At 34.9% G+C, this 60,948-nt stretch overlaps 1 protein-coding gene and 1 long non-coding RNA gene across 2 annotated transcripts; one reads left to right on the top strand and one right to left on the bottom strand.

Moving 5' to 3' along the window:
* Positions 1-2,475: 2,475 nt before the first annotated feature.
* LOC126821914 (uncharacterized) lies at positions 2,476-3,571 on the top strand. Its single transcript, XR_007680537.2, has 2 exons — positions 2,476-2,617; positions 3,276-3,571. It is a non-coding gene; the product is annotated as an uncharacterized LOC126821914 (long non-coding RNA).
* A 3,993-nt stretch (positions 3,572-7,564) lies between these two features.
* On the bottom strand, positions 7,565-43,284 carry LOC126821548 (ribosome quality control complex subunit NEMF). Its single transcript, XM_050549996.1, has 25 exons — positions 43,138-43,284; positions 42,364-42,432; positions 41,332-41,434; positions 40,464-40,589; positions 39,249-39,397; positions 38,160-38,227; positions 36,641-36,730; positions 36,385-36,458; positions 33,725-33,792; positions 31,589-31,664; positions 30,265-30,405; positions 28,952-28,999; positions 27,875-28,035; positions 26,974-27,081; positions 25,946-26,009; positions 24,464-24,552; positions 18,233-18,336; positions 16,605-16,879; positions 13,904-14,202; positions 12,929-13,052; positions 10,459-10,509; positions 9,659-9,893; positions 8,423-8,484; positions 7,871-7,921; positions 7,565-7,672 (listed from the first exon to the last, which is right to left on the bottom strand). The coding sequence occupies exons 1-25, from the start codon at positions 43,191-43,193 to the stop codon at positions 7,565-7,567; spliced, it is 2,799 nt and encodes a 932-aa protein (XP_050405953.1). The 5' UTR covers positions 43,194-43,284.
* Between the last annotated feature and the right edge of the window lie 17,664 nt (positions 43,285-60,948).

Genomic DNA, 60,948 nt, shown 5'->3' with positions numbered 1-60,948 from the left:
AAATCGATCCTGGGCTTGAGTTGTCGCCCTTGGTCGACCTGAGCGTGGTCTGTCCTGTACAGATTGTGTATCACGGTATCTGGACCATAGCCTGCTTATGACAGACTGAGAAACATTCATCGTCCGCGCCACAACCGCCTGTGTTGTGCCGATCTGTAGCATGCCAAGGGCACGTAACCTTTCATTTTGGGTAAGCCGACGCATATCAAAATTTGTTTTCTGGTCACTAAAACAATTAAACTGATGTTTCCACCCTGGAATTCAATGCCACAATGACTGTAACATTCAAAGTCAGAGTCGTGCAAATCTTGGGTTGGACCCCCATGATGATCCCAAGCATCACCTGCATTCCATGCGGTAGCTTTTGGTGCGTTTGGGCGTCACATGTAACTGGAAATGTTTCTTCTGTTAGGTTCTATAGTGACTTTTTTCGTAGTCATTTGCATATTTTAGTATTATGCCCCCAAAATCAAATATCCCCTACTTTTTTTGAATAGTATATAAGTATATTTACTTGATGAATTAAGAAAAACCTGTTTTTACAACAGAGAAAAAAGCTGACATGTTAACATCTTTTTTTATGCAAATAAGTCTTAACATTCAAATTTCTGATATGCTAACTGACCAAAGTGACAGATTACTTCAGAATATGTGACTGGAAAATATTACCCAAATGTGAGTTCTGATTTTGATGTGGTTTTCAGGACATGCAGACAGAAAGAATAAATTCCATTTTTCAATGGGCTTAACCTATCAATAGGTTATCAATGTATTAAAGGAACAGTCCCAGACCTTAATATCACCAGCCATAATTCCTGTTTTCGAAAAATTCTCACAAAACTTAAGAGTGTTTAGGTGCCTAGGAGCCTTTCACATGTTCCTAATCAGTTTTATTCACGAACCTGCCTTCGTTAGCCTGGGAGGTTGGGTGGCCGAAGTGGTTAACGCGTGCGTGTTAGATCATAAGGTCTGTCATTGAGTCAAGTGACTAGGTTTCGATTACCCGCTTGTATGTGACAAGGACCAGGGTCGCCTGTCCAACCTCGTGGGTTTTCCCTGTGTCCTCTGGTTTCCTCCCACTGCTAAAGATCCCTACGGGCAAGTGAATCATTGAAATAAAATAGAACCATAATGTTAATCCCGAAATGACCTGGTTTGTGTCGAGTGGACGTTTAATCCCATTTCAATCTCTCTCTTCATTAGCCCAGTCAGTACAGAACAGTAGGACGTTAAACCCTATTCCATTTCATTTACGAAAATATATCCGGGACAGTGCCTTTAATAAAATTATATAAACCTGTATGACGATTTCATGATATTTCCATAGGAGTTTCATGTTATATTAAAATATTTAAAAACTAAAGTTCAGTCAATCAATCAAATCATTTCTATAATGAGCACAAGTAACCTGTATTTCAGGAATATTTTATAACATCACGCATTTAACACACAATATCAGATGATAATATTAAAGAGGTAGACCCAAAATTCCTAGTAGTGTTTTAAAAGTGCATTATAACTAAGTGCTAGGTTTGCCTTTTACAGGTCTTTCTTTTGGCATCAGATGCTATATAAATTATTAATTAGACATTTATTAACATGGTAAGCCCAAAATCAACTCTCTTGGCCATGGTTTTGATTTTGAATGAATTGAAACATGATCACCGTTTAATAATTTAATTTAAAAATGGATGATCGCGATTTTGTTTATTATTGTAACAATGGTAATTGACAATCAAGACTATATCATCAATATTTCAAAAACTGGTAACTTCTCTCAGAATAGGGTAATTTGACACATTTTTCTTATGACAAAATGTGATCTGATTGGAAATATTTAAATGATAGCTGTAGAATTTTAGAAACCAAAGTGCGACTACAAAGCTTGAACTGTAATTAAGTGAAACATGTTCTAGCATATTCTATTTTGGGCTTATTTCTGTTTGGTTTTGATATTTCAAGTTTGATCTAATAAATTTTATCACCCAATAATACATTCTACAGTAGATATCCCTTGTGTGACATATTTCATAATCTATCTCCTTAGGAGATATCGCTTTACATGAATTTGATTGGTCAGTTGAAAAGGAACTACTTTTTTTTATTTTCAAAGAACAGTTCATTTCTTATTAAAAGTATCTTTTTTTTATTAAAAAGGAACTATTGTTATCCAATTGACCTTGATGGAAAGTGGAAACATTGGGTCAATATAAAGGACTTTGCAATGGTTGAATTGCTGTCAAAAAATTATGTATCACTACGCTGTAATATTCAGTAAAAGTGAAATCTACCGCAAAGAATTATATTTATCTATTTTATTTGTGCATGTAAGAAGGGATTGGGTGATAAATAAAATCTACTACTCGTTTTTTTTTTTATATCAAAAAAGACTGGTAGGAGATTCTCTATTTATCTAAATGTCTGAGAAAGAGTCCCTTTAAGATGACATAATATTAGTAACTGGTTGAGTATAAATATAGGTAAGAGAAAATATTTTAATCAGTGTCTCTTAACAGTCAGTTCAGACCTTTTGACAAAATGAGGAGTTTGGTTATTGTATGTGTTATCTCTATGGTTGTGGTATCCTCAGCATATCCATATGGAATGCCAGGAATGGGTAAGTAAAATATATTGTCATCTTTCTGTAATTTTAACAAGTTGGCAATCCATTTATTTGGTTATAGTCTAGCTATTTCAAGGCATTACAATGTCGTAAAGTGCCTCCCCATCCAGATCAATGCCTGCAAAAGCTTTCAGAATTTCAGACCTTGAATATAATAATATGGCTTTACAGCACCCACTAGTTATATCAAGCACTATCTTGTTGACCTGTGGACTAGAATGTCTCAGGTTTGAGCCAAAAAGAATGTTTGGGACTTTGCGCTAATTGGATGCCCGGTTCTTACTCTTCAGAAATGTGTCTAGTTGTTTGGATGGGAACAAAAATGTGAACCTGGCATCTGTGTACGGATTGGTGTGCACATAAAAATAACCATTGACAATTGGAATTGGAAAAAGAAAACGAAGAAATGTCGCTGTTTGGGCAAAATTCCCCCCCCCCCCCCCATGTAACCATAGAAATAAATTTAACCTGTCGGTGTTAAAACGACTAATAGACTTAAATGAGACTTACCCCATTTCATTCTATTCATGATCATCTCTCAAAATAGTTTATCATAAGATTATTTGCCAGTTTTCAGTATATATTACAGGGTTAATTCCCTTTGTTCTCTGTTATAATCCAAGGTTAATGACAATTAATTCATTTATTTTAGGTGGAGGATTTAATCCCAACAATGTCAACAGACTACAAAACTATGGCACTCCAGGACTTGGACCCAAAAATTTTGGTGGGTCTGGTTGGTCTCAACCTTCTCCATTAGGTATTAGTCCACAGAGAGGCTATGGATCTTTAAACAGCTTTAATTCACCAATGTCAGGATTTGGTGGTTCCAGGATGCCATCAAGATTTGGTAGTGCAAATGGCCTTGCAGCCCTTCTTCCATTCCTGAGCATGAACAGTTTTGGCTACGAAAATGGTGTTTATGATGCCTAATAAAAATCAAAGTTATTTTTTCCTTCTTATTTCTGGAAATTGAAATTTTTCCACTAAACTTCTTCAAATCAATAAGGAGAGAAAAAATGGTGTGTTGCAAGGGGTGGAGGTAGAGTGTTGATCTAGAGCATTGATGATGTGGCACAACCAGGGCCGAATGAAAGTGGGGGAGAGGACAAGTGGGCTGCAGCCAGGGGTCCCAATATTAATTCACAACATTTTTTGTACCATATGTTGTATTTGTGCCAAATCTATCTATCATACTGACATACAAAATCACATTTGTGTGTGACCGACAATGACCAGATTATGCCCCCTTTATAATGTCGATGCAAGGGCCCCTATATGCAAGCTTAATGCAGCCCAGGACACAAGCAAGAAATGAAATGAAATGAAATGGGGTTTAACGTCCTACTGTTCTGCTCCTATACTGGGCTAATGAAGACGGGCATACGCCATACAGTGTGCTATGAGAGAAATTTTGCCCGGGCAGCGGCACTATCGCCTACTCTTATATCGAATTCCAACTGCCAAGGGATCTTTTACGTGCATTCCAATGTTTACACGGGACCACAGTTTTTCTTATCATCAGAAGGACTAGGCAGCTGTCCTTGTCAGGCCCTCCGTCCTGCATCACTGACAAGGGGAAACCACGTGGGAAAACACAAGCAAGAAAGCTGCACCGATTGGGCTAATGAAGACAAGCATACACCATACAGTGTACTATGAGGAACATTTTATCAAATTCCATTTCAACATTTTTGTGTGGCTATTGGTAGCCTAGTTACCTAACATAAAATGAAATACATGTATATTCAAGTAGTATTTTATTCCATTGATTTACCTCCAATAATTAACAAGATATTTAGAATTATTCATAAACAGGTGTGCATACATTAAAATGACTAAGTGCTTTTCAGCAGTTTTTCCAAGTGGAATCTCAGCACTATTGATGAATCAATTGGTATTCTTTACCACACATCTTTCTACTGAGTTGTGTAGAATATAATAATTGATAATCAAACAGTATTATGTAAATTAGATTGAAGAGGTGATCATAATCGGCTGATTATAGTTGGCTTCAGTCAACTGAGAGCGGAGAGAGAAATGGGGTTTAACGTCCACTCAACACAAACTAGGTCATTTTGGGACTAACATATGGTTTAATTTTATTTCAATAATTCGCTTGCGCGTAGGGGTCTTTAGCAGTGGGAGGAAACTGGAGAAAACCCACGAGGATGGACAGGTGACCCTACTCCTTGTCACGTACAACTGGGGAATCGAAACCACACCAGTTGACTCGATCACAGACCTTATGATACAACGCGCTCGTGCTAACCATTCGACCATTCTCAATCACCCCTTGGTCACTATATGGTATCATAATTCAATGTACTTTTGGCTGAATTACAATGTGTTAATTATTACTTTTTAAACTTGTCAGCTACAAATAACAGTAACCTTAGTGAGAATCAGCCACATGCAGGTTCACATGATTAGCACATTTAACAGCAATTTCGTTAATCTCATAAATTATTAATCACATAAATCAATAAAATTACACCATCAAGATGAATCAGAAATAAAGTCTTCGAATAAAATCCAGCCTCCAGATGTTGAAAATTAGAATTTTTTCTTTCTATATCACATAGTTTATAACTGAAATCAAATAGCACTGATTCAAGTTATTTTTTCCGTTTTGTAATATTTGGAGCTTGTAATTTGACTTTTCCTGGTAAATTTCTTGATATATCAACATCCTAAAATAATAAAGAACATTTTCAGTTTTATCAAATGGAGGTTTTGTTTAGGACATCAGTGAAAGTGAATGAACAAAAAGTCTGCCACTAAGATGTGTATAAAATGATGTTTGAGATTTTATTTATCACCCAATGTTAATCTTGAATCATAATGGTTTTTCAAAAATAGGGTGTCCATGATAACAAAATAATCAAATAATATTGATAATTATGCTATCACATTCACAACCATGATAAGAAGAGAGGGAGAGAAATTGGGTTTAACGTCCACTCAACACAAACTCGGTCATTTCGAGACTAACATATGGTTTAATTTTATTTTGATAATTCGCTTGCATGTAGGGGTCTTTAGCAGTGGGAGGAAACCGGAGGACCTGGAGAAAACCCCTGAGGTTGGACAGGCGACCCTAATCCTTGTCACGTACAACCAGGGATTTGAAATCACGCATGTTGACTCAATGACAGGCCTTTTGATACAGCGAGCACATGCTAACCATTTGGCCATCCAACCCCCTACACAACCATGATAGGGCTTCCTCCACATTCATTTGTGGAGTAATACGATCACTTTAAAGTAACAATACACAATTTGTATTTTTGGCTAAAATATTCAATTTCTCACTTGGATTCTATCAGATTTTGGACAACAGAATGGCAGGAGACTTATAACACAGAGCAGCATAGATCAATGAAATTTCAATTACACATATTTTTATAAATACTGAACAGAATTGAACCATTTTTGGACTGATATACCTACTAGAGATTCACCTTTCACAACATTGTTGTTTCCAAGTGATTCTATACGCTAAAATGGGGCATCAGAATTTAAGGTTGTGCATTCACTGAAGTTAGTTCAACTGTTATAAGAGGTAATGTTTGGCTGTGTGGAGCACCCTATCAAACGTAAGTTCACACAATAACTCCCAGGGAATACTATAGTATGTATGACTAAATATACCAAATGGGCATCACTTGTATAATTAGTAATAAGATATTTAATTATTTGAATATAATAAATAAATAGTTGTAGACTTACTTTTAATATTTTGATGAGATCTTTTTCTCTTTGAGTAGCTGTTTTATCAGTTATAAACATATTTAATGCTGATTTAGTTGCTGAAATAAACATTTACATGCGTGTCGGATTATATTTATATTGGACTAAAATAAACATTTATATATATATATATAAGATTATATTAGACTGAAATAGAACATGTACATATACAAGATGATATTTAGGTCAAACTGAAGTATAAACTAAAAGTAATCTTGAAAATCAACCATGTATGAGAGAGAAGCCGAAACTGAAGAATGATGTGCACATATATCTAAAGCCAGAAATTAATGCTTGCCATACACTTTATTAATGTAATTTGTATTTGAAGTTAAGGCTCATAGTCTCTATTATAGATGACTGAGATTGACAAGAAGATATATAAATGCTATGGCAACCTCCATATTCTAAAACAATATATCACAAAATGAATATAAATTTGTCACAGTTACGTAATTTTTACATATAAAATTCTGCTACATACCCTTTCCTCTTTTGGTGTTACCAGGTAAAGCTTTCACTTTGTATCTAAAAATAAAATTCAGTTTATTGTGACATCACATTTACTTCAAAATATGAGAGTGACCCAAAAGAAATGGGGTTTAATGTCAACTTGAAACAAACCATGTGATTTTTCTGGACTAAAATTTCATTAAGTTGATTGCACATAGGGGTCTTTTAGAACTTTAGCAGTGGGATAAAACCCACAAGGTTAGGCAGACGGCCCCACCCCTCATTACATACAAACCTGGGTTTGAAACCTGACTCAATGACAGAACTTATGATCTAAAGCTCACGTTAGACTAACCAATCTCCCTGATTCATAATGAAAGACACATAACAAATTATATACACGCTTTACAATTACCTACACACCTCCAGAAAAATTGATCACAACATAGCATTATATTGTGAAGAGGTTGATTTTAGGGAATAGATTTGATAAAATGTCCGTATCCACACATGGAGCCCAAGATTATTAATTGGGCAAAATTGTTAGACAATTTTGAAAATGATTAGCTTTCACAAATTGTAATTGACACTACTTATTGACTATCTAATGTTACAACATTGCCTGACTGATATTTCTATATTAAACCTATGGGAGTAATATATATGATATCCTACTGGAGTAATATATCCTACTGCCGTAATATATATAATAACTTACTGGAGTAATATAATAGCTTACTTGTAATTTGTTAACGAGTTATATGGAGCACACATAGGAACAGCATAAAGTATTTCATCTTCTGGTAGAGGTAAACCGGTTAATGTTTCTAATATCTGTAAGTCCTGTAATATTAAATACATAATACATAATATTGTTAAAAAGAAGTCATTCCCATAGAACTAGTCAATAAAACAGAAATATTATGTAGATACTTCTAGTGTCAAATGTACACGTTTCACCCAGACTGCTACATTTATCTCTGTTCTAGTAGAAATTATCTATAATCAATACTACAAATTATAATAAATAGAACTATTTACCCCAATTTGTTGAGTAGCTTCATCATCCTTTTCATCATCTGAACCCACATCCTGTTTTAAACAAATAAAATTAATAGTTAACACAAATGCTATACACTCTTCAGATATATATATCTATAATATTTGGCCAGTAAAATGTCTGCCTACATGTAAAGTCTTAAGTCCCAATCATGCATTTTTGGGCCAATATCTACTAATATTTCACAGCTTATAGATGCATTATGACAAGCCTATAATTAACTTGCTAGATCTTCGGATGGCTGAGATTTAAATGGATTAAAATACTTGCAAGATTCAAAAATTTAACGGTAAACGATAATAATTCATCATATCTTTGTAAATACTGAACAAAATTGAATGATTTTTGGATTGCTATTCATTTAAGGATTCAACTATGACAATAATGTAGTTTGCAAGGGATTCAGAATGCATTCAATTAAAGACACTTTAACTCCCACTTAAAAATATTTAAATTGAATTTAATTCTTGAAGATGACACATATCTTTAAGAATGTTATTATTATTTAATAAAGATATACTTCCATGACTTACTTCGGTATTTAATTTGACCCTGGATTCATCTGTATTAACTGTTTCACCTTTATCATCCTCATCTAAAACAATAATATATTATATTATCTAGTACTAGTAGAATACCCAGCTTCGCTCGGGGCTTAAATTCACCAGGGGTTCGGCTTCACCTGCAGCCCAAATTCGTCCAGGGGGCAAATTCAATGGCCTAAAACATTCACAGGGTCATGCTGGTTGAATTGATACCCAGGGCTGTAGCTCAAAGCAACAAGGAGGCGGAAAGTGTTCTCAGGGGTTCTGAAAATTGACGGATGTGGGTGTGAGGGTGGAGGGTGGTGACGAAGGGTGATTTGACCGGGCCCAAATTTGATAGCCTAAAACATAGACAGGGTCATGCTGGTTAATTTGATACCACATGTGTTTATAGCAAGGCTCTTATTTCTCTTATATTTGTCAGTCTTGAATGACTGGCATTGAAACGGACCAACTGTTGAACTAAAATGTCAGTCAATTTAAAAGAATTTAAAGGAGCTAAATCGCTAATATTTCGGACCTAGAAATTGACCCAAATGGGTCACAACGCATATAATAATTTAATCTGATTGTATATAAACTGATTTACATTTCAATTGTTTCCGTTTTGACTCTTAATTTCAAATCAGTTACATCCAGCGAAATACGACATGAGTCTCAACCGAATGGCAATTTCTAGTTTCTGGTTATTCCAGCCTATTGCCCATGCTCTCCAGATAAGATATGGCGTGATCATTTGACATAAATTGTGGAATATGTCTAGCCTTGTTCTTTCTGATCACTTGTTACAAATGACGCTAAAACGCACTATAGTACACCATTCGTCTACCAATGGTAAAATGTTTATTTTGTCTTAAATATTGGATATCCGAAGCCTACCTTTTCCCGGTAAGATCACAACATCAATGTTGATTTGAATTGACAAATAATTCGTGTTTTCAACTTGTAAGACTTTGGGTGATATTGAGTTACAGACTTAGCTACTTTAACCTTGTAGTTTTGCCATAGTTTTATAAAACAATATCTTGCTGGTCTGAGATAAACCACATCAAATGATTGCCACAATAGTCATGATACAATGCGTATTGTGATTCAGGTGCTGTGATATGATTCGTATCACAATTTATAACCAGGTCAATATTTACCAAGAAAACAACAGGATAAATGAATAATTCATGTGCTGGAATATAAATTATGGATAGGCTATCTTTATTAACTACTTACCTTTTAAACCTAACGACTCCAGATCAAAAATATCAGCTATCACAGGTTTGACTGTTTTACCACCACTGGCTGCTCGTTTTGCTTGCTGCTGTTTCTTCTGTTCTAATTCTCTTCCCTTCTTTCCTTTTCTCTTTGGTTCTTTCTTTGGTCCGTCAGATTGGAGTATTCCCATACGGAGTTGTCTCTCCTCTTCATCTTGATCTCCATACTTTTCTTTTATTTTACGAAGTTTTGCCTGTGAAAACAAGACACAAACTGTATTTTTCAGTTTACACGTCACACTACTTTCATAGAAATGAAATGTGGTTTAACGTCCTACTTTTCTGCACCAACTGGGATAGTAAAGACGGGTATACGCCATACAGTGTGCTATGAGGGAAATTTTGCCCAGACAGCGGCACTACGGCCTGTAGTATGGTCTTATATCAAATTCCAACAGTCAAGGCTTCTTTAACGTGCATGCCAATGTGTACACCAAGGACAAGGGGGAAACCTTGGGAGCAAACACAAGACTTCCCAGCTAGGGATCCAGTGTCTTACTCACTGATCCACTGCAGCTCCCTCAGTTTCACAGAATATTAATATGTTGTCTTGTAGAAGATATGAGGTGTTCACAAAAAAATAATTGTAGTTTAATTATGGTTATGATAAAATCCCAATTAGAAAACTCCTTAAAAATGTTTTTATTAGATATTCAGAAATTAAAGGTTTTTGCAATAATCACAAGTTTCATTTAAATTTAAGAGAAATTCAGTGGAATTATCAGCATAAAAGCTAAAAATTCAAAATAAAAGACTCACCTTTTGACCTCGTTTAAATGGCATCTGTTGCGGACCCTTCTGTATCTCTTCCTATAAAAACATATGTAAACAAATACAGTCAACTGTTTGTATTAACAGGCCCACAAATATCAATTTTACCTATGTCAGACTCTAAAATCCAGCAAATATGAATCTGAAATCATTAATATACATGTATATCATAACCCCAAATTAAAAAGAGGTACTGTTTGTGGTTGAACATGTAACAGACACCAAAGGAATTTAGGTCTATAAACGTGAGTAATTCGGGAAATATGTCCAGGTTTGCAGATTGATAACACAAATATTGCAAGAAAGTACCTGATTGTGTTTATGATGCTGTGTGTCTTGTTTTGTGTCTCGTTCTGTGCCTGGTTGTTGTTTGTTTGGTTGTTGTGTGTCTGGTAGTTGTGATTTTATGTCTTCATTTGCCTCCGATGACAGGTCCTTTTTACCTTTCTTCATATCCCTGGAAAACACAGACCAAATCATTAATAAAGATTGTAAAACACTGAAATATTGTGATATTATCAAAACTATGTTAATGCAATTCTAAGATTTTATATTTCTATAAATGTAAACAAAGCAGTTTGAAGGGAAATTCAAAATGACAAATTGTGAAACTTTGAGCTCAAATCTTTTGATCATACATCAATTGAAAACCTTTTAATTATAACTTCTGGGATCAATGATACTCTTTTTCAATAGCATCTTAACAAATTTTATTAAATATACATTATGCAAGAGCTAAATCTGCCTATTGCAGGTCTTTCTTTAATCCTGAAATGTTACCTAAATTATTAATTAGACATTAATTAACTTATCCAGCCCATAATCAAAAATTTGACTGAAATTTTCAGTAAATTCCCTTTACATTATCTAGTTTTTAACTATTATATACAGGTCATATTTTCATATTTTATCATTGCTTGATAATGACTAGAGAAATAATTGTAATTGTATTCCATAGAATTGTGACCTGTATACTCAAGTTCAATTACTAAATGCCATTGAAACAATTTAACTATTATAGTGAGAACTACCATCTCCTTATCTAATCTGCCATAATGTATCTTTAAGAGGTATATATATATTTAGACATATAAATATTAGTTATGAGACCTACCTTCTTTGTTTTGCTGATAATTTGACTTTATTTATACCACATTTCTATAGGAAAATAAAAATAAGTTGTCTTAAAAGAGAGAGAGAGAGAAATGGGGTTTAACGTCCACTCGATACAAACTAGGTCATTTCGCGACTAACACATGGTTCAATTTTATTTCAATCATTCGCTTTAGCAGTGGGAGGAAACCGGAGGACCCGGAGAAAACCCACGAGGTTGGACAGGTGACCCTACTGCTTGTCACGTACAACCGCGGAATCGAAACCCTGCCAGTTGACTCAATGACAGACTGTATGATACAGCACGCGTGTGCTAACCATTCGGCCATCCAGTACCCCATTTGTCTTAAAAGAACTGTTCAAATTTTAATATGTGGGTAATTGAATACAGTAGAATATAAAATTCTTGAAATCATAAAATCAATTTAAAATTGCAAGGTCATACAAACGTCCATCTTCACTAGCAAAGGGTTACCCTTGGCCAGTGAAGATGACAAATGTCCTGAGAGAATTAAAAAGCTATCAAGTACATTTTAACACTGAATTAAGTACATCAACTTCAGCCCACATTTTCTTTCAATAATAATCACAAATTTCTGCATCAACAATGTATGGGAGTTTTTCTTGCTGATATGAAATTCACGTTATTATCTATTATACTACACAGCAAATTAAAAACTCACGTAGAGTTGTTGATATTACGCAATTCCACAGATTACCATTTTAAAGTGGGTATGAGGTCTGTCAATGTAATGATATCAGGATTAGGAATCTACATTATAAAATCTCTTAAATCTTAAATCAGATATTTTTGCTGTGTTCATGCTTAAAGTTGAATATTTAAAGGGACATCATGCCAAACTTCAATTATATTTTTTTCAATTTTTTCTAGATCTGCCAATACTGATACCATTCATGCTAATTATCAGGAAAAACAGTGATTTGCCTCATAAATTTTTGTCAACAGAAAAATAAACATATTGGAGCTGAAAGTGTCCATGTAGATCCACGTCTTCCCAGATGTACATAGAATGTCGCCGTTAAGCCAGTAAGACGAAAAAGTTGTCGATTGTCAAGGGCCTTTTTCATTGTGCTGGCTTAAAAAGGACACTAGCATTACATCTGAAAACATGATGATCTAAATCGACGCTTTCCGCAACAATATATTGAACCCTTAAAATTCTACATGCCCCAGGATCTGCACAAAATCAACAGACAAATCAATCTTTCTACACACATCTATGTTTTTTACAAAGACTTATGTCAATTTCACCTATATAATGATGATTATCAAGGGGAAATCAGTCAATCCCCTGTCTATGTTTTTTTTTCATAGTGAACTGACCTTTTCTCCATAAATGATGGGTTTATCATCACCAAGGTAGATAACTGTGTCGTCTGCTACTTCTGAGATGGCACTAGTTGTACTATTAGTACTATTCACACTGATACCTCTCTGTAATTCAAATCTAGAAAGAAAATAATAACAATATTGAAATGTAACTCTTTGAAGTAATTAGTAACACCACCATTCAAAAACTTAGGAGGCGGGGAGTGAGAGGGGAATGTGGCGATGGCCGAGTGGTCTAATCGCATATGGTTTGTCATTTAGTCAAGATTTGATACCAAGCTTGTACCTGACAAGGAGTAGGGTTGCCTGACCATCTTATTGGGTTTTCTCCAGGTCATCTGGTTTCCTTCAACTGCTAAGCAGAGCATTCAAACATAATTGTAATATGTGTTAGTCATAAAATGATCTATTTTCTCTCTTATAGTGTGCTAACTCTACAGCAGGTTCCAACTGTCAAGGGTTCTGTTACATGGGTGGATCTTAGTTTTTAATATCATCCGAGGGGATCACGTGGCTAAGTGGGTAAGACGCTAGCTCGCTAGCCTGGAGGTCGGGTGTTCGATCCCTGCATTGGCCGAGAAAGTTCATCCAGATTTTCCGGCGTGGTTCTCCCTTGTCAGTGATGCAGGACGGAGAGGCTGACAAGGAAAGCTGTCTAGTCGTTCGGATGGGACGAAAAACCGAGGTCCCGTGTACACATTGGCGTGCAGGTAAAAGATCCCTTGGCAGTTGGAATTCGATATAAGAGTAGGCCGTAGTGCCGCTGCCCGGGCAAAATTTCCCTCATAGCACACTGTATGGCGTATGCCCGTCTTCATTAGCCCAGGTTAGGAGCAGAAAAGTAGGACGTTAAACCCCATTTCATTTCATTTCATTTCATTTCATATCATCCGAATGACTAGACATTTTTTTTTTGCCACTGGTAATATAATTTTTTTAAAATGTTATTCTAAAATTCAAATATCTTACTTTTCTCCTTTAACATGTTGTAAATTAATAGATGTATCAGGAAAACTACTTTCTTCTTCTTCACTTGATGATTCTTCTTCTTTTTCTTCTTCTATTGCTTCCTCTTCTTTCATTTCTTCTCCTTTCTCACCATCCTCTTCACTACTGCTACTATCTTCCTCTCCATCAGCTGTCTCTGTTTCATCAATGTCCAGTGTTTCACTATCAGCAACAGAATCAACGACCGAGATGGCATCATCATCCTCTAAAGTTCTAACTTTTCGTTCACCGCGATGACGTTCAACACTACCTTCTTCTAACTGAAATGATGTTAATACTTGATATACTTAAAGTGTAAATGGTAAGATACTTGATATACATAAAATGCACATGTCTCGAACAACTTACCTTAAAGAGTAGTGTGAAACCAAAAATCAGATAAGATGGTGGTAGATAATTCTTTTTACCTATAATAAGCAAAAAATCATATATATGTAAAATATTTGATATTACTAGCTAGGGTTGCCACGATTAATCGGTTTAGTCCTAGTCGATTCGGTTTCCAGCTCAAACCGATTCACATTTTGAAAAATATCTTACATATGGTCGAAATTATTAGTAGAACGTACAATATTTTACATATGGTAGAAATTATTAGTAGAATGCATATACTAAATGCAGGAGGACCGTATCACACACAAACAGGTACACAAGACAAAGTTCAAATTTACTGCCTATGAAACTACAGTAATCTCAAATCATTTGTATGAATTAACTTACCATAACATATTTTATAGTTATCATTAACAATGCAAGATTGTGGAATCAAAAGATTTTTTCAAGATTTCAGTGGACTCTTGTGCAAAATGCCAGTTTTGGATATACAATAATTAGATTTTTTAAAAATATTATTATATAAAAATAATGAAATTTATTTTCTTGTTGAAAGTGATATTGCCTCTTGAAGAGAACTGTCCTGAATTTGGAATGAGTACATCGGAAATTTTAACGACATTTTGAGATTGAGCACAATAAAAGTACATTTTCAATGTTCAGATGTACTATTAATGTGCTCAATTATATATTTATTTTTCCATTTTAAAAATTAGTTATCAGTATTTAAAATCATTTAGATATAGATCGTTCGCAGTGAATGCGCCAAAACAGTGGAATAATCAGTCCAAAGTTATTAAATTATCTCATACTCTTTCATGTTTTAAATCAAAACTTAAAATCTATCTTTTTGAGAAATATTATGATGTTTAATTAAAATATTTTAACTGTGTGTGTGTGTGTGTGGAGTACTAGCGCTATATATATAAATGTACATATTACTATTATTGTTACTATCTTCAACCACAACTTTAAATTAAGCCACTGATTGTGTTAAATAGTATATGAGTTTAAATATATCTTTAACAACATCCAACTAAAAATGGTAGAACTGACAATAATAAACAAATTAATAATATATAATTAGATTTATACTCATTAATAGTTTATTTTAGGTTATATCTATTTTGACAATGACATACTTTATATTATGTGATATAAATTGTAATAATGACACTGAACTAAATTCCTCTATTGTATATATATTATTTTTGGAATATTGCGTGGTATTTACAATCTATTGATCCATAAGCTTAGTATGCAAGTACATTTAATCGGATATAACGGTAATTATTTAATTTTGATATACATACGTGTACATCTGTCCTTCATGATAGATTATGCGATAAAACAATATGCAGACATGTTTCATGGAAATGAAATGGGGTTTAACGTCCTACTGTTCTGACTGCATATTTCATAGATAACACAAAACATGATGATAATAAATATGTCCATCTTCATTAGGCCACTTAGAGCAGAACAGTACAAATATCTGTTTTTTCTATTAAAGATACATTCTGTAAGATTTAGACAAAGAGCTGACCGTTTGCTATAATAGTTCAAAAATTGATAATAAAAAATGAATATATTGAATATTCATTCTAGAGAGTTGATTATAGGCTTGTGAATAAATGTCTAAACAATAATTTATAAGATTTGAAGTCAAAAGAGAGACCTACAATAGGTGGATTTAGCTCTTACATAATACACCTTTAATATTTAATATACGTTTTCTAGAGCATCGAGGATGGATCAGAAAAACTATTTAAATTTGAATAAATGTTTGACGACTAGCCCCTGCCCTTAAGTTTAAGGAACGTCATACGATGTCTGGTTCTCTCGAGAATCCCTTGCATTATAGAAATGAAATGAGGTTTAATGTCTTATTTTACATCACCAAACGGGCTATTGGGAATGCGCATCATATACCATGGAGTGTGTTATGAAGGAAATTTTTCTCCGACAGCGGCATTACAGCCTTCTCAAATTTCGACACCCAACTGTCGGGCCACCTTTACACAATGCCAGTCGTATACAAACAGGACCGCAACTTTTTCTTGCTAGGCCCGCCATCCTACATCATTGACAAAGGGGAGGGAGAGAGAGAGAGAGAGAGAGAGAGGCAGAAATGGGGTTTAACGTCCACTCGACACAAACTAGGTCATTTCGGGATTAAGATATGGGGTCTTTAGCAGAGGGAGGAAACCAGAGGACCCGGAGAAAACCCACAAGATAGGACAGGAGACTCTACTCCTTGTCACGTACAACTGGGGAATCAAAACCATACCAGTTGACTCAATGACAGACCTTATGATACAGCGCGCACATCCAACCCCCCTTCCTTAGTTGAAGGAATGTAAAACTTACCTCTTATCATAAAACTACCCGTTGTCAGATATTCACCACTAGGTGCTGTTTTAGACACCTGTTCGTGATAAACATACCAAGCACTGGTTATTACTTTAGCATCCCATGCTGCACTATTACAAATGGCCATAGTTCCTGCCTCATTGAGAGTCTTGGGTGGAACATGAGCTGTCGTATGATTTTTAATAATAACACTACTGGCTCCATGAAGATCAGCGTGAACGTAGAGATCACCTAAAAAGTAGAATTTAAAAAACAATTTATTTTTGATTTTTTTTTTCCTGAATTCCCGGGATCAGAGATCTCAATGATTTCATGAATATCAGCATTGATGTACAGGTCCATTAAAGCAGCATTAGATAAAGAGCTGACAGTTTTCGCTATAATAGTTAAAGAATAGATAATGAAAAGAGAATATACTGAAAATTTCAGTCAAATTACTTCACTCTGGGCCTAGATATCAGCGATACAATTATCGATGTTGCTATAATAAACAATGTCTCAATTATCTATTTTTACGGTAACTGCATCAACCACAAAACTTGTTCAAATCTACTTATATCGCAGCCATCCGATGGCATCGAGAGTTGATTACGGTCTTGGCAAGTTAATTAATGTCTAATTATTAATTTATATAACATTACAGGCCTAAAGAAAGACCTGCAATAGTCAGATCTAGTTCTGGCATAATGTCTGTTTAAAATAGAACATAATACAGATATTTACTTTAAACTACAAATCTTTTATTTTCCTCTCGGCCATAAATCACAGAACGACAATTATTTAGTACAGCTATTTTTTTAAAAGGATGTTAAACCCCATTTCTCTCCCTCTTGTTTTAAAAAATGTGTGAGAGAGAGAGAGAGAGAAATGGGGTTTAACGTCCACTCGACACAAACTAGGTCATTTCGGGACTAACATATGGTTCAATTTTATTTCCATAATTCGCTTGCGCGTAGGGGTCTTTAGCAGTGGGAGGAAACCGGAGGACCCGGAGAAAACCCACGAGGTTGGACAGGCGACCCTACTCCTTGTCACGTACAACCGGGGATTCGAAACCACGTCAGTTGACTCAATGACAGACTGAATGATACAGCGCGCACGTGCTAACCACTAAGCCATCCAACCCCCCTAAAAAATGTGTAGCTTGTTACTTATAAATTAGATGCCTGGAGAAATGATATATAAATTATTTTCAACGATGAATCTTTTTTTTTTCTCAGCCATATCAAATTAAAGAGAGAGAAATTAGGTTTAGCAACCACTCAACACACACTGTCATTTTGGGACTAACAAATAGCAAATTTTTACTTCAATAATTCTCAAGCTCATGGTTTTTGAGAAGTGGAAGGAAATCAGAGGAACCGGAGAAAACTTGTCACGTACAAGTGCGGGATTAACCCAACCTACCCCGCCTCGATAAATGAAAGAACTACAACTATTTAGTAATTTAAATGGGCTACGTCAAGTTACTGTTGTATTATATGAATCGGTTAAAGTCGCAATATGCCAGATTACCAATAAACATCTTCCTTATTTAACTCTAATCTAAAGAATCTGCTACAGCTGGACGACGTCTATGATTACCTGGTTTAAAATAGCGTTTAACTATCAGTTCATTCTGCTGTGAATCACGACCACCAATTACCAGAAAATTCTCCGAGCTAATAAACCACAGAAACTTCTCAAACCTAAAATAGAAGAGATTATAGACTGAGGTTTAACATGCTGATCTTGTGGTAGATTTTATTTATTTTGTCCAGAGTAAAATACAGAATTTAATAATGACAAATAACAGTAGACTACAATTCTACCATTTTTTTTCTTATAGCTGACATTTTGAGAAATTGAAACTGTGAAAATGTACCCTGTCTCAATCTCAAAATAAATAGAAATGAAATGAAATGGGGTTTAACGTCCTACTGTTCTGCTCCTATGCTGGGCTAATGAAGACGGGCATACTATGAGGGAAATTTTGCCCGGGCAGTGGCACTATCGCCTACTCTTATATCGAATTCCAACTGCCAGGGGATCTTTTACGTGCATTCCAATATATACACGGGACCTCGGTTTTTCGTCTCATCCGAAGGACTAGACAGCTGTCCTTGTCAGGCCCTCCGTCCTCAAAATAAATAGATGATCAAAACTAATTGGGTGCATATCTATCTTTTTGTGAAGCATAGACAGACAGACAGATAGACAAACAGACATAATTAACAGAAATTTTCATCATTGCCTTTTACTTTAATATATTTATATCAACATCCTTTAGTTTACAATATTTATATTAAATTCCTGATTCTCTAATTCTGTGTTTTACACTAAATGTTTTAAGTGTGTAGAACAATTTCCACTATCAGGGTAATTCGTAATGGAGTGTAATCATTACATGTTTTCAAATTAAGGTCATGTTATTAGTAATAACAGATTTCAAAAGAAATGAAATGGGGTTTAACGTCCTACTGTTCTGCTCCTAAACTGGGCTAATGAAGACAGGCATACGCCATACAGTGTGCTATGAGGGAAATTTTGCCCGGGCAGTGGCGCTATGGCCTACTCTTACATCGAATTCCAACTGCCAAGGGATCTTTTACGTGCACGCCAATGTGTACATGGGGACCTCGGTTTTTCGTCCCATCCGAAAATGATAAATATAAAGGTTATTACTGAAAATATAATTAGCACTGAAAAGGTAATTCATTACATTACAAACATGTTCCTCTACTTTATTTTTCTTTCTTACATCTTTTCACTATATATTTATATTTATGTTTCTACTTTAATGGAGGGGGGGGGAGGTCTATAGGCTTCTGCCTGTTTTTCAATCCAGTTTCTGTGAATAAATATTGTTTAGAAAAAACAAAATGTAATGGTCAGTTACATTTCAATTTCGTTTTCCACAAGGAACTGTACATTGTCCAAGTGATACAGATCTCGTGGCTGTTCTTGGAGGCTACAGTCTTAAAAAAAAGCCCAATTCAATTACGATCGACATCAAACTTGGCAAGCTTGTTCCTTGGACAACTGCACATTGATTGACAGATTTCCATTTTTATATGATGTCACAATTCCAAGATGACACTGATGATGTCAACAAAAGTAAATTTTCAAGTACATGTATCCTATCATTTTATGAGTTATAAAACATTTGTTTATTTTGTTTTAAAGTCATGCTTCATAATTCCTCAGTTATTACATGTTTAATGAGAAATTATTCAAGAATTTTATCGAATGTAGCTAACTATATTTTAATTTCATATAGATTCTTTACAACTAACATCATGGAAATATTAAAAATAAAAGTATTGAACTAAATCCACAGGTACATGAAGTTCTAATATAACATCAAAACGAATAAATATTGATTTCAATTTCAATTATCTCTGATGTCATATAAAAGCTTTTTTCATTGCAATACTTCCTGTAATATGTGTTATCAAAGTATCCACTATCTTTTGAAATAAAAAACACAGATGTTTTAGTATATGTAGATAAAATAAAAACCTGATCGCAAAATCCCTTTTGATGTTAATCTGTGCCACTCCAATTAACAACTTTTATTTAAGACTAAATTTAATCTGTACCACTCCAATTAACAACTTTTATGTAAGACTAAATTATTTTTGTAAGATGTTTTGTTTTGTTTTGTTACATATTATCAATTAGTTTAATTGTTTAAATTTTGGTCATAATATTGATGTACTTTTATATTTTATTCCTTTTGCATGGTTTTATAATTTAGATATTATTTATTTTGTATGTTTTATAATTTATATCTTATTTAGTTTGCATGTTTTATAATTTAGATATTATTTATTTTGTATGTTTTATAATTTATATCTTATTTAGTTTGCATGTTTTATAATTTATATTTTATTTATTTTGTATGTTTTATAATTTATATCTTATTTAGTTTGCATGTTTTATAATTTATATTTTATTTATTTTGCATGTTTTATAATTTAGATATTATTTATTTTGTATGCTTTATAATTTATATATTTTTTTATTTTGCATGTTTTATAATTTAGATATTATTTATTTTGTATGCTTTATAATTTATATTTTTTTATTTTGTATGTTTTATAATATATATTTATGTTTGGAAATGTGCCCTGACAAACTGGATTTTAGCAGTATATAAGTTTAATAATTTATTAATATATTCTATCTTTAATCTGCATAAAATATCTGTTATCTACAAGACCGCTCATGTATCACTTTTTACAAGAAGGACATTCCTGTTGTTGGGGATATGTCACAGGTAAAAAGCTCATAGATAGCCACAAGAATTTTCTAATTATGTTGTAGGAAAATAAACTGAACATTATTCCTCTCACTCTCAAAAAACAATTAATGACAAACGTTATAACCATATTTTAAAATAAAATAAATTTCTTTTTATATAAATTAATATATTTACAGGTATTTTCATCACTGATTGGAAATGGACTGGGCTAATGAAGGCAAAACCATGGATTGGTATTAACACAGTGATTAATTGTACCAAATAGAATTGGGCTTTTTTCTTTATAAGCAACTAATCGAGCATAGGAAATTTTAAACTTTAAAGGGCTGGCCCCAAGATCACAAAGCATTCTCAGACTTAAGTTAAGAATTTACTCAAAATTGTTCACCTTATTATAACTAAAATATTGCCCTTTATAAAACCTTTTTCATTTTAATGTATCAAATACATCAATAAGAAACTATGTGTAAAGTTTCATTATTCTGGATCAAAGATATTTCTCATAAATAGTGACTGAAAGTTAAGTAAATTCTTAGCTTAAGTCTGAGAATGTTTTGTGAATTCGGGGCCTGGCCTCAAACTTGATTTCAGACTGAGGGGCAGTAATTCTGTGAAACGATGTACATACCCCATGCAGTCTGCTATGAGAGTTATTTTGGCTCTGAGAGGAGTGCTACGACATACTCGTATTTCGATGCCTGTCAGGTGTTTAATGTGCTGCCAATGGTGTACTCAAGACTTTGAGTTTTTTTGTCTCATCCAAATGAATAGACAAATTATTGTGCTAGCTCCTCTGTCCTGCATCACTGATAAGGTGAAACCAGGCTGGAAACTCATGAGATTGCAGCGTCATACTCTTGGAACAACCTACTCGTATTTCGATGTCTAACTGTCTGGAGGTGTTTAACGTGCTGCCAATGGTGTACAAGACTTTGAGGGTTTTTTTTGTCTCATCCGAATGACTAAGACAAGTTTTTGTGCTAGATCCTCTGTCCTGCATCACTGATAAGGTGAAATTGGACTGGAATTCTAGCGCCATACTCGCCGAACAACGTGAAACTGTTGAACTGACATGTGTGACAACAACGCAACTTCAAATTTCTTTCAAAACTAAAATTCTTAACTGCGTAAAATTTGATGCATGTTACATAAAAACACTCCATTATCATAAATAGGGACTACTTCTCGTTCATTTAAAGAATGAAAAAACTCTTTCTTGAGTGTGTTTTTATCTCCATGTCATGTATTCGGAATTATGAAAAGAATTGTGGTAATCCCTTTAGATGGCTAAACTATAATTATTATCCGGATTAAAATGTCTTTAAGTTTGTCAGTTGTCAATGCTTTTAAAAAACTTAAAGAAGATCCTCTGCTAAGAGCCATTTACATACAAAGGGACTTTTCATTACTATAATTAAAACTCAAATGTAACGACTTCGCTTAAGTACCTGCGAAAATTCTAAAAGGTTAAAGTAAAATATCATAATTAATAACAACTCTTGCATTTAAATAGTAGGAGTGCTGACTCGCTAGCCTAGAGCTTTCCGGTTTCGTTCCCTTTTCTTAAGATTTTTCGGCATACTTTCCCTTTGTCAGTGGTGCAGGACAGAAGACATCCATCTACACATTGGCGTGCACGTAAAAGAATCCTTGACAGTTGGAATTCGATATAAGAGTAGACCATAGCACCGATGTCCAGGCAAAATTTCCCTCATTTCACATTACATGGCGTTTGCCCGTCTTCATTAGCCCAGTCGGTGCAGAATAGTAGGACGTTAATAAACTCCAATTAATTTCATTTGAATAGAGCATCATTTTGAACTAAAGTCCGCTTTTTTTGTGCAGACATACTGCAAGGAAGAAACTTGCAAAGCTACTAATCAGCATGTGTTAAAACGATGCATGGATTGAATAACACAATCAATAGGAAATAACTAAGAGTACGTGTAAGTGGGCAATATAATAGGCTTATATACAAAGAAGATATTGGCTTACGCATCATCATCTATGTTTATATCCATCAAATGAAAACAAAACTTGCACTAATTCACGTACGTAGCTGGGAATTGTTTATTAGGGTCATGGACCAGATATCGTACAAGATGACTAAAAAATAGTTCAGTCCTTAAAATCACATTTTTACAATGATTGGACATTAAAATGGCAAATCATCCAAACATCTTTACTTGTGCAATGGTAGTCTTGATAAACAATTCACTTTTAATATAGTTGTTGGGTAAAACTTGTGTAAGAGATAAATACATGGGGTTAAATGCAGTGTTGGGATTTCAAAATTTTTCTTGTCGAACATTTTTACCAAAAATAAAGGGGCATAACTCTAATGGTTATTAAAGCGGGCGAGTACAGACCACAATTATAAATCATGTGTCAACAAAATATTCAAATTTGTACGTAAAAAAAAAAATAGGTGCACCTCGTTATTTTTCATATTTAATTCCCGTATGATATTCAAATTTATGTCAGTAATATTTCTACAAAATTGCATGTTGTTGTAATACGACAGAATGACAGAGTGCCGCCAGTAATATTCTTCTAAAATTACCGATACTTTTTCCAGCAGAAGTCTGGCCATCGTGTTATTCACGGTTATGACTTATGTACGGATGAAGGTAAAAAAAAAGAAAAATGACTCTTGCATGCGCTATCGTCTCTAAAAATTAATTACTACTTACACTATTCCAATTGAAATATTTGTCTACATTTCTTAGCTTGTTTATTTCTTTAGTTAAAAACATGCCATCAAATTAGAATATTTTCTACGACATTACTATTGTCATGTTTCCAACTCATAATTTCACACGCCTCACAAAATTTCTACTTTAGTTTTTAGTTATTGTATTATAACCTTGTGTCTTTAGAAACATTGTTGAGTATTTATCAGATATATATGTGTGTGTGTATGCGCGTGAAATACCTTTATTTAAGCTTTGCTTCCACCGATGTGGTATTGCAGACAATTTATTAGAGGTAATAATGTAGATTAAGTTTATAATCACTCTTATTGGATTTATACATAGTCCAATAAAGGAGAAGCAATGACTTTTGTTCAGGATTGGATTGGTGAATTTTCCAACAAAGGATTAAGTCAGCCAATATCAAGGCAGATTATAAAGTAGTTAATCAAGATAGGTGTATAAACGGTATAACACGATAAATACGTTGACCACCTAATTACCTAATCAATCCATCCTATTATCAAGAATAATCGGGTTGAGTGGTAGTTATACACTCAGTACAATATATTATTCTGAAATTTTGAATATTATTCACCATATCTTGATGTCTGATTGAGCACATTCGCTTGCAAATAGGTGTCTCTTAGCAGTGGGAGGAAACCGGAGGACCAGGAGAAAACCAAAGAGATTGGACAGGCGATCCTACTCCTTGTCACGAACAAGCGGAAAATGGAAACCATGCCACTTGACTCAATGACAGACCTCATTTGACCACCCAACCCTCACTCTACCGCTAGACAACTTCTGCCTACGTGTTACATATGATAATCCTAATACTATTCGAATCCATTATAACCATCCATTTATACATACCAATATGTTTTTCTAGTTTTATTAATAGAGACAGCTGTGGCAACTTCTTTTAGAGCCTTTAACGCTTTCTTCTCAGCCGATTTAAATGCCTGAAATAGAAACCAAGAAAGAAATATTAATGTTGCAATACGCAAATAAATTTAACCAAATCTGAACATAATTTAAACAAATTTGAAAGTAATTTAAACAAATTTGAAAGTAATTTTAACAAATTTGAAAATAATTTAAACAATTCCAGACCACAAATAAATGGCTACCCTGGTATTTAAACCACCTCATTATGGCAAAACAAGAGACCTCAATCGTGACTGAGGTTAAAAGTAGCCAATATACAAAGGTATGCTTTGTAATTGATTAATCTTGACAAATATTCTAATTTTGACAAATATACTATTTAATTAAAGTCCTAGATTTCACAGGACACCATAAATAAAAGAGAGTTTAACTATTGAATTCAAATTCAAACATTTGACGAAATAGACTGTTAATCTTGTCAGAACGTTTCAAATCCATACATTGAGCCTTTTGGGAAATGATCAGTAGCTTTGCTCAACATTAATGCTATTTATGTAACTCATTTAAAGTGAGAATTTCATATTTTCTAAGAAAATCAAAACATAATTATTTCTATTTCTTTTGCTCAATAGGTTGCCAACTCACTATTATACGATCATAGGTATCATTCTCAACCTTAAAAAAGCCTTCACCCCGGAAATAATAACACAATTATCTCCCTTGTTTTCTATTCCCCACCATGGAATAGCTATCTTCAAACGTTTGAATTTGAAAATGATATTTTTGCCAATTTCTCACCTGGCAATAGTGAATTATAGGATTAATAGGATTTTCTTTAACAAGGTAGGACTGTTTATAGATACCATCTATTTTAAGGCTTTATTTTAATACATTTTAAAAATATAACTTAAAAATATGAAATTATCGCTTTAAGGAATTCCATAATTGTTCAATTGTATGAATGTGAGTTGATAATCCTTATGACTATGATTATATAGACATCCTTATTACCCAGGTACTTATAGAGACAGAGAGAGAAATGGGTTTAATGTCCACTCGACACAAACTAGGTCATTTCGGGACTAACATATGGTTTAATTTTATTTCAGTCATTCGCTTGCGCGTAGGGGTCTTTAGCAGTGGGAGGAAACCGGAGGACCCGGAGAAAACCCACGAGGTTGGACAACGTAAACAAAAGACTGTTCACTAGTTTAAGTATTTTGCTGTAGGAACATGTAGTAACTTTCTATCAGCAGAGTGCAGGTTCCAACATGGTTTATACGGCTTTAGAAGTTCTATATGATATTTAAAAAATTTAAGTAAAAAAAAACAAAACAACTTTAAACTGTGTTCTCAATCAAAGCATCCTTGGATTAAGAAGAAACATGCTGATGGATGTGACTTGTAGATTCTTGGAGGCTTAGAAACTTATTTGCCTTTTCTATTATAAAATCATATTGAACCAACCTTAGAAGAGGCATCCATTGTCTTCTGTTCCTTCTTCTTAGCTGTTTTTTTCTTCTCAAAATATCTTGTAATAAAATGGATAAGGATATAGAGACCATTTAAATCTTGTGTATCTAGCACTAATTTCTTTCACATTCTTTTAATATCCAATCTTTGTTTAAAAATTTGTAAAAATCATTTAAAATCACCCCTAATCAGCTAATTTGTACTCGAGTCCAGTATAAAACTGACTGAATAAGTTTGACCAATTTACAGGGTATTTAAATTCCTGACCACTGTCCAAAAAGTAATCATTATACATCAATACTCAATAGGGTTTTAACAGTGATCGAGAAATTAAACTCTTGTAAATTGGACACACATTATCAAAATTGAATATTCAGCTTTAAACTGGACACAGTACAAATAAGATGAATTTTGGTGATTTTAAATGATTTTTACGAATTTTTAAACAAAGATTTAATATTAATTGAATGTGAAAGAAATAAGTGCTAGATACACAAGATTAAATGATACCCGGGTTACAGTGTCAGGACTAATGTAAAGGAGGTTCAACATCTACTCAAACACAACTAGAATGTTTTTTTTTAAATAAATAATTGTGCCCAGAAAATTGAATACATCACTACATTCATATTATGTTATTTCAATGTAAAGTGCTTGGACATTCACAGTGCTATTTCAGTGTGTGTGCACTATTGATCTGATATTTGTTTTGTCGGGCAGCGCGACAGGGCTAATGGACACGGGCATACAGTGTGCTATGAGGGAAAGTTTGAATGGACAGTAGCTAGCACTACGGTCTACTCTTATACTGAATTCCAAATGCCAAGGGATTTTTATATGCATGCCAATGTGCAAATGGGACCTCGGTTTTTCGTTGATTAGAATACCTAGGGTTTTAAGAACCAGATATAAATCATTGTTTAATGTAGAAGTTGTGCACAGACTCACTGTGTTGACTAACAGAAGGCCTAGGGTTTGAGGACCAGATTTAAATCATTGTTTATTTTTCTAGTTTTACTTACTTTCTTGAATTAGCGTAAGCACTTAATGATAAATCAATATCAATTTTTAAAGGTTTTAATGGTTTATCAGATTCATCATCATCACCATCACTTACATAATACGGATCACTGAAAATAATACAACAATTAATACATATTTAAAATGTTACTGAAGACCAGTCAGAAATATCACTTTACCAAAGTAAATGTAGCAATGATCAATAAGCAGATAATTCTTACAACCGTTACTTCAGAAATACAAAATAAAATGAAATGAAATGGGGTTTAACGTCCTACTGTTCTGCACTGGCTGGGCCAATGAAGACGGGCATATGCCATGCAGTGTTCCATGAGGGAAATTTTGCCCGGACAGCAGTGTTACAGCCCACTCTTATATCAAATTTCAACTGTCAAGGGATCTTTTACGTGCACGCCAATGAGTACACAAAATCTCGTTTTCCATACCATCCGAATGACTAGACAGCTGTCTTTGTCAACAGGAAACCACGCCAGAAAATCCCCAAGAACTTTTTCGGTCAACAACGGGATCAAACCCGCAACCTGCAGTCTAACGAGCCAGCGTCTTACTGACTTAGCCACCGAGGCTCCTTCAGAAATACAAACATTATGAATCAATGAATGAAATGGGGTTTAAAATCCTATTTTAATGAACAAATCAGGCTAATGAAAAAGGGCATACAGTAATACACCATACAGTGTGCTATGAGGAAAATTTTGCCTGAAGAGCAAATGAATTCTGTTAAGGGGTCTATTACATGCATGCCAATGTGTACACAATACCTCGGGGGTTTTGTCCCATCTGAATGACTAACAAAGGTTATAAGGGCAATGTTGATGAGGACATCTTATATCAAGTTTTATTCTATTTCTCTTTAACTTAATCAAACTATCGAAAAATTACCTCAAAAGCATAGTCATATGATTTGTATCAAGTTTGATGCCTTTTATTGCCATAGCAACAGGATCATGTGACAACTGAGCTTCTTTAATTAAATTCCATATTTCACTCCAATCAATCTGATTGGCTATTGCATTTCTAACCACCATGATAGCTTGATCCACCTGCAAGATATCATTATATGTAACTACTGAATTTTTTTAAAGCAAAGTATTTCAGACTTTAAAAATTGCATTTTATAAAACAATCTTTTTCTTCTGATACATGTACTTGATTTATCGACACCCAAAACAAACTGTTAACATTATGTTTACTTAAAGGGACAATAACACTCTTGCTGGCTTGACAGCTCCAGAAAATAAAAAATAGCCTTATTCTAAGTACTAGATGTGTTAGTGTCCTACCTGTTGTGTAAATTATCCATTAAATCCTATTTTACTTGTCCAGGGCCCCGTTTCTCGAAATCTTAACTAAAGATAAAATCTAAATTTTAGTAGATACTTCAATTTTGATTGGCTAAGCACTAAAATCAATCTAATATTATTCAATCAAATTACTAAAATTTGGATTTTATCTTTGTTAAAATTTCGTGAAACAGGCCCCTGAGGGTTCAAAAATATTTTTAAATCTAAGTAACATTTACGTCAGGCTTTTCAAATCATTTAGTTGAATTTTTCCAATTTTTTAAATTAGGTGTGTTACTGTTAAGATGAAATTTGTAATTGTATCATCAATTAATTGGAATATTGTTAAATAGTACAATTTGTTGACCAGAATAAAGATTGGGACATATTATTCCGTTACAACAAGAGTGGTATTAAGCCTTTAATCAGACTAGGTTTTCTTCTTTTTTCAGCTAATCTTAAGCTACTTAGCTGAGGCCCACATTGGCATTTCTATTTGCAGCAACAGACACCAAAGATAACCTTTTTTTAAAAATTTTATTTCGTTCTGATCTGATCTGTTCTGATCTGATATGAATACTACTGTTTAGTGTAAATTTATGCTTATTTCATATAATGAAAAGTTTTATTGAATTTCTTGAGCATAGTGTTTTAAATACAAAATAAAAGTATTTACCAGTTGTAGATTTAACTCTATTAACTGTCCTTTCTTGGCATCAGTTTCCTGAAAATTAAACAAATTAAAAGGTATATAAGGTGTGAATTTAAAGGAGCTAAATTGCTAATATTTGGGACCTAGAAATTGACACAAATGGGTCGCAACGCATATAATGATGTAATGTGAATGTATATAAACTGATTTACTTTCAATCTTTCTGTTTTGACTGAAATTTCTAATCGGTTATGTTCGGCGAAATACGCCAGAAATCTGAATCGAATGGTTATTTTTAGTGTCTGGTTATACCAGTCTACACCGAAAGTATTTATTCTACATGCTCTCTAGATAAGAATATAGCGTCATTGTTTAACATGGCTTATGTAATATATCCTGCCTTGTTCTTCGAGTCCCATGTTACAAATGGCGCTGAAACGCATTATGGTACACGATTCGTGTACCAATGGTAAAGTGTTTATTTTCCCCGAAAGATCACAACATCAATGAAGATTGAAATTGACAAATAATTTGTGTTTTCAATGTCGAAGAATTTGGATGATATTGAGTTAGAGACTTAGCTACTTTAACAAATACCAATAATTTAGATTTCTCTGAATCAGTTTACACATATTTGCAAATACTGATCATCAGATACCTAAATATTAAGTATTCTGTTAATTGCAGATAATTCTGACATTATGGGGATTGTAAAAAAATAAATCCAGTGCAAAAGAGACATCAGAACCCCAAAAAGCACTAAAGTTGTCTACATGGGACTTTAGTAATTTTACATATTGCTCTGAAACCAACTAACAAATGAATGACCTATTTAGTGATTCAAATGATGATCTGAAAACTATTAAACATCCTATACCAGACAATGACTTTAGTAAAATAAATAAGTTTTCTTCCTCAGATGACATATTGTCTCAGAAGTTGGGGTGGGGGTTGGGTGGCTGTTACAACAAAACAATTAATGAAAATGAGGTCAGGGTTTCAAGGATTAAAGAGATAGAGAGAGCGATAAATCGGGACTACTATGGTTCAATTTTATTTCAATAATTTGCTTTCGTGTAGGGATCTTTACCTGTGGGAGGAAACCACAGGAACCGGAGAAAACCCACAAGATTATTCCTAGTCACATACAAGCAGGGAATCAAAACCACACTACTTGACTCAACGACAGACACATTTAACCATTTGGCCACCCAACTCCCCTGGTTAGGGAGGTAATTTAAAGATTTAGGAGAGAGAGAGAGAGAGAGAGAGGGAGAGAGAGAGAGAGAGATAATTTAAAGTATAATGTTATATAATGTAATGTGATAAACTTGTACCTGTTCTTTTTGTAAACCCTGTATTCTCTTCTCATTATCTTTCTTAACATGATCCAATTTCTTTAAAGCTGTTCGTTCCTGTTGTAGGGCTTTCATATCTAATCTCTGACTTTCTACTTTAGAGAAAAACTCATCACATGCCTAAAATACATTGGACAAAATATTATACAACAACAAAAACATACAATAAGCAATTGACATATGATTTTAATCAGATTAGGATAATGAATGCTTCCCACTGGTTATTTTATTATTCTGAAAGGATGTTATGTTCGACAATGTCGTAGATATTAGTGTATTATAGTTTGATTACCTACAACAACATGTAATAAAATTGATGTCACTGTTGCGGGGGATGAAATTAAATCTCATTAGTCTATCTATTATAGTTTGATTACCTACAACAACATGCAATAAAATTGATGTCACTGTTGCGGGGGATGAAATTAAATGTCGTTGATATTAGCCTATTATGGTTTCATTACCTACAAAAACATGATTGATGTCACTGTTGCGGGGGATGAAATTAAATGTCATTGATATTAGTCTATTATAGTTTGATTACCTACAAGAAAACAACCACAATGATCTGCAGTGAATATTCGCTAAGCTGCGACAATCACTGATAAGGATGACATCGATGCAAGTTAATGTGTCACAAATATTAACTTTTTTCCTCTGACAAATTAAATTCTAAAACATTTTTTTTATGTATTAGAAAAATAAATAAAGACGTTTGAAATATTTTTAGGTAAAAATTCAAGTGTAAATAGGTATTAAAATGAGTAAAAGGTGCCATTCTGCTCGAATCTGCAACGTCTTATATAAACAATGCACGCGCCATTGAGCCAATGATTGACGCCGTGTGATATGACATCATTTGTTGAAGGCAGTCATCTTTTACAGAGATATTAGAAGATTCTCGTAATACTCTGTGAAACAGATTGGAAAACAACGTGTAATGAAAATGATGTCACTGTTGCGGGGGATGAAATTTAAAAAGCTTGGTGTTTTGGAGGTCTTTACTGGTTGGTAAATAATTATTTGTTGATTTGAAGTGATTCGATTATACAGTTACATCCAGCAAATTTCAAATTTGATAAACTGATTTTAACTTGGAAAGAAGGCTTTTGAAATATATCTTATTAAGCCAGGTCAGTATTTGGATTTGCATCAAGTAAGAGATGGTTATATTTAGCTTGAATTAATTTCTTGTTTTTTTATCATATCTTAATCTTAAAAATAATTTTTCATTAAGGATAGAATTTGTTGCAGAGGAAACAGCAGGTCATTTACTAAACTAAGCTATATTATAGGTTCTCACTTTATCAAAAGATGGCAATTCAACCACTTGTTTTTTCTCATGTTGACGGAATAAGGCAGGATGAAATTCTTCATATCTATAAAATATTTACAAATCAAATAAACTTCTAAGAAATAATATATACTTATACCTGTATTTATTAGAGTACGGTAATTACTGAATAAATATACAACATGATTTGATCTAACCCTTTAACAGGTGGCTGAGTGTCTTGTTCAGGATGGGGGGTCTGGCAAGGAAAAAGAGAGAGAGAAAAATGGGGTTTAAAGTCCACTCGACACAAACTAGGTCATTTCGGGACTAACATATAGTTTTTAATTTTATTTCAATAATTCGCTTGCGCGTAGGGGCGTTTAGCAGTGGGAGGAAACCAGAGGACCTGGAGAAAACCCACGAGGCTGGACAGGCGACCCTCCTCCTTTTCACATACAAGCGGGGCAAGGAAAAGGATCTATACATTAAGATGTGATGTAAAACTGAGGTCCTGTGTATAACACCTTGGTAAAAAGGTTAAGGGTCCTGTGACAGCGTTAGTTAGATCAAAATAAGATCAAGTCATAGCATTGCTGTTAGCAAAATTTCCCCCACATGTCGGTCTTCATTATCCTGGTACAGAAAGTCAGACATTAAACCTCATTACATTTAATTTAAACACTTTGAGGCCTGTTTTCCATGTACGTGTTTAAGCCTTTTGCACGGAAAACAGTCCCATTACATTTCGCCAAAGAAAAGCTGCAAAAACGCATACATGGAAACAGGCTTAAAAGGGAAAGTAATACACAGTGTCACTTTAAGCATGTAACCAAACAATTAAAATATCATATCTTACACATATATTTTTGTAAAGAAATTTTAGTTATGTGTAAAGAAAAAGAAATAATTGTGGCATAAATATTCTTAATTCCACAGAAATCTTAATCTAAACCACCCACACTGATTAGCAGTAAATATTCAATAGGCTGTTACAGTCACTGAGAAGGATAATATTAGTGTGGCTTAATGAGCTCCGAATATTAACTTTTTAATTAAATTCTAAACAATTCTGCCCAGACCAGTCAACGCAACAACGTCTTATGTAAACAATGCATGCACCATAGAGCCAATGACAATCTGATTAAATCATAGATCCTATTTCATTTGGTTTTTTATAGTTCAAAATTTTGTTTTACTTAGGGGGGGGCGGGGATGGCCGAATGGTTAGCACGTGCGCGCTGTATCATAAAGCCTGTCATTGAGTCAACTGGCGTGATTTCGAATCCCCTGCTGAACGTGACAAGGACTAGGGTCGCCTGTCCAACCTCGTGGGCTTTCTCCAGGTCTTCCGGTTTCCTCCCACAGCTAAAGACCCCTACGCGCAAGCGAATTATTGAAATAAAATTAAACCATATGTTAGTCCCAAAATGACCTAGTTTGTGTCGAGTGGACGTTAAACCCCATTTCTCTCTCACTCTCTTGTTTTTCTTGTCATTACTACATTAGGATCTGGAAAAGTTGTTATCATTGACGTGTTCTGGATGATGTGAGGGATTAGCCAAGGAAACAATCTGTTACGGCGAGCTTTTGGAGTGAGGTGCACCGAACTGTGGTAATCCACTAGACGCATCAATGCTGATTGGTTAATCAAATGTCTGACATCACAGTGTCCAAAGCTGCACATATGACCTCTGACGTGACCTCCCAGTACAACTGGTCAGATCTTTATGTAGTGTAGGCCATCGAAAGTATAAAAAAAAAAAAACGAAAAGTACATCTGTATTTTAATCAGATTGAGCCAATGATGGACGCCCTGTGATATGACGTCATACTTGAACTTATAAAGGTCAGTCATCTAATACAGAAGCCTTTCACAATACCTCTGTGAAATCGACTGTAAACCACTATCAAATAAAGGGGAGCGAAGGAAAAGGAGTAAAGTTAACACAATTTTTGATTTTTTTAGTCTAACATACAGTTGATTTATTTTATGATGATCACATGGGGCAATGCTAAGAGAGTAATTTTGGTTAAACAGCAGTTTGGGTCTAATGTTTGTTTGAATTCCTATAGTGGATATCGGGTTTTTGTTACATTCAAACAAACAGGATAATATATTGTTTTGTGTTATCAGGAATAAAAAGAGAAGAAATGTATTATTACGTTAAAAGGTCCTCTGATTCACCGTCTTTAGGATTTGGTCGTTTGTCTTTTCTCTGGGTAATATACCCCTGTAATACAATCAAAATAAAACAGTATAAAAAAATTAAACAAACACATCAAAATATTTAAATAACCCGCTTCCATGATGATATTTTACACGTAAACCTTGATATATTATTTTGTTCATACAAGGACAAGATGCCTTATTCACAAAAATGAAAACTGAAAGATTTTTAGAATGCAGTCTTTCCATTAGATGAGAGCCCAATTTTGTAACAAGATGTGAGAGAGAGAGAGAGAGACAGAGAGAGTGAGAGAGAGAAATGGGTTTTAAGTCCACTCGACCCAAACTAGGTAATTTCGAGACTAACACATGGTTTTAATTTTATTTCAATAATTTGCTTGCGCGTAGGGGTCTTTAGGGATTTGAAACCACGCCAGTTGACTCAATGACAGACTTTATGGTACAGCGCGCACGTGCTAACCATTCAGCCACCCAACCCCCCGTAACAAGATGTGAACTTTCATAAAACCAAAAAGGTAAATCCTTAAAATATTTGAGCTTATGTTATTGTGAATAAGTTCTATGAAGGTTTTATTCGAATTGGGTATTATAGTAAATACGCAGATGTTCTATGTAGATTAAAAGAGTCATCCCAGAGATATATTAGTGAAATGAAATGGAATTTAATTCACGTACGGTATTAAAATGTATGTCAGTAATATTCCCATCCCAAACTTAGGCTGCCTGTCTACAGCTAGCTCAGCCTGAGAACAGGCCCTAAGCTAATTACTCGACATTTTAATTCCTACATCGACGATTTTAGTCGAAAACACTGAGTATACTTTTAGTAATTTTTAGAAGTATTTATTTCTCTTCTATTGTCATATTGAATGAAATTAAATATGTTTATTTAGCCGCTGTGTGTATGAAAGATGTCAAACTAATCAAAGCTGAATCACAAAATAGTCCTCTATTTATTCAATATGGCGGCGCCCATGAAACATAATTTCACAGAGGCGGTTTTGTTTGCGAAGACAAATTTAGGAGTATCTAACCTTGTTTTGAAAGATACAGATTGAAACACTAAATACAGTTTACAATGGCAAAGAATGTATTGCAATATTACCCACTACTAGCACATATTATATACTGCTTTTAACGTAGTGGCTGAAGTTGACATTTTGCCAATGACACGTGTTTACATAATACATGTGCTTGATCGGGTTATTTTTACTCTGTTGTGTACACAAAGCAGTCGTCCAGTCCCGCCCCAAAATGATCACGTGAGCATTTTAAATGGAGACTAGCCAGGGTAGTGATCATAATCTCGAAGTATGGCGTAGATGGATCGCTGCGTGAAGTTTGTAATATTCCTATCATTTAAAACAATTAACTACTTACACTATTCCAATCGAAATATTCGTCAACATTTCTTAGCATGTTTATTTATTTATTTATTTAAAACCATAAATTTTAAATATGATCATAAATCCGAGAATATGCAATCAAAAAAGAATCTTTTCTCCAACATCAGATGTGTGGAATTTGTCACGTTTCCATTTCATAATTTCACGCGTCTCAGGAGATTTCTACTTCCATTTCAGTTATTGTACTAGTAATTTTTGGATATTGATTTGGGGTGTTATATACTGTTAGAGTATGTGACATATATGACTAATTTCTATCAAGGAGAATAAAACGTCCGACAATGAAGAAATCAAAGGTTAATCACATAGATTAAGTTTATAATCACTCTTATTGGATTGATACTTAGTCCGACAAAGGAGAAGCAATGACTTCTGTTCAGGATTGGATTGATGAATTGTCCAACAAAGGATTAAGTCAGCCAATCAAAGCAGATTAAGCAGTTAATCATGGTAGGTGTATAGACAGTATAACACAATAAGTAAGTTGATCACTTAATTACCTAATCAATCCAGCCTATTATCAACGATAATCGGGTGTTGAGTGGTAGTTATACACTCTGTCTGTACGTCCTGGTCGGACGTTTTCGGAAAATAGGTAGGACATGTCTGTAATATACAGGCAAAATCCCAACACCGGTTTAATGCCCGATTCTTCTATGCCAACTGGGCTAAAAAAGACATGCATACACGATGCAGAGTGCTATGAGGGAAATTGCCAGGAAATCTAATTGTCAAGGGTTTGAATATACCAATACCGTGATTACGATAATTAACAATCAATGCACACATCTTATCCAAATTACCAAGTAATGTGAATGAAATGTTCAATATATTTATTTTGCATATCTATTTTTGAACTATTAAAGCAAGAATGACCAGCTCTTTATCTAAATCTTACATAATACACTCTTAATATGAATATAACAGACACGAAATAGCATAAAAATATATTTTAATTATCTAGTGAATAAGCAACTTCCTCTTTCAATTTAAAACTAAATATACAAAATAGCAGCTTCAGTTAGCTTTTAAATAAAAATCTTTTTGAAACTGTTTAATGATGTGTAACCTCAATTCATATAATTAACTAAAAAGTTCTCCGAAGATAACTATATTGTCTATTTTGGACATAATAGCTTCAATATTTGTAATTAACTTTAAACTAAAAAACTTTTGAAGTTGTTTTGTGATGTGTAACCTAACATATAATTAATTGAAAATAGACTCACTTTGGTGGGTTGCGTGAAAATCTGTTTCAATAATAGCTCAGCTTCTTCAATTCCATTCATTAATTTACCAATATCTATTAAAAATAAACCACAATATATTTACTGAGTTTTAAAGCCATCAGGATTTAAAAGATATGATCCAAAAACTGACAATACAGATTAAAAATAAAATATTTAATAACATTATGAAAATAGTCCTGGGGGAAAGTTATACACAAAAGAATTTTTATTTATAAGAAATGTTGTAATTAATTACCTTGTGCTATGTCAAAACCTTTACCAAGTTTAACATTTTCATTAAAACCCGCTCCAAGTATACAATGTTCTAATAAAGCTGGACCATAATCTGTTTCACAATAAAATATTTAACATATACAATAAGATTCTTAAAGCAAAATATAATAAGACGAAATGGGATTTAACCTCCTACTTTTGGGCACCAAATGGGCTGATGCAATAAAGTTTAAATAACAGGTGTGTGCTGTGTGGCCATTGTCGAGTCATTCAGTTTTATTCTGTATGTGAAATTTTGCAATACCAATTTTAATGTTACTTGAAAAGGAACAGAGTTTATGGTATAGTTAACACATTACTTTGACTATTTTCCGATTAAAGATATATTATGGGAGATTAGATAAAGAGCAAGCAGTTCTCACTATAATAGTTAAAAACTAGATAATGTAAAGGGAATTTGCTGAAAATTTTGGCCAAATTGATCCACTCTGAACCGAGAATTTAGCTATGTCACTGGTTCACTTCCATGATTGGCCGAAAAATTCCATAGGATTTCACTGTAGTTAGCCCTTGTCAGTGGTGCAGGAATGAGGGTAAGAAACTGAGGTCGTGCATGTAAAAGAACCCTTGACAGTTGGATTTCGAAATAAAAGTAGGCCGTAGTGCCGCTGTCCTGGCAAAATTTCTCTAATAGCACACTGCATGGCGTGTGCCTGTCTTCATTAGCCCAGTTGAAACAGAAAAGTAGGATGCTAAATATAATTAAGCTCCATTTTATTTGATCCCACCTGAAATACTAGACCCTAACCTGTAGAGTATTAAACAAGCGGATGTCATGCAAGATATGGCCACATTTTGCAAGAGATGGACAAAGAACAAGCTAAAAAAGCGATTTTTTGTACAATTAGGTGTCATAATCCATGACGTTACAGTCTGACGTGTCAATATCTTTAGTATATATACATAAATTTTAAGTTTCAACAAAATTAGATAAAAATTGCGACCCCTATAGGGTCCACACCCTTGATATTACATATTTTCACAATATTTGCGTAAAGGAGTGGCCATTTTGATGGGAAATTTGGTCCAATTTTCATGAAATTCAAACTCAACCATCATTATTGTGACCTCTAGAGCTAAAAACCATTATTTTTTTTACAGTCAGGGGCCATAATCCAGGAAGTTATGGTACCAAGATCTTTGGGCTATAAACATACATTGTAAGTTTCATCAAAGTCTGAGAAAAATTGTGACCTCTAGAGTGCCCACAAGCTAAAGACCCGATTTTACATACAATCAGGATCCATAATCAATGAAGTTAGGGTCCGATACATGCTCATATCGAAAGGAACCAAGATTTTTGGAATATAAACCTGTATTTCAATTTTCGTCAAAATCGGATAAAAAATGTCACCTGTAGAGTGTCCAAAAACAAAATGTGAATGGACAGACATATATGCATGGACATGAGTGACAGCATAATACTTCGACATGGAAATATGGGCGTATACTAAAACACAATGTACATATAGCATATTTACCTAAGTGAGGAAGAAGTAATTTTTTTATTGGATCCATGTCTTTTCCTGAACTTAAAATTTCCCGGATTCTGGAAATGAACAATATTATTTCTATTTTTGTTGTTGAAAAACATTATATAAAAGAAAATACAATAGTATTGATCAATTAAAGCAGTAGCATGCCAGAATTAACATTAAAAATATAGTTTATGACCTAATGCATGTGCTTTAGATCATAAGGTCTATTATTGAGTCAAGTGGCATGGTTTCGAGCCCAAGCTTGTATGAGACAAGGAGTAGGGTCGTCTATCCAACTGTCTGGGTTTTCTCCAGTTTCCTCCCGCTGCTAAAGACTCGTGTGCGCAAGCGAATTATTGAAATAAAATTGAACCATGTTAGTTCCAAAATGACCTAATCTGTGTTGGGTGGATGTTGAATCTAATTTCTCTCTCTCTCTCTCTCTATTAATATTCAAATATGCTTATCATGTAATAACAAGTTTTTATTATAATACACCGGAACTACATATTTTTGACTTTTGAAATATATGTAATTAAAATACAGATGTGACGTCATCCTTTGATGTTGGTGTACCATTATTTCATATAATGGTACGGGCAATGTGCCAAGCGTAGGCCTACATTATTTAAACTAGTTAAAATTTTGGATCCGTGGACATATTTCATTGCAAAACATGAGCGAGTGTCTGTATTTTAAGTTGTTTAATGGTCTCGAGCTTAAGACATTGCGTAATATATTGAAAAAACAACTTGTGATTATGTCACTCATGTTGTTTCAATATATTACTTAATGTCTCGTTCTCAAACATTAAACCACACATAATCTGGTTTCCTGTGTATGTGTATAAATCAATCAATGCCATATGACCGGATTCATATCCTCGAAAGACATTACAATGCTTTTGATGGGCTGCTTTTAATAGTAACACCAATCATCATCCCTTTTGCTGAAAACTCTATGAAAACAGATGGTATGCTTACACTTTCTGATACTATTTCTACTTCAATCTACAGGATTAAATACAATATATAGTAATCATAAGTTCTATATATAGAATATTTACTGAATATAGAGACTGGAAGATCTTACCTATCTTCTGTAGGTTTAACATGTTGTTTTATATTAAGAATCAGAGGATACTTTTCATGAACGACCAGTTTCACATCTTGACTTTCATCAGTACGAGGTCTCAAGATATTTAAAATTGTAAACTCGAAATCTGTCAAAACTATATTACCCTGAAAAGAATAAATAATACAAACTTTTAGAAAGACATGATGGCTGTCAGCAAGCTAAGTGTGTAGCTGACAGCAAACATGATGATAATAAATATGTCCATCTTCATTAGGCCAGTTAGAGTAGAACAGTACAAATATCTGTTTTTTCTATTAAAGATACATTCTGTACGATTTAGACAAAGATAGATAGTAGAGAAAAATGGGGTTTAACGTCCACTCGAAACAAACTAGGTCATTTCGGGAATAACATATGGTTCAATTTTATTTCAATAATTCACTTGCGCGTAGGGGTCTTTAGCAGTAGGAGGAAACAGGAGGACCCGGAGAAAACCCACGAGGTTGGACAGGCGACCCTCTCCTTGTCGCGTACAACCGGGGAATCGAAACCATGTCAGTTGACTCAAGGACAGTCCTTATGATACAGCGCGCATGTGCTAACCTTTCGGCCATCCAACCCCCCTCGAGGTAAGAAAGATTAGGAATTAATGTCAACTACTCATAATAACAAACCTTAACTCACAAAGGGGAAAATTTGGTCATATTAGGTTATTTCGGGATTAACACATGGTAATCTTAACTTTAACAATAAACCGGCATGTATGAGTCTTTAGTAAAACTACCAGGTGAGATAGGTAACCCTGCATGCCATGATCATTCCTGATTTAAGTAAACGAATTCTAGGACATGCTCTGTACTCCTATAGTCTGATGAAAGGAGCTTATTGTTAAATTTTAAAGATTGCTGCTTTTCTGGATGCAAAATCAAAGTTAAATTGTGTTATAAGTGTAATCCAGTATTTCAAGATACAAAATTACTAACATTTCACCAATAGATAATAATGAAAATAGAATGTTATAATTTTAACATGTAACTAACAATAGATAATTATGAAAATAGAATGTTATAATTTTAGCATGTACATGTAACTACACAATACATAATTATGAATATATTATTATTTTAGCTTGTAACTAACAATAGATAATTATGAAAATAAAATGTTATAATTTTAGTAATTCTAGTGTGTAACAAACAAGTCATAAATACAAAAATCGAATATTATTACCCTATCATAAAGTTCAAGAATAACATGATAAGCAGCTTCATCTGAACCAAACTGGAAGTCAACAATTCTGTCCATTCCAAGCTGTGTGACACTTTCTAATCTTCGATTCTTCAAATGTTTTCGCAGCTGTAACAAAGAAAATATAACTTTGAAAGTTTAAAAAAATCCTAAACTTCCCTTCTGGTTATCCACACACCCGCTGCTAAAACACAGGAATTCGGATCTTCGTCTCATTGAAATGACTTGTAGCTTTTCCTTATTAGGCCTTGAGATCTACATCAGTGACAAGTGGAACGGAAGTGGAACGGGAGTGGGGGGCGGGGGGAAATGGCATAGTGCTCTATCTACCTGGTCACCTCTGGCTTATTGTTGTGGTTACGATCAATAGTGTGAGCGTATGTGGTTTGGAGAAAGGGATGCCTTTTCAATGGTTACTTCAGTTTGCTCCACTGGAACGACCGCTTTGGGTGCGCTAAAATAAGACAATTTGTCATGCGATATCATCCACGGTGGAAGCAGATGTTAAACACTAGTAGAAAAAGACTAGTCTAATCGATTTTTGTCTTTTTTCCAAGGAATAGACGTTACAGGAGAAATCAGACTGACATTATATCAGGACTACCATAAGCTAGTGAAAAGAGACATTATTTCTTTATTAATAGCTTGGAATTAGGACTGTATTAGGCCTTCTGTCAGTCATACAAAATCAACCAACTGGATACTTTTGACTAAATTTGGACAGAAAATCCCACCTGTGCACAGATCCTTGCAATAAAACAGTTAAGTGAGAAATAATAATAAAAAGAAGTAAAAAGATATTTATTTGTATAGAGTCTATTTAAAAGGTAGATTTAAAAAATCACCAAACCTTCATTGAGAATCCTGAAGGAGCCGGATTTTTTGGCCAATCATAATCTGAGCTGTGAAGGCGTATACCAGATTCGAGCAGTAGGATAACTTTTTCATCTGGTCTGAAGTATAACATTACACTTACAGAATACAGATAATGATTTTATTTTAATCAGAGCTATTCTAATATTTATCACCAAAGATATTATTATGTCCAATAAAAAACATATAAACTTAATAATATAATAATGATAACACAGGATAAAGGGGTCATTCCTTGTCCAATCAACAAACCTTTGTGAGAATGGATTTTAAGAGGGGTTGGGTGGTCGATTGGTCTAATGTGTGCACTTTAGATCATTAGGTCTGTCATTGATGTTTCGATCCCACGTACATGACAAGGAGTAGGGTCAGCTCTTCAACCCCATGGGTTTTTCTCCAGGTTTTCCGATTAAGCAAGTGAAGAGAGAGAGAGATGTGGTTTAACGTCCATGTCCCCATACTAGGTCATTGCGGCTGCGGGACTAACTTATGGTTTAATTTTACATCCATAATTCACTTGCTTGAAGGGGTCTTTAGCAGCAGGGGGGGTTGGATGGCTGAATGGTTAGCGTGCGCGCGCTGTATCATAAAGTCTGTCATTGAGTCGACTGGCGTGGTTTCGAATCCCCAGTTGTACGTGGCAAGGAGTAGGGTCGCCTGTCCAACCTCGTGGGTTTTCTCCGGGTCCTCCGGTTTCCTCCCACTGCTAAAGACCCCTACGCGCAAGCGAATTATGTAAATAAAATTAAACCATATGTTAGTCCCGAAATGACCTAGTTTGTGTCGAGTGGACGTTAAACCCCATTTCTCTCTCTCTCTCTCTCTTTAGCAGCAGGAGGAAACTGGAGAAAACCCAGACAGTTGGATAGATGACCCTACTCCTTGTCTCATACAAGCTTGGGCTCAATTAACCATGCCACTTGACTCAATAATAGACCTTATGATCTAAAGTGCATGCATTAGATAGACTCGCCCCTCACTCTCTCCTGTTGTTTAACAATAAACCTACCTGTTTAATCTGATAAGGTATGTTTTATTATCTATATCATATACATTTACAACTCTCATACCAATAAACCTGAAATACAACAAAAGGCATCACTATATATATTGTCAACTGTCTGCACTCCCACCCATCCTAAATACAAACCAAGTCTCAAGATTTGGTAGGGTGATACATGTATATATTTCTATCTGGCATACATGTAAGTTTTGTGCATACATGTAATTACAGCATTATAAAGTTGTGTTATGTAAAAGCTAAATCTGCATATTTCAGGTCTTTATTTTGGCTTCAAATTTATATTATATAAACTATTATTTAGAAATTTATTTACATGTCAAACCTATAATCAACTCTCTAGATAAATTCACTTGGATTAGAGCACCTGCGTGATTTTAAAATTTAACGATAAAAGTGATAATCAAGACTAAGTCTTGAATGTCAAGTACCATTGCTATGATAGTGAACAATCTACGCTAGATCTTGTCAAACTTGAAAACGCTCATACTTTTGCTCAGAATAAAGTAATTTGAATTAAATTTTGAAAATATTCATTTTTTTATTATCTTTTTTTTGACAGCTCTTTATATGCATCTTTATCTGAGGAAAAACTACATTGTTCTTCACAACAACGACTGGTTATTCTTACATTGAAGATTACATAATTTCTGGTCAACAATTGCCATTTACTCATGACTGTGTAAACAGTGTGTTGACATCAAGATCTACGAACACGTTTCGATATTTTCGTTGAAGAATGTAGCAAATAATAAAGGTTACCTTTTCCATTCTTTCACAATAGCAGCTATATCAACTGTACTAAACCTGCCCTTCATTTTAGTTAACTTTTAAACCATCAAACTATAAAATACTATAGAATATTATTAAATTATTTCCGCGAAATTGTTTTGATCGTCATTTATCGGCCATGTTAATTCTATTTATAACCCAACGTTGATACTCTACATTGATTGGATAGAATCTTGCCTTCTAACTAATCAAAATGCGTCATAAATGGTTTTTATCAAGTAAAAGTAGAGCTTCCTTTATCTGTTAGTCTAGAACAATACGACGCTAACTTCGAACAATACGACGCGTAGTTCCAGCATTATTTTGTTCAGTTTTTCGGTTTCTTATTATAGGCCTACGATTAAAATTTAAATAAAGATAATTTTGGCTAGGATTTTCGAAGCATATTGTTTCATAACCAACTTTCACCTAATAATCGAAACATATCAACGTAGGCTTACAGATGTAAATGATAGCGCAGATTATTTACAACAACAAAATCAAATTAAATGAAAGAAAAAAATCCACTGACCACCCCCTCCCCTCCGACACCCACGAAGTGCAATACCTACAAGATGCACAAACAATCATCCTTGAAAAGAACATTTATTAATAACGCAGTATCCCACTCTTCTCATAAAAAAAACAAAAAGAAAAACCCAACAAAAAAACACCCATCCCGCCCCCAATCCCCCAAAATAACACCCAACAAAAAAACCTAAAAGAAGCACATAACAATAGCAAGACCGCAAACAAACGAAAACCGTCTCACAGCCGGTAAGTAATTATTTACTATCAAATTTGGATTTAAAAAATAATTGACTGCCCTCGCATACCCTGCTTAATGATTTTTGTTTGCTAAATCATTATTTTAACAAATAGATGCATTAAATTCCAAGATGGTTGTAAAAGAGCTCCTTGGCATTTCATCTCAATACTACTGTAAGGTTTAATTATCATTAAAAGGCTTTTAGCTTAAGAATTTCACATTAACTTTTAAATAACTTAAGCAGCTAAATTTCAGTCTTTCGTAAAAAAAAGAACAGAAGAACCAACTATGTGTAATTCACTTATTTTACCAGATGAGACCACTTTGTTCTGGTTAGAAAGCAAGAATCGTCAGTCTGTAATTCTGTTTTACCAGATGATGCCACTCTGTTCCGGAGAATATCATTATAATATCAGTTGGAAATCTCCCTTTTGACTGACAGCACAAACAATACCCCTAACACATCTTACTTAAACAAGTATTTAAATATCATAGCAGGTGCCCTTCTTATGTTGATAAGCTTAGACAAATCAGCGAGTCACGATACGACAACCCCTTCCTCCTTGTATTACCATCATATTACCTCAAAACAATAATAGAAATAACTAATCCTCTATAACTTAAAGTGTTTTCATATTTTCATTACATTAATAGCCGTTAATGGTTATTATGGGAATGAAGAGAGAGAAGAAACATATTAAGACTTTATAACTGTAATTAAATAAAATCCAAAGCTTCAACAGGGACGTTGGTAGTAAGCTTCGCGGGAAAAATTACTAAAGTATTTTTTTAAAAATAATTTGATGAGAGGGGAAAAATCAAACGAAAATTAATCCCATTGACAATCTTAAAAAAAAAATCCAATACTATAATGCTTTTCTAGACTATATTACTGGCATATGCCAGACAAAATAACAACATTTCCTTAGGTAGAATACGTAAGGCCTCTAAGTCAAAGATTTTGAAAGTTGCCTTTTGACAACTTCTTTTCGGGCTATGCGGGCTACACACTAATCAAACCCTTAAATTAAGCCGATTCTTATGGCGAATGAATTTTCGAGATATTGTCAGTGATGCAGGACGGAAGGCCTGACAAGGACAGCTGTCTAGTCGTTCGAATGAGACGAAAAACCGAGGTCCCATGTACACATTGGTGTGCACGTAAAAGATCCCTTGACAGTTGGAATTCGATATAAGGGTAGGCCGTAGTGCCGCTGTCCGGGCAAAATGTATGAGCGGAGCGCGGTAACGAGGTTTGGCGTCCTTTATCCTTTACATCAGTTTTAAATCTTTTAAATGCAGTAAAGTAAATGCTGTTCCGTGCGAGGAGATTTCTTTCAAATATCAAACGCTTAATGTTTTTATTCTTTTAAGGTGTTGCAATTTGACTTGACTATTATGCACAGCATAATATGGGATTACATTCAAACCGTATCGGTTGCACATTCATTTAATCATCCAGTTACGTATTGTATCTATTTTTGGTATTTCTATTAAGAATGTGACTATTACCTCGAGATAAACCCTGGATGAATAATGAAATTAGAAAATTGAGTAAATTGAAGAACAAAGTTAATAGAAAAGCAAAAAAGTCCGATTCATCAGAACATTTGAATGTATTTCGGAAAATAAGAAATGATTATACTTGTTTAATAAGAAATTGTAAACGTAACTTTTACGAAAATAAAAATGGATCAAAACGTAAACGTCGATTTAAATTTCGACTCTAAATCCTGATGGAAACTGGTCAATTTGTTTGTAAAATAAAATGGGGCATCACAACGCATTATCCCACCTCTCAATACTAACAATAACAACATAGCATTTACACCACGTGACAAGGCAGCCGCATTTAATACATGTTGTAACCAGTATAAATTGAATGACAGAAATCACCCTTTGCCTTGTCCTGGTCATAAAGAGAATAATGAACTAACATTATACAGTCAAATATAAAATTATTCTCAGATGATACTTCTTTATATATATTGATTAAAGATCCTACACAAGGTGCCCACATCTTAAATTCAGATATTAAGATAATATTAACAATATACATTAAAGATACATTATGGGAGATTCGATAACGAGTTGGCAGTTCTCACTATAATAATAAAAAAACTAGATAACGTAAAGGCAATTTGCTGAAAATTTCATTCAAATTGATCCACTATGAACCAAGAACTAAGCGAATGAAATTTCTGGCTAGCCTCGGTCATCATTACTAAAGTCCGTACGATAAACAGCATAGTCTCGATTATCCATTTAATCGTTTAATCGAGAAGGAAAGTTATGCAGTAAATCGGCTCAAAATCCACTTAAGATCGCAGGCTATCTAGAGTTGATTATGGTCTGGATAAGTTAATTAATGTCTAATTAATAATTTAGATAACATTTCAGGCCTAAAGAAAGACCTGCAATAGACATATTTAACTCTTGCATAATGTATGTTTAACAATATCTACCACTTATAGGCATCAACACAAGTAAAGTAAATGAACTTTCTCATCGCACAATACACGAATTGTGTACTGATTTTAATGTCTTTAATATAAGATATTATGATTCCATATTTTCACAACAAGATAACAATATCAACAGGTATTTTGGGAAAGACGAGACGAGCACTTTTGCGGTGATGGTCGTTTGTCAAAAAATATTTTTTATTTTATGATCAGTAGTGGAATACCGCGTTTTATCAGTGAGATAAAAGTGTTATTCCACTGGCTAGCAATAGTCCATGTTGTTTTTACCTAAAATGATTGTAAAATCATAAAATAAATAGAAAATTTGTCGTTTTGTCGTGAATAACATATTTTATTTCATCTCCAAGCAAGAAAACGTTTATATTTTCACGTAGCATTCGTGAAAATATAAGTTTTCTTGCTTCTCGATGAAATAAAATATGTTATTCACTCTAAAACGACAAATATCCTCTATGTATTTGGTATGATTTGACTATACAGGACATGGATGTAAAAATAAGATCGTGTTCAAATAAGAGACAAATCGGCACATGCATTGGAGAGATACAGAAGTTTAACTTTCGTACGTATTTTTTAGGGGGGGGGGGGGATGGCCGAATGGTTATAGCACGTGTGCGCTGTATCATAAGGTCTGTCATTGAGTCAACTGGCGTGGTTTCGATTCCCCGGTTGTACGTGACAAGGAGTAGGGTCGCATGTCCAACCTCGTGAGTTTTCTCCGGGTCCTTCCGCTGCTAAAGACCCCTACCTACGCGCAAGACAATTGTTTCGCGCATGATATTGTTCACAATGAGTCATATCTATCTTCCGGGAGATGGTGATATAATCCCCTTTCACTTTCACTAACATATTTTGCAATGCTATCCATCTTAACACCCAGTCATAAATTTAAGACGATAATCGGATGAAGTATTTTACCAATTACTTTTGTCGATCGTGATGACCGTTGCATCATAACACATTTCAACATAAGGCTCACATTCCATGTACTCGGTTCAGCCGGCGAAAAAGTCGGTCTAATGCGGAAAAAAAGTTGCTCTATGAGCGACTTTGTCGATGGCGTTTTCTCTCGCACAATCACGGGTTCTCTTCAACTATAAAATGTGGCTACTGAACGTAAGCCATGTCGGGTTCCATGCTGTTAAGAGAAATCCGCACTTATGACGTCATTTACATGGGATTCCCCAAACTTTTCAGCGATTTTTCTGTACACATGGAGATACAAAAAATCGCGTGCGGAAGGCGGAAACGTGTACACGGAAAGCGGGCCTAAGACCTTCTTCGCAGATTTCGTCGAGTAAGTTGCGGTGGCTCGATCAGTAAGACGCTGGCTCGTAAAACCGGTCGGTCTAGGGTTCGCTTCCGTTTTTGTCCGAGAAAGACGATAAGATCTACTGTCATTGAATCAAGACCGCTTGCTTCCCGGGGTTCTCTACACCACCCCACTAACTGCTGCACACAATTCTATCTTTCGTGTTAACACCTTAGTTTCATCATTTAAAATTCAGATTCCACACGAAGAAATTGGTTTATATTTTTGTTGAACTGACCATTCATTCCCAATCCTGTATTTGGTAATAAAATCACAGTCCCCTATCTCCAATATAATATTTAATTCATTTAATGTGTTGATATTGGGTTGCTAAATCAAAATCATTAGTCTATGTAGGCCTACTTTTAACAACGAACAAAGCATGAGCATGAAATTTTGCCAAGCACACACATATTTCGAATTCCAACTGTCAGGGGTTCTTTTACGGTTCTTTTTCGGACTATAATAGACCCTGTTTCTTGCCAGGCCCCTCGTTCTTCACTTCTGACAAGAGAAAACCACACCGGAAAATCTAGGGATTAAACTTGGGACCCCCTGTTTAACGAGCAAGCGCCCTATACTCACTGAACCACCGCGGCTCTACAAAATAATATGTGAAATTCTAGGATACCTTGATTATGGCATGTTACAACCCCCCCCCCCCACCCCCAAATAAACCAGACTGGAATTGACAGCAAAATATAAAATTACAAATTCCGTACAAATGCACCGGTAGAATATTTTAATCAGAACTAAAATGAACAATGTTGATGGTTTATCAAGAACAGTACAAATCAATTTTAGAACAAAAATGTACGCGCTTAAAATAGGCTTAAAGACAAAATATTGCAAAATGCAATGAATATCTTCGAGGATCAAAATGCGGCTAATGTACGGGTGAATTAATTAGATATTGAGAACTAACAATAAGACATCGGATCACATTAATAAGGCATTAGCTTCTTTTCAAGATTTTTCTTTTTAAAAACATAAAATCCGGTTATTGTAGTATTTTCTCTTAGACATGCAAATATGAAAATAGATATTTGATGCCATTAATAAAGGAAGGATACTGAATACAATGAACATGTATAGCTGGTTCAATCCTGAATTGGTTTTTTCTGTTTATCTTGTCGTCGCCCATGATAATAACTTTATTATGTTCTGATTGATATGTTGAGGAAAATGATTAGTAAAAGTATAGTGTATTACTTGTACACCTTATATGAAAATTGGGAAGAATTTTACTTTTTTAAGATTAAAATGAAAAATGCTTACAAAGGTTACATATTGTTTGCATGTATAAATGCAACATATTAAAACCGTCATTTATAAAAAAGATAAATGGAATGTAGATGAAAACACTCATTTCTAAATATATAAATGCAACAGCCAATTGCTAAAACACTCATAAACTAAACACTAAAAAACTTGATTTGAAATACATGTAGGCTACTGTTGCAAAAAAAATAAAATAAAACCAAGTACGAACAATCCAAACCATTAGACAAAATTCGAAGTCCTAAAAAAACGGTATAGGCAAAATAGTGTAATAAAGCAAAATAGTGTAATCAGCATATGGACTGTTCACCGTGTACAAAATACACGACAAACAGTGGTAACAGGTGTCCGGAAGAGTAAGCTTACCCTGCCTGGCAATATAAGATAGGGGCAATTATGAATTATAAATACAATATAGAAAAAAAATATAGACAAAACACATGCAATGTGGACAAAAACATCAACTTTTGGAACATAAATGTAACTAGATCAAAACAACTTTTAAAAAATTGTAAAACAGCGCAAGATAGACTAAAAAATCCATTTTATCAATATAGAATAACGCAATATAGATTAAAAGATACATTTTATCAATATAGAATAACGCAATATAGACCAAAACATCCATTTTATCAATATAGAATAACGCAATATAGACCAAAACATCCATTTTATCAATATAGAATAACATAATATAGACCAAAACATTCATTTTATCAATATAGAATAACGTAATATAGACCAAAACATCCATTTTATCAATAGAGACTAACGCAATATAGATTAAAACATCCATATATAGAATAACACAATATAGACTAAAACATCCATTTTAGCAATCTATACTAATATTTGTGACTGTCGTTTGTCTGTCTGTCTGTCTATTCGGGGTTGGCGGCTACACTAGGTCTGCCCCGAGTCTGAAATTCGGGGTATAGGGGGGTAGCTCGGACCGGCGAGTAACATAGGCCAGGTGGCGTTAGTCTACCACTTCCGGTTTCGGAGTTATGACCTCCGAGCGAAGCCGGTCTGTTCGGGGTTGACGGCTACACTAGGTCTGCCCCGAGTCTGAAATTTGGGGTATAGGGGTAGCTCGGACCGGGGAGTAACATAGGCCATTTCCGGTTTTAAGTTATTACATCGTTACGTGTTTTATTTTAACACCCGTGGATAAAAAAAAGCGCGCTTTAAAGACCCAGAGCGAGATTTTAGCGCTTTAGGAATCCCTTGCAAACTGAAATGAAATGGGGTTTCACGTCCTACTGTTCTGCCTATTCTGGGCTAATGAAGACGGGCATACGCCATACAGTGTGCTAGGAGGGAAATTTTGCCCGGGCAGCGGCACTATCGCCTACTCTTATATCAAATTCCAACTGCCAGGGGATCTATTACGTGCATTCCAATATATACACGGGATCACGATGGCTAAGTGGGTAAGACGCTGGCTCGCTAGCCTGGAGGTCGGGTGTTCGATCCCTGCATTGGCCGAGAAAGTTCATCCAGATTTTCCGGTGTGGTTCCCCCTTGTCAGTGATGTAGGACGGAAGGCCTGACAAGGACAGCTGTCTAGTCGTTCGGATGGGACGATAAACCGAGGTCCCGTGTATACATTGTAATGCACGTAAAAGATCCTTTGACACTTGGAATTCGATATAAGAGTAGGCCGTAGTGCCGCTGTCCTGACCAAATTTCCCTCATAGCACACTGTATGACGTATGCCCGTCTTCATTAGCCCAGTTCAGAGCAGAACAGTAGGACGTTAAACCCCATTTCATTTCATTTCATTTGAATCAGGGAGATCATTTAGCCTTGGTATTTTGATTTTGATTTTTAATTAAATAATCAATTTGAGTGCATTTGAAAAATTGATATTTTTCGAAAATTAAAAAACACGCATCGTTACTTTAAATTTTAATTTGTTGGGTATGGGACGGCTAATGATTCAAGCGCGAAATCAATAATATCGTATTTCCGAATTCCCCATTAATATTTAAATCGCACATTACTCGATATGAAGAACATATTGCTCACAAATTTATTGGGTAATTTGCGTTTGCAACAGTGGTGCAGCACGGAGGGCCTGATATGGAAAAGCGTCTAGTCGTTCGGGTGAGGCCAAAAATCGAGTTCGTGTGTAAGCCATTGGCAACAAATTAAAAATCCCCGGAAAAATTGGAATAGAAGTAGGCAACATGTCTTTGCCCGTCTACATTAGCCTAGTTAGTATGAAAAATGAAATGAAATGGGGTTTAACGTCCTACCCCCGCTGGGTTAATGAAGACGGGCATTTGCCATACAGTATGCTATGGGGTAAATTTTGCCCGGACATCGGCGCTACGGTCTACTCTTATATCGAATTCCAGCTGCTAAGGGATATTTAGCGTGCACGCCAATGGTTTTTCGTCGCACCCGAATGACTAGACAGCTGTCCTTGTCAGCCCCCCCCCCCTCCTGCACCACTGACAAGGAGAAACCACGCCGGAAAGTCAACATCGGGAGCGAACTCGCGACCTCCCGGCTTGCGAGCTAGCGTATTATTCACTTACCCACAGTCGCCCCAGCCTTGTTATTGTAGAAAAGTCATGTACTAAATCTGATTTCATTTCCGTTCATCACGTTTTATATTATCTATCTTTGATCATCGGGACACTTGAAATATTACGTCACACTGGAGTATTCTTCATTGTATACATAACGGTCATGCATGGGAATTAACTGCAAAAGTCGTAATATTTGTAAAGCGTTCAAATGCTATTAAAGGACGTGCATTACTTCTGACAAATGTACAGAGAGAGAGAGAGAGAGAGAGAGAGAGAGAGATGGGGTTTAACGTCCACTCGACACAAACTAGGTCATTTCGGAACTAACATATGGTTTAATTTTATTTCAATAATTCGTTTGGGCGTAGGGGTATTTAGCAGTGGTGGGAAACCGGAGGACCCGGAGAAAACCCACGAGGTTGGACAGGCGACCCTACTCCTTGTCACATACAACCGGGGATTCGAAACCACGCCAGTTGACTCAATGACAGGCCTTAAGATACAGCGCGCACATGTATACCATTCGGCCATCCAACCCCCCATTTGTAAAGCAAGTATACTTTCCAAGTATAATTAAATTATATACATTTTAATAATCAATTTTTATTAAATCATAATCTTTATTTACAATTACAGAGATATTAAGAACACGAGTATATAACAATAATAACAGTAAACTTATTAACGGTAAACGTATTGGAGGCGTAGTATTTATATTAATTTCTTTTATAAATGAATTCAGAGTAGCGATGCCACCAGTAGGATTGTTAAATAGAATCGGAATCGTCTTTATGAATATTCACGAGCAACTTTTATCGTCAATGAATTCAACCAATGAGATTAGCCCCATTTATGGCCATCCAGCATTTGATTGGCTGGGCCAATCATCCTGAAAATGACTTTTATCTATAAATATGACCAAGAAACGTCACAACATTTCTCGAATTTCATTTCAATAGTTTTTATATTTAGTTTCAGTGCTATATAATTGATTTCGAGATAATATTGGATGTCATCAACATTTATTGTCATTGAATTTATTTAGTGGTTTTGTTTTCCACGGATTCTTACATCGTTCTGTGCTCATTTGTTAATCAAGGAATTAACTATATTGATGACTTAAAACAAAAGAACTCTACTGAAAAAAATGTAAGTACAATAAATATTAGTACACATTGTAATAGTCTACGAAACCATTTATTTCTTCGTATAGGAAGAAAAACGAAGTCCTGTAATAAATTAATAGGGCGGGTAAAATATTTCCCGACAATTGAAATTTGAAAGACGATGCTTCCCGGTCAGAAATTCTCCCCGTCGAATTGCACAAGTAGCCATAAATATTTATACGATAGTCTAAAATATAGTGTCGGCTGGACTTTGAACGCCATTTTATTCCCGGAGAATAATGATCAGATGTAAATGTATATTGAATCTATATAGTATATTAAAATTAAACCAAATGTAAAAATTAGCTCGGAAAAATCTCAGGGTCCTGTCTTGATGACGAACCGTGCATATACAAAAATGCGATTGGACTTTCAACACCATTTTATTCTCGGAAAACAGTGATCAGATGGAAATGTATATTTCTATACAATATATTTTAAACAAAATGGAAAAGGTAGCTCGGAAAAATCTCAGGGTTCATTCTTTTAATTTCTTGATGACGAACCGTGTATATGTCATAATCCGACAGTCCTCGGCTCTTATTAAAAGATAGCGTTCATTAACTTTAAGGCCAAAGGGATGTTTACATTTTCATTTTGTGCCCTAATAATTCTCAAAATATAACATTCGAATGAATATCTGCTTAAACATGCCTTATGTAAGAGCTAAATCACCCTATTTCAAATCTTTATTTTTGCCTCAAATGTTATATTAATTATTAGACATTTATTAACACGGCACGCCCGTTTGTCCAGGGACCTGTTTCACAAAATTCTAACTAAGATAAAATCCAAATTTTAATAATTTGATTGGATAATTTTAAATTGATTTTAGTGCTTAGCCAATCAAAATTGAAGTATCTACTAAAATTTAGATTTATTTTTTAGTTAAGATATCGAGAAACAGGGCCCTAGGTTACATCTTCCAACACTCATATAACTTCGCTCGGAATTAAGTAATTTGAATGAAATTTTCAATATATTCATTTAGAATTTTCTATTTTTGAATTAGTATGGCAAGAACAACCAGCTCTTTGTCTAATGCATCTTTAATAATAAAACCCCCATCCCACTCTTGAATATTTGAATTGGGTATGCATTATCTCCCTTGTTTATGTTTACATCATACAGAGGCAGAAAAAATGGGGTTTAACGTCCACTCGGCACCAACTAGGTCATTTCGGAACTAACATATGGTTCAATTTTATATTTCAATACAGTACTCACCAGAAAAAAAAATATTTCACATTTTCTGTATATAAAATTAAATGGACGGTTTGACTCAGTGCCTGTCCTATTCAGCACAATTCCTTATGCAAGCGACGGGAATGACAAAGCTTCGGTTACGTATTTGTTTGGTTCCCCGTTTTGATATGGGGAGGTTGGGTGGTCTAGTGGTTTAACGCGTGCGCGTGAATCCATAAGGTCTGTCATTGAATCAAAAGGAGTAGGGTCGCCTGTCCAACCTCGTCAGTTTTCATCGGGTCCTTCGGTTCCCTCCCATTGTCAAAGCGAATTATTGAAATAAAAGTGAACCATATGTTAGTCCCGAAATGATCTCTCCATCTTTGTTTTCACATGAAATCTTTTATAATAAATATTGTCTTTATGATATCCCCATTTCATTTCATTTCATTTCTTTCTGAAACACTCTGCTGGATAGCTTTTTAACAACCAAAATTATTAGCATAATTCATTAATTCGGCGTTCTACGTTATTTACATATATTTTTTTTATTATACGTATAATTATATTAGCTCTACTTGGGTGTTTACAGTATTTGTGTATATTATAATATATAGGACCTACCATGACATTTTCCTATATACACTGAGCTAAAGCGGGTACGGTGTCAAACTGCGACACAAGTAAGCATACCATTTGATAGAACTGAATTTAAGCAAATGAATGCAGTGGGGTTTAACGTCCGACTTACCCGGGCTAAGAAAAACAGGCAGTCACCATACAGTGCTGTCGGGAAAAATTTTCCCGGGAAACGGCGTTACGGCTTACTCTTATATCGAATTCCAATTTTCAAGGGTTCCTTTACTTGCTTGCCAATGTGTACACCGGACCTCGATTTTTCTTCCCATCTGAACGACTAGACATGTGTCAAGACCGACCGACCGACCGACACCTATGGCAATGATAAACCACACTGGAAAAATGTCCCTAATAGTACGCTGCATTGTGCACGCCCGTATTCATTATCCCGGTCAGTGCAGACAAGTAGAGGGGAGATGCTAATATGACGGTTGGGGAGCTTCGGGAATTTCCGGAGTCCATAATGACCGCTTTATATTAATGAGCATTTTGGGGAATACTAACTATACTCATTTATGTAAAGCGGTCATTGTGGACTCCGGAAATTCCCGAATCCCCAACCGGCCTACAAATTAGTTTCTCCCAAAAATGAATGTTAAATCTGATTTCATTAGGCGTTAGTGAGAAATTAAAGCGAAACGAAGAATTAATGTTATAGGTCTACATGATGACCACAGGAAGTCGATGTACGACAAGGCCATATTTAACAATTTAAATGCCACAATAATAACTATTCTATAATGAAGAATGACAACAGAAAACCTAAAATTAAACGAAATGAAACGAAATGAAATGAAATGGGGGGGGGGGGGTTAACGTCCTACTGTTCTCCTCCGACTGGGCTAATGAAGACGGTATACGCCATACATTGTCCTATGAGAGAAATTCTGTCCGGACAGCGGCGCTAGGGCCTACTCTTATATCGAATTCTACTTGCCAATAGGTCTTTACACGTGAACCTCAGGTTTTTCGTCCCAACGAACGACTAGACAGCTGTCCTTGTCAGACCCTCTGTCCTGCATCACTGACAAGGAGAAACTACGCCCTAAAATTAAACGGACTAATTACTTCAGTTAACTATTGTACAGTATAGCATATCCTTAATCACCGTTTAGTTAATAGTATTTAACATAATTATCACCCTGCGCAGGTTTCCTGTTTATGAGTTCGCTGACCTTGACAGAAATCATTTTCATTCTTTTGTACATGTCGGAAAATGAAAAAAAGCCGGTACATTTCACGGTACTAACTTTCTTTTACATTTCACGATACTAACCTTTTTTTACGTTTCATATTATTAACCCTTTTTCACGTTTCACGTTACAAATGTTTTTCATGTTTCACGTTACAAGCCTTTTTCATGTTACTAACCTTTTTCATGTCTCACGTTACAAACCTTTCTCATGTTACTAACCGTTTTCACATTCCACTTTACTAATCATTTTCAAGCCACTAACCCTTTTCCACTCGGGGACCCCATATCTGCATCTACTCTTTCAGGTTTCCCATATTAGGGTTAGGACTTCAGGCACGAGTCACATTTTTTCACTTTCACATAAATCTTTGATAAACCCCTAACATGTCCACCTTAAATACGTTATTATGCAAGAGCTAAATCTCTTAATTAACTTATCAAGACCATAATCAACTCTCGATGTCATCGGATGTCTACGATATTTAGCGGATTCAAATACGTTTTCTGGTTGATGCGGTTACCGTAACAATGGATGCAGGATCTATAATTTGGCAGTTACTGATGATTCGATTGTAAGAATAGACATACATATTATATAATTTAATTTTGAAGTGTTTATATTATGATAATATAATAATTTCTGTAAGTAACAATTAATGTATTTATAAATAAACATATTAGACTGCTTCTACTTCAAAAATTGGCACATGTATTCTGAAACATAACATGAATTTTAACATTAAAGTCAACATAAAAAGGAACTGCAGTAGTCTGATTCCATAATGTAACAAGAGTTATTCCCTATTAATAAGCACATTCAGCTCATAGATTCTTTTCGTTTGTAAAGAACTATTGAATCAATAATAACCATTTTACGGGAGGGAGAGAGAAAGACAGAGTATAATCCTTGAGTGGCATTTAGCGATTGAACACATTAAAAACACAACACAGTTTATATGGAAATACAATCACTGGTTTATAAGTATAGCACGACGTTTCGAAACGTACCAGTGATTGTATTTCCATATAAACTGTGGTGTGTTAATTTTAGAGACAGAGTAATTGGGATTAACGACCACTCGACACAAACTAGTTCTCATTTCGGGACTAACAATTCGCTTATGCTCGATTTCATTTGATTAAATATTAATATTTTAAACAAAATTATTAATTTAATCATTTAATATATTAAATTAAAGGTAACCCTACTATGTACTGTAGGTCGTCTTTTTACCTGTAGAATTGTCAAGACTTCGATCTTTGTTTTTTATAACAGAACACAGTAAGGCATCGATTTAAACCGGGTACCAAGCCAATCCGCGATGTTGTCAGGACAACGGCATTATACTGCATGACCTATACAATAGAATAATTCCGGGTGTCAGTTTAACACATATACATTTCAGTAGTAATCACTCTACAATATGCTTTTCTATTTTGAGGCCTTGTAGCCGCGAGTGGCTCGCGTGTGCTTACTCTTTGTGGAACACCTGATACCACTTGTCATTGTGTTAATCTATTAAGGAGATGTTGTCATTGACAGATTCGCCTAGTTAACCATTTCATTTGACATTCTGGTTACTTTCATTTGATTAAAATAAAATTTAAAGTTCTTCAATTCGTTTTTCACCTTTTTTCGACTTAAATTCGGTATTCCCTATATTGTCATCCATAACATTATTGTGGTTGTTATACAAACACGATGTTTTACCAGACTTAGAAAATCAGAAAAGATATTTTATTTAGATTGGGATTATTATTTTGTGTCATTGTGAAGGGCTTTGCCATATTCTTTGACATTTAGGATTGTCTATGCTGTTGGGTTGTTAGCACTGTACTGTATATTAATGTAAAATTATGGCGGTTTGTACACCTAAAATATCCCATGGCAGTTGGAACTCGATATAAGAGTAGGCCGTAGCACACTGTGTGGCGTATGTCTGTCTTCATTAGCTCAGTCGGAAGACGTTTAAACCCCAGTTCATCACATAATTCAGTTTGCGAGCTATGGCGGGTGTGGCGCCAGGCAGGGTAAGCTTACTCTTCCGGACACCTGTTACCACTGTTTATCGTGTATTTTGTACACGGTGAACAGTCCATATGCTGATTACACTATTTTGCTTTATTACACTATTTTGCCTATACCGTTTTTTTAGGACTTCGACTTCTGTCTAATGGTTTGGATTGTTCGTACTTGGTTTTATTTTATTGTAGGTTAACTGTTCATTGTTTTCTTTTAACAGGAGGAAGGGGTATTCGTATGATGAGGGGCATGGCATTCCGGACTATCGGTATGAACGACCTAATGCATATCCTTTACAGGCACCGCCCATGTTACCGCAATGTGAAATGATGTTACCGCCGTCAGTCTTGGACAGGTAGGTCCTTTCTTTGGTTAATCAAACAAACAAAAAATAGATTGGATAAGAGTTGTACATTTCTGATATCACCCTAGGTGGAAGACAATCTGATTAAAACACAGATCCTATTTCGTTTCGTTTTTTATAGTTCACAATTTCGTTTTTCTTGTTTTTACTACACTGAGATCTAGAATAGTTGTTATATAACCTGCGTTCTAAATAGCGTGAGCGATTAGCCAATGAAACCATCTGTTACGGCGACTTTTTGGCGTATCATGCACGGAACTGTGGGTAAACCACTAGAAACGTCAATGCTGATTGATTAATCAATGTCATGATAGGGTCAAAAGCCGCCCGTAGGACCCCTGACACGACCTTCGAGTACAACTTGTCAGATCTTCATGTAGTGTAGGCCATCGACATTATATAAAAACGAAACAAAATATAGATCACTTATGTGGAAGCAGACGTTCAACACCAAGAACTACTACTACTACTAGATCTGTATTTTAACCAGGTCCGGTGGAAGCGGACGTGAAGTCCTAAAAATAGAAATGATTTCTACACGCTACCCATCACAATACATTTTTCGTGAGTCAGCACAACCGACGAGGACGATAATAATAGCAAACGCTTAGAAAAAAGTGGGTAAGATGATGGTTCGCTAGCCGGGGGGTCGCGGATTCGCTCCCGGTGCTGGCCAAGAAAGTCCTTCGGGATTTTCCGGTGTGGTTTCCCTCCGTCAGTGGTGCAGGACGGAGAGCCTGACAAGGACAGTTGTCTAGTCGTTCGGATGGGTCGAAAAACCGTGTACACATTGGCGTTCACGTAAAAGATCCCTTGGCAAATGTAAGAACAGTCTGTCCGGGCAAAACTTCCCTCATAGCACACTGCATGGCATATGCCCGCATGTGCCAGTCTTCATTTGTCTAGCCGGATCAGAACAGTAGGACGTTAAACCCCATTTCATTTCACTTCATTTCAGAAAAAAAATATTTGTCCTTTAGCTTGCCTTGTAAAGACATTTATATCTGTGTCTTTCAAGACAAAACATAGTGTTCATTTCATAATAATAAAATGTCACCGAGGTGTCAAACAACGCGTCGGATGAGTATTATATATTCTTTTAATACAGTCAAGTATAATGATTTCAGATGAGAAAATGACAATAACAGCTCAAGAAAAAGCGCAAGGAATTTTATGTTCTTGTGAGAACGCAGGTGGTGTTTCTAATAATATGATGAAAATTTTAATTCAGTAGATTTATTTTCATACTTATCTTTTTTGGGGGGTGTTTTTGTAAGTGAATTTGATATTTTGTATCATTAGGCGGATTTGAGGATTGCTAATTGATATTATAGACAGCAATAGCATATCGTCATTATTATAGGCGAATGTAATATCAGATAAAAAAAAAGGAGTACATTTTTGCTTGACATTTGATTTGTTTTCGTTCAAAATATAAAGTCTGAATCTCGTATGAATTCTCGTATTCGTTCTGTATTATTCCAAGAACATATTGCTTATTTAAAAAAATGATATAGAAACAGAATTAACACATGTAGAAGAGGAAAATATGCAGTCCCGGTTGAATATTTGTACATTTACAAATGCCAATTGCTAAATATTGAGTTATCGTTTCCCGTAAAAAAAAATCGGCATGTAGATCACTGAATACTAAGACCCCACCCCCTCACACACCTACACACACTTTTTATTGGTTGTTCATTATTATTATTATTATTATTGTTCGATTTATATAGCGCTTCATTACACGTGAAGTGTTTCTAAGCGCATATCACAAACATATACTTCAAACACACAGCAGACCCATGTTGCAAAACTCTACATTTAAACACGTGGTACAGCACGGAGGGTCTGGCCAGCTGTATATTCGTTCGGATGGGGCGAAAAACCAAGGTCCCGCGTACACATCGTAAAAGAACCCTTGACAGTTAGAATTCTATACAAGAGTAGGTCGTGTATGCCTGTCTTCATTGGTCCTGTCGGACCGGAACAGTAAGACATTAAACCCCATTATATAGTTGATTTAATTTTCGTATCAAAATCTTCGCAAGTTGTTAGACATTGAGTTATAGTTTCCCGCGCACAGACTCAACGAGTAGACCACTAGATACTTAAGATACCCCCACCCCTCCCCCTTTTATTGGTATTCATTATGAAGAAATGGGGCGCTCACTTGATTTCATGGGAGGCGGGGAGGGGGCTACCCCCTGCTCTTAAATCCGCGCCTGGTTAAGGGGTTTCTTTCGATCAAATGTACGGCGTATAGTTAAATGTTTGCTTGTGCCCTACTTCCGGTTTTGTTTTTGGACAAGACGGGCAAAGAGACGAGAATTGATACTAAAGCCAATCGAAAATACCATGACGATCTATAGCCAAATTATGTCGACTTGTCTCCCAGTTAATCATTGGCAATTGAAAGTGCAACAAGGCAAATTTCTCGACTCAGTATATTTAATTGATCAATTTCTTCATTATTTATTTCAAAAATATTTTTTTTTTGGAGCCACGGTAGCTCAGTGGGTTAGACGCTGGCTCTGTAGCCTGTTCGATCCCTGTATTGGTCGTGAAAGTTCATCTGGATTTTCCGGCGTGGTTTCCCCTTGTCAGTGGTGCAGGACGGGGGGGGGGGCTGACAAGGGCAGCTGTCTAGTCCTTCGGATGGGACGACAAACCAAGGTCCCGTGTATACATTGGCGTGCACGTAAAAGATCACAGTGTCGCTGACCGGGCAAAATTTCCCTCATAGCACATGGTATGGCGTATGCCCGTCTTCATTAGCCCAGCCGGAGCAGAACAGTAAGACGTTAAACTCATTTCATTTCATTTCATCTATTGTGATCTG

This window comes from Patella vulgata, chromosome 5 (assembly GCF_932274485.2).
Source record: "Patella vulgata chromosome 5, xgPatVulg1.2, whole genome shotgun sequence".
NCBI lineage: Eukaryota > Metazoa > Mollusca > Gastropoda > Patellidae > Patella > Patella vulgata.
Note: the sequence above shows the minus strand (reverse complement) of the source record. Positions and strands in the feature narration are given on the sequence as shown.

What these genes read in the sequence shown, in the direction of transcription:
- LOC126821548 (XM_050549996.1), bottom strand. Translation starts at nt 43,193, where the DNA reads ATGAAGGGCAGGTTTAGTACAGTTGATATAGCTGCTATTGTGAAAGAA. An exon ending in TACCTTATCAGATTAAACAG is followed by an intron (nt 41,435 to 42,363) that starts GTAGGTTTATTG and finishes GTTATACTTCAG; the next exon opens with ACCAGATGAAAAAGTTATCC. An exon ending in CAATGGATGCCTCTTCTAAG is followed by an intron (nt 24,553 to 25,945) that starts GTTGGTTCAATA and finishes TTTCTATTTCAG; the next exon opens with GCATTTAAATCGGCTGAGAA.